At 37.9% G+C, this 54438-nt stretch overlaps 5 protein-coding genes across 6 annotated transcripts; 3 read left to right on the top strand and 2 right to left on the bottom strand.

Moving 5' to 3' along the window:
- Window positions 1-3426: 3426 nt before the first annotated feature.
- LOC139310442 (olfactory receptor 8H1-like) lies at window positions 3427-10464 on the top strand. The gene is made up of 4 exons (XM_070934600.1): window positions 3427-3502; window positions 4094-4124; window positions 7002-7893; window positions 10441-10464. Exons 1-4 carry the CDS (start codon window positions 3427-3429, stop codon window positions 10462-10464), a joined length of 1023 nt encoding a protein of 340 aa, XP_070790701.1.
- Window positions 10465-13011: 2547 nt separating this feature from the next.
- On the bottom strand, window positions 13012-18485 carry LOC139310432 (olfactory receptor 5AR1-like). Its single transcript, XM_070934590.1, has 2 exons — window positions 17579-18485; window positions 13012-13088 (listed from the first exon to the last, which is right to left on the bottom strand). The coding sequence occupies exons 1-2, from the start codon at window positions 18483-18485 to the stop codon at window positions 13012-13014; spliced, it is 984 nt and encodes a 327-aa protein (XP_070790691.1).
- A 6729-nt stretch (window positions 18486-25214) lies between these two features.
- LOC139327483 (olfactory receptor 5AR1-like) lies at window positions 25215-26171 on the top strand. Its single transcript, XM_070957322.1, has one exon. It carries the CDS (start codon window positions 25215-25217, stop codon window positions 26169-26171), a length of 957 nt encoding a protein of 318 aa, XP_070813423.1.
- Window positions 26172-38908: 12737 nt separating this feature from the next.
- Window positions 38909-45522, bottom strand: LOC139327491 (olfactory receptor 8U9-like). 2 transcript variants are annotated; one of them, XM_070957333.1, is made up of 2 exons: window positions 45492-45522; window positions 38909-39819 (listed from the first exon to the last, which is right to left on the bottom strand). In XM_070957333.1, exons 1-2 carry the CDS (start codon window positions 45520-45522, stop codon window positions 38909-38911), a joined length of 942 nt encoding a protein of 313 aa, XP_070813434.1. The 2 variants fall into 2 exon arrangements, with proteins under 2 accessions (XP_070813434.1, XP_070813442.1); XM_070957341.1 differs by lacking the exon at window positions 45492-45522 and having other exon boundaries at window positions 38909-39844.
- A 6699-nt stretch (window positions 45523-52221) lies between these two features.
- LOC139327386 (olfactory receptor 5AR1-like) lies at window positions 52222-53175 on the top strand. Its single transcript, XM_070957204.1, has one exon. It carries the CDS (start codon window positions 52222-52224, stop codon window positions 53173-53175), a length of 954 nt encoding a protein of 317 aa, XP_070813305.1.
- The last annotated feature ends 1263 nt before the right edge of the window (window positions 53176-54438 follow it).

The raw sequence follows: 54438 nt of genomic DNA, 5'->3' as shown, positions 1-54438 counted from the left end.
AAACTGATTTTCAATATGGCTCTCAATATCTCAAGAAAATATGTTCACTGCTTTGAGCTACATATAGAAATAATAAAAAGGGGAAATTAAAAATTTTCATATTGCAGGTTTTGCAACTTTGGAAATCTATCCTTGCAGTTTCTTACCTAAGACAGCAAAGAAAAGTTTAACACAGATTCCCGCTAGTGGTAAACAGTAAACTGAATAGGGATCGGGCAAGTCTTCCATAGATTAATGACTTTCCAGGTGCATGTTTAAATCAATGAACTGTTTTTTTTTAAAGCATTGTGTTATTTCACTAGCAACAATTCAAAATTTTTATAAAGAGTTCTGAGCTGAAATAATTATGAGAATGGGCTATCCTTAAAAAAAAAAACCAACCTGCCCTGGAAAACTTGCAATCTACCTACAGAAATAAGAGCAACAAAAGAGAATAATAATTGAATGGGGGAGAAAGAGTGAAAAGTGATTTGCATGGGGAAATACAATTATGTTATTTAGGCTTAGTTTCTGAGAGGGGTGAAGACTCGGGACTTAAATCAAAGACTTCAAAAGTGAAAGCTTTTTTTTTTTTAAAGAGATTTACTTCTAAGGAATATTACCAGCTCATAAATCCTATCTCAGCTTCTCTTAAATCACCAGAAACATTGCACTACTATAGATGGATCTTGAGTGACATCTAGTGGTTCTTCAAAGACAGTATTTGGTCTTTTTAATCAAAAGAAAATGGTAATCTTTGAACCGTGTTTAGATTTTAAAGCTTGATGTATTAGGGAAGGAAATTGGGTTCATAACACTCCACACTTTCTTAATCAAAGGTTTATACTATCCATACTTTCTCTTACAATTGCCATACTGAGCACTGAAAATATATTGAATTGTTATCTACTTCTACATATTTTCGCAAATCAGCATTAACAAAACTCCTAAAACTTTCAGCTATATTCAGAGGTGAGTCAAGTTTCCATTTTTTTTTTAGATTTTTCATAAAATATTCCAATTACCAAACAGATTAACAGCAACAGAGCCACCTTCAATGTTTATGAATTATTGGCCGTTGCTTTTGTTTGTTGTGTGTTTTTCCACTAATAGCTTGAAGCAAAATACTTTATATAGCACTCCATCCTCCAGTTTATCTCAACAACCATCCTGTAAAGTCAGTCTAAGAAATACTGAATACATTTTCATGATTGTAGATGGACTTGACCTTGTGCCTCCAGTTCTAACCTGAACATTTGCTCACATCGGTGACAAGCTGGAAAGGTTGTCAGTTGGATTGTTCTCTTTTAAAAAAAAGAGAGAGAAGTTTGAGTTTGCACTAGCTGTGTACATTCTGAGAATGAATCTCCATGTGCAAAAGCCTGGAAATTGAAACTAGGTTGGTGGTACACGTTCATATTTTGCAGGGCCATTTCCAAGACATTAGACTACCCAGTATACCGTCTTTGCATACTTTCCTGTCCAACCTATTAAAAAGATTGTGCAACAGACACTTCACCTTTTCTGATATAGTGTTGGAGATTTGAACTCAGCCCCAGCCCTTGTAAAATATACTCCTGAGCATAAGCAGAATGCTGAAAGAATACTGAATAATCATATAGAAGAATGTCCCATTAAAAATGTTTATAATTTGGTAATCTGGGATGCAAATATCAACTTTTCCCAGTCATTAGTGGATTCTGGCAGATGCTCAACCAACATCTTGAGACAAGAGAAGCACAAATATAGGCAGAGAGGGAGTCAGAGGTGGGTTTCAGCAGCAGTTCTGAAGAACCGGTAGCAGACATTTTGAGTAGTTCAGAGAACCAGTAGTAAAAATTCTGACTGGCCCTGCCCCAGTGGTGGGATTCAGCCAGTTCGCACCACTTCGGGAGAACCGGTTGTTAGCTTTCTGAACAGTTTGGTGAACTGGTTGTTGGAAAAAATCATTAGGGCAGAGAACTGGTTGTTAAATTATTTGAATCCCACCACTGCCCTGCCCCCATCTATTCTCTGCCTCCCAAGTCCCAGCTGATGAGGAGGAAATGGGGATTTTGTAGTAACCTTCCCCTGGATTGGGGAGGGAATAGAGATTTTACAATATCCTTTCCCTGGAGTGGGGTGGGAATGGAGATTTTACAGTATCTTTCCCCTGCCACACCCACTAAGCCACGCCCACCAAGCCACACCCACAGATCCGGTAGTAAAAAAATTTGAAACCCACCACTGGAGGGAGTTCTCCGCGAGCTGCACTGGCTCCCTATTGGTCTCCGGTCACAATTCAAGGTGTTGGTTATTACCTTTAAAGCCCTACATGGCTCAGAGCCAGGTTATCTTCGAGACCGCCTTCTACCGCATAACTCCCAGCAACCAGTAAGATCCCACAGAGTTGGTCTCCTCCGGGTCCCATCAGCTAAACAATGTTGGCTGGCAGGCCCGCGGGGGAGGGCCTTCTCTGTGGCTGCCCCAACTCTCTGGAACCAGTTACTTCCTGAGGTCTGGACCATCCCCACCCTATTGGCCTTCCAAAAAGCGGTGAAGACCTGGCTTTTCTGGCAGGCCTGGGGCCATTGATCTCGCTCTTGTGATCTGGCGAGATCCGGCCATGAATGGTGTGAATGAGTTTTTAATGTTTTTAATGTTTTTTCATTTTTCAATGTCTTTTTATAATGATTTTTTAAATGTATTGTGAGCCGCCCTGAGTCTTCGGAGAGGGGCGGCATATAAATTTAATTAATTAAATTAAATTAAATTAAATTAAATTAATGCTGTGGCCTCATCTTGTCCAATTTACCATTGGCTGCATAAATGTTTGCAGGTTTTTGCTTAGTAAAACTTTCTCGGCATTCAAGCATTCATCCCATAATGATCTGGGAATAAAATTATGTTTTGTGCTCCCCATTGTCATACAGGACCAGAGAGGGTATATACTGTATATTTGGCCCTTCAGGGAATGTCCTTGTGTTCAATAGCACATGAGCAGAAAATCCAAGCTCTGGTTAAATATTGTGCCAGCAAATCTTATTTATTCTTGTTTCTAATGTAAAGTTTTGCACAATGAATGTTGTTATTTCTCTCTGGGAAGGAAAGAATGTCTGTGAAATTACTCTAAGTAAAGACTTCTGAAAAGAAAACAAATGACAAAGAGCATTTGTGGTTAGTTTTAATCTTTTCCTCTGTTTTTTCTCTTCTTTTTTCTCAGTGGTAAGCTTGGGGAGGATCTGGCCAGCTGTTTCTTCATTGTACTGTGTAGTTAGTGGAAATTAAGCACTTTTACAAACATAGAAGCTCCTTTATTTTAATCAAAATGTTCTTTCACTCCAATGCCTCACTACTGACTCCTTTTTCAGTCCTGACACTATATAGTGGAATGCATACTATATTGTGATAGGTAATTAAGCTGTTTTAAAAGTGATCAAATAGAAATAGAGGCTGTTTCAAAACTACATGGCTATGCCTAATGTTACTCTTAAGTTCTGTTTTGTTTGGAAGAAAGAGCCAAAAGTGGACACATCACCACCCTGTAAATTTTTTTAACTAGATAAGTAACTTCTGAATTCAAGCAAATATGTGATCTGTGTGTGTGTGTGTGTGTGTGTGTGTGTGTGTGTGTGTTCCTTCAAAGATCTTTTTTTTAAAAAACAAAAAGTCATTTTCCAATAACTACTGTAATGGACAGGTTTGTTGTTATAATAGATACGACGGTTCACAAAGTTAATAACTGATTGTTTCCCCAGAACTGTGGTTTCTGTCCTATAAATTGCAGGTTTTAGCTTTCAGAATGAGCAAGCACGTTTTAGTTGAGTTGTAGAACAACATTGAGAATGAATACCAGAAACAAGACTACATTGTTATATTAGAATCTCCTGACTAACAGTATTGGGGCTGTTGTGTCGTCTGCTAATTCATTGAAAATGCTACAGTCTAACCAACATCTAAAACCAGAATAGGTCTCCAGAGCCTGGTTTTCCACAGGAGAAGCCCCTCATTTTTGAGCAAACACACCTCTTTCTCAAAAAGCAAGGTGAGTCTTATTTTTTCATTGCAAAAGCATATTATGTGAGCTGGTGTAGCATGGTAGCAAAGAGGCTGAGTTAGAAAGAACGAAATTCAGTTCAAATATCACCCGTGCCGGGAACTCATTAAATTGTCTTAAGCAATCTCTCTTTCTCTCTATTTCAACCCTCTCTCCCATATATCACACTAATTTGCCTTTATTTGCCTTTCAGATGGATTATAGCTACTTAGTACTGGGAAAGTGCTCTGAATTTTGGAAAGTGTGAAAGAAATGTTGGCTTATGGAAACTCAACGCTACAAAAAATGTCACATCTATGTACCTAATGTTCATGAGAAATATCTTTCACATTTATTATTATTATTATATTATTATAATTTTATTTCTATACCGCCCTTCTCCCGAAGGACTCAGGGCGGTGTACAGCCTATTTAAAAACACAGAAACAAAACAATAATTAAAATTGTTTTGTCGTCTGCTAATTCATTGAAAATGCTACAGTCTAACCAACATCTGAAACCAGAATAGGTCTCCAGAGCCTGGTTTTCCACAGGAGAAGCCCCTCATTTTTGAGCAAACACACCTCTTTCTCAAAAAGCAAGGTGAGTTTAAATGATCTTAAATTTAAATGATCTAATAGATAGAAGTCATATCTATCTATTTATTACATCACAAACTATCATACTTTTTTGGTTACTATGGTTTATGCATGTTCAGCATTTCTGCTGAAAGGCATGTTCAGTGGTATATTTTCCAATTTTCAGACTGAAAAATTAAGGTACATGGACCTTAACTATCAGTAGATATCATATTACTTTGTATCTGGAGTCAGTTTGACAGAGTAAGGCATACACACACACACTCCTTTTTCAAATAACTTTATTAAGTTTTATGTTTATACAAATAAAAAGTAATGCAAACTGCAGAAAGTAAAGAATATAAAGAAAAATAGTTTAATACAAATAAAAAAGACAACAAAAAAATAATATAAAAGGAAGAATAGAGGAAAGAAGAAAAGAGAAGAATATGACAAAAAAGAAAAAAGAAATATAAAGAAATAGTTTTCTCCTTTGTCTCAACAAAAATAAGTTTACAACCTATCACTTTCTCTTAAAATGCAACAATTTCTCCATCTGGTATCACATCTCTTATCAATAGACAAATCCTTAAGGATTACCAGAAAAACATCATATATTTTAATTTTGATCAAATAAAGCAATTTAATATACCTTCCTTTTATTTTTAATCTTTAATCCCTTCAAATAATATTCTAAAACTTGATTGTTTTTTTTTTTCTTTGTCCCTTCTCACTATCTTAGAAAATTTTAACAGGTCTCTTGTAAATTCAATATAGCAAAAATATCCAAGTTACTCTCCTGCTTGGTTGATTGTATGTCCCTTTAATTATTAAAACATCAGGTAATTTCATTTGTATATCCACTATTTCGTCTTTTTCCAGATCATTCTTGTGGTTTATCATTATTAAATCCATGTTCAAATCTATTTCAGTCTTATCCACTATAACTTGTTCCTCGTCCATACCATCATCCACAGTGATGTTAAGGTATTTTGCTCCATTCTTATTAACAAGTCAAATTTTTCTCCTTTAATTGTAATGTTTATTTCCTTTTAGCTCCCACTGGTGAAAAACTTTCAAAGTCTATCCTATCATGTTGCTGGGGATTGTTGGGAGGTTTTTTGGAATTCAAAATATGTCACTTTCCTGTGGGAAAGATTAATTCTATTAATTTGAAAATCCTGTTTCAAGTCAATCTAGATTCTTAATCCATTTAAAACAACATTAATAATAATCATTTGATGTTTATTCCCCCAAATTCCAAAGTCCTTAAAATTACAGTTTAAATTTCTTTCATGAAGGATTGAAGAACTAATCCAGTGAATGCGATCAAATTTGCTATTCTAAAAATTATTAATATTTAAAAAGCAGTAAAAAGTTAATTCAAAATTGATTATGAGGCTCAGACAAATTTTATGTACATATATAGTAAGATATATTATGGTTGTGGACATAGATGAAATCCCTCGAATCCCAGCCACTCCACTCACCAGCTGACCACAGAAACTTCCGTTTTTACAGTCTACTCACAATGGTCACCTGCCTGGAGTACATGTGGACAATTCCACAGTCTCTCCTTTCTCCAGAGAGATTTTACCAGCCATGATCTATCCTGTAGCCTATGGCTGGCAATCTCAGATGCAATTCTTTCCCCCATTCCTTCAGGGATGTCTACGTCACCATATCCTCACCAGAAATCCACAAGCAGATAGTCCTCATGAGCTGATGATTGTGGGTGTCCTGAAAGAGCAGAAAATGATTTTTGACTTATTTTTATTTTCCTCCAGCACAAGAAAGTATGTTGCACTAAATGACCTCAGGCAGTGGCCAGTCAACTCAATACTGTTCACATTAGAAGTATGGCAACTTGGTGTTCCTATTGTCTGTCCCACATGAGGTCAATGGGAGTTGATTTCAAACTCCTGGAGGCACCACATTACATATTTTTGCTCCATGTTGACAGATGAGACTTCAAATAGAATTTCTTCCTGGACTTGCTTAAACTACCGTGGGTTCATCTAGATGCCTCTTGCATGCAAATTGCTATTGGATAGCAAACTTTTCCCATTATTATTCTGTAATCTTAAACACCACCATATTTATGTAAACTGCAAGTAGTAGTACCTATTTTTTTTGGAAAACATGTGTCTTTTCTTACATCTCAGGGAAATTTGTTTATTACATTTCTAGACCAGCCATCTCACCTAAGTGACACTAGGGAGTTTATAACAGGGAAACTTTGGAATTAGAATACATAAGCAGATTGGACTGAGAGCAGCATCAAGGCAGAGGCAACAGATGTAATCCATATAAAGAGAACTTCATTTTTAAGCATGTCTCACTTGTTATCTAGTGTGAAAACTGAAGGAATTCCATTTTAAATCAATTAACAGATTGCAGACTCTGGAAAGAGATGAAGATGGAAACTGCACTCTGGTGGAAGAATTCATTCTTGTGGGTTTCTCAGAATCTTCAGAGCAAGACCCTCTGTTGTTTGCTATCTTCCTCACAATCTACATCATCACCCTGATAGGGAATCTGGGAATGATTATATTAATCAGGATCAGTGCTCAGCTTCATACCCCCATGTACTTTTTCCTATGCAATTTGTCTGTGGCTGACATCTGTTATTCATCAGTTATCACCCCTCGTATGCTAACGAGTTTCCTAACGGGTTACAAATCAATTTCCTTTGATGCATGCTTTGCTCAGCTCTATTTTTTTGTTGCCTTGGTGTGCACTGAATGTTTCCTGCTGGCCACAATGGCCTATGATCGTTATGTAGCCATCGGTAATCCCTTGCTCTATTCAACAGTTATGTCCCAAAACATCTGTGTCACATTGGTTGCTGGTTCGTGTTTCCTTGGCTTGACAAATGCCATGCTAACAGTATGCTTTTTAAGCAGCTTACATTTCTGTGATTCCAGCATCATCAGGCATTTCTTCTGTGACACTCCTCCCCTAATAGCACTCGCCTCAGATCACTATGTCACTGAAATGATCATATCATTTCTGGCTGGGTATACCACCCTTGCATCCTTGGTCATCATTCTCCTATCTTATGTCTTAATTCTGTCCACCATCCTAAAGATCCGTTCTGCTCAAGGCAGGCGTAAGGCCTTTTCTACTTGCACATCTCACCTGACAGCTGTCTCAGTCTTCTATGGGACTCTGATATTTACCTACCTTCGCCCAAATGCCAGCTACTCATTGGGCCAAGATCAGGTGGCCTCTGTCTTCTACACCGTGGTGGTGCCTATGCTGAACCCTATGATCTACTCTCTCAGGAACAAGGAGGTGAAAGAGGCTTTCAAGAAATCAGTTGGAATGAAATGGGGTTGGGGATGAATGTAGAACTACTTCAATGATAATAGCAAATAACAAAAATTGAAATGAAATGACAAGATAATTTAGAATATTATATTATTTTCCTTATGTTGTTATCTGGTGAGCATTGTCTCCAATTCTCACACAGGTATCTCATTTGTTTAAAAGATAACCATTAACCTGGCATTGCAGAACCATTGAACTATCTTTAATGTTGTAAAACTTTTCCTGTTAACTATAATATGAAGCAGGGGTGAAATGCTCCCGGTTCGGACCAGATCGCCCAATCCAGTAGCGATGGCGACGGGTGGTTCGGAGAACTGGTAGCAAAAATCCCTGCGGCCCCCCCCCCCATGCCTAGCTGAGCCATACGATCATCAGAAGCTGTTTTTTTTACTTCTAAAAGCATTTTTTCTACAACCTCTTCGGCCAAAAAAATACTTTTAAAAGTAAAAAAAAAAAAAGCCTCTGATGATTTTGCAGCTCAGCTGAGATTGTCACAGGCTTTTCAAAGCATTTTTTTTCTGCAACCCTTTCAGCCGAAGAGGTTGCAGGAAAAAAAATGCCTTTAAAAGCCTCTGGCGATCCCAGCTGACTTGCCTGATTGTCAGAAGCTTCTAAAAGCATTTTTTTCTGCAACCTCTTAAGGTTGTAGAGAAAATGCTTTTAAAAGTTAAAAAAAAAAAGTTGGCCACGCTCACCCAGTCACATTACCCCACCCCCACCTCCCCACCAAGCCATGCCCACAGAACCAGTAGTAACAAATTTTAGATTTCACCCCGATATGAAGGGCTGAGTAAGCCATAAACCATGGAAGCACTCAGTTCCCCAAGTACTTTAAAGTTTGGCAGCAGGATTATTTTTCATAGTAGAATTTTCAGGAGGATAGTATTCTCCTGTGTGCGTGTTTTAATTTGAGAGTTATATGAGAGTATACCTATATATGTACACTCATATGTCTTACTTAACTGTCTCCAAATTAAAAATGGACCAGAGGTTCTTACCCTAATCATTGCTGTGATGGCACAATGTTATCAGAGGGCCTTTGTGACCACCAAGTTAAAAATAACACATCCTGCAGTTCCCAATCAAATCAGAATTGTACACCCATGCTTTGTTTCATACATGGTAGATTGTCTCATGAGAGTATGGCCTAGGAATCTCTAAAATAAGGAATCCTACTAAATAATCAAGGGTGTTTTTATTTCTTTAAGTTCTAAATTATCCTACAGCTCTCAAACAGTTTTCTTGCATGTTTTAAAATGGTCCTCTATTCGATTTAACAAAAAAGAAAAAAGAAAAAGATATCTCATGCATATCGATATTGATATTGTGTATATATATTTTTACACAAAGATTAGATTTAAAGAATTAGTGTTCAATCAATCAGAATAGAGCTGGAAGGGACCTTGGAGGTCTTCTAGTCCAGCCCCCTATACCAGAGATGGTGAAGTTTTTCAGCACCAAGTGTCAAAACCGGAACACGCATGCACGCATATATGCACGCACACCAGAGCACTGTAAATCCAAAGACCAGCTGCCCGGTGCGCATGCACGCGCCAGCCACCTAGTTTTCAGCTTTATGGTGTGCGCATGCGCACTGGCCAGCTGGTCTTCGGATTTATGGTGCTCCGGGGCACATGAAGACCAGCTGGCCAGCGCACACGTGCGCGCCAGAAACCAAAAGAGCAGATGGCCATGGCGCACTTGCCCACAGAGAGGGTTCTGCATGCCACCTCTGGTTCACCATTACAGCTCTATACTATTTCAGATAGGTGGATGTCCAATCTTTTATTATTTTTTATTTTTATTATTCACATTTCTATGCCGCCCACTCTCCGAGGACTCTGGGCGGCTTACACCAAAGATAGTATACTAAATAGCATATTGCCCCCAACAATCTGGGTCCTCATTTTACCCACCTCGGAAGGATGGAAGGCCGAGTCAACCTTGAGCCGATGAGATTTGATCCGCTGATCTGCTGAACTAGCAGTCAGCTGAAGTAGCTGCAGTACTGCACTCTAACCACTGCGCCACCTCAGCTCTTAATACCTTAATACCTTCCAGTGATGAAGCACGTATAACTTCTGAAGGCAAGCTGATTAATTGTCCTCACTATTAGGAAGTTTCTCCTTAATTCCAGGTTGCTTGTATTTCGTTATAATGGTTCATATCTAATCTTATTCATAAATTGTAAGTAATATCAAGTGTTAAGTTCACTGAGCAATTGAGACTATAAATTGCTCTTTCCAATGCTGACGAACACGACTCTTGACAATAAAAATAGCATGCAAAATCCATTGTGCAGCTGTCATTTATTATGTATAGATATGCGATTTAGGAGAATATGGGCATAATATTAAAACTTGTTTCAAAGTCGGGATATGAAAGAACATCTTTCCATAATATAAGGACATCACAAAAATATGTGTCTCAATGAAGCATTATTTTTATTTCATTTTCTACAAAACAGTGATTTATTCATCCTTTTTCAAACACAACGTGGTACAGTAAATCAAAAATAATACATTTTGCAATAAGCTGCGATCTAGGGTGGTAGATTGAATGGAGGGATGAGGGAAGATAGTACAGCCTCCCATTGTTTAGACAAAATGGACGCCTCCAATTCCTTTTTCCATTCTGTGTTTTGAATTTTTATATTGAATTAATTTATAAATAGGCAACCTTTAACAAAGGAATTTTGTAAAATTTTTTGGGGGGAGAGAGAGAGATTTCATTACAATCAATTTTCCATATCAAATGACAGTATTTCAACCAGCGGGATTCGCTTTTTGCTTTTGTATTAAATAAATCAATCCCACCACAAGTCAAATATTTTTTTTTATATACACTTTATTGATTTTTTTTTAAGATAGATAAAATATAATAACAATTTTGTTTGACATCGGATTCACAGTGTTTATACATATATACATGAAAAAAATATCTGGTGTCATTTATACTATACATTTCTAATTAATTTCTGCACCTTTAACTCCTTCCTTGATTCTATCATTTATCCATTCGTACCATCTTCCCCACACCATATCATAATCTGAATTTTCATCATCACTTATCTCGTGTGTTAATTTACTTATTTCTGCACACTTTAATATTTTGCTAATTATAAGGTCGTCTGGTGGTAGGTCTTTCTTTTTCCAGTATTGAGCGTACGCCAGTCTGGCAGCTGTAGTTATGTGTATTAGGAGGTGGACCTTTTCCTTTCCATGCCCTTTCTTTACCATTCCCAGGAGAAATATTTCTGGATTCAAATCTATTTCTTCTTTGAGTATGTCTTTCAACCATCTCCGAATTTTGCTCCAGTATCTTTTTGCTTCGGGGCATGTCCACCACATATGAAAGAAGGTGCCCTGACCATGACCGCATTTCCAACAATTTGGGAGTACATTGGGGAACATCTGTGCTAATCTTGCAGGTGCTAAATGCCACCTATGAAGCATTTTATAATGATTTTCCTTGTATGTGGCTGCTCTAGTTAATTTATAATTTTTATTCCACGCCTCTTCCCATTCATTAAAGTCCAAACTATGCCCGATATTTCTCTCCCACGCTCTCAATTGGTTTCTGATTATGTCTTCATCTCTATCCTCATCTAATAAGTAATTGTACAGCTTAGCCAACGCTTTTTTTCCTGGTCCCACCACAAGTCAAATATTATCTGATCCATGTCTAGTTGTAATAAAGTCAATTTCATTATTCTCAACCATGGAAGAAGACACTTTCTAGACCCTATTGGCTAAAACAGCAGATAAGATTTTAATATCTACATTAATCAGTCAGATGGGATCATAAGTTTTGTTATTCAAAAAACACCAAATCAATGGCTGTCTTTGCCTTTTTGGTTTACTTTAGTGTATTTATGCTACATCTTTTGAACAAGATGCTGACACATGTATGAAGAAGCTTACTGGGTTAAGAAGTCAAGAGTACCTAAAGATCAATTTACAAGTCTACCACTCTTAGCATTCATCTCTCACACTGTCTATTAGAGATCTCTAGGGAGTCCACAAGCAGATTATAAATACCTCATTCCTACGCCAATCATCCTTCATGCTCCCCCCCCCCATTTCGTCCTTGCAATAACAACTCTGCAAGGACAGCTATGAGAAGAAATCTGAACCAAAATTTCTGTATGAGCTTCATGAGGGGGCCTAAATTTCCTCAGGAATAAATTGCCTTTCTCTTTACTTTGGGGTACTTCGCTTTGGAGTAACGGTGACTATGAATACCTGGTTTACACTGGTTTCTCTTCAGATCGTATAAATCTTTCGCCTTTTACTGAATATATTTTATTAATTTGTGAATGATTTAATTATTAGTCTATAAGTTTCCACAAGTCTGCTTAGGTATGGCAGTGCGCAAATATAAGGAAGGGAGAGAGGAGGATGCCCCCCCATCTTGAGTTAATAACAATTTTATTTATCTGTTTATTTAAATTTATATGACCACTCACATAATGTGAGTCTGCACAGCATCCAAACACAGCAACAATTAAAACAACATAATTAATCTTAAAACACCAAAATAAAATGATCAAAATAAAAACATTAAAAAAGCCAAGATCACAGGAGAATAACAATCATTTAACTGTGTAAAACCACCTTGCAGGCTCCTTGTGCAAAGACCACGTTTTAAGGGCTTTCTGGAAGGATAACAGGGATGGGGCCAACCTCACCTTAGGGGGAGGAATGATGTTGTAGAGTACGTGAGCCACAGCAGAAAAAGCACAACTTCTGGATCCCACAGGATGACATTCCTTAGCAGAAGGGACCTGCAGCATACCTCTCCTGCTTTTCAAGTATTTTCAAATCTAAATGGATCTAAAGTAATATGGAAATATTTCATCACTTTCCTATTTTCCATAGGAGGTTTAATTTTCTCCTAATAATTACTTGCAAATGGAATCTTCTATTAGCTGATAAGAACACAAGCTGTTGAAAACAAAGGAATTACTTACTATATAGGCAGGAGGGGCAAAGGGCTGGGTGCCTTTGAAAGTCAGTTTGGGAGAGGCTGCTTCACTAAAAATTTATCCTTTATCCCCCTCACCTGAAGCCTTCTCTTTCCAGTGGAGCTACCGTTTAATCCATTTCATCCCGATTTTTTTAAATCTGCTTCTTCTGACATATGGGAAAGGAAGGCAGATGTTCTGATGTGGTTCAGCAAATGGATAGAGAATGGTCAGTACTGTTTATTGGCAGGGTGTACAAGTGTGTCTGTAAGTGTATATGTGTAAGTGACTCGCAGTAGATTTTAGGTAGCTCAAAAATGAAACATTAAAGCATTTTCAACACTCAGTCACCCTAATCAACAAGAAAACATAGCATGTGACTCCAAACTAGAAGTAAATAACTCAAATAGAAGGCAAAAACCATAGAAATGAAGTTTTAGTTATTTTTAGTATCAGATATATATTGATGGTCGTGCTCATTTGCTTCTATGAGGAAGTTATTTGGTCAATACAGCTTCAGGTTCAAAAGGTTGTTTTATTATTTACAAATATATACATGCATACAATAATGAACAGGGTGTCCTGTTGCATTTTTACCCTAACTGTATGACTCAGATGTTGAGAGGAGAGAGAAGTTCACGTGTTGTCTCGCTGAGAGATAGATGAGAGAGAGAGAAAAAAAAAGGGGAGATATCCAAGTGGTTTCTAGGTAAGAGTCCAATAATAGAGTTCATTGGCTATATAGTCACATGTGATGTCTGTAAAGACTTAACCCCTTCTAGTCTCTGGTGCATCATATGCAGGCAATATCTGACATTTAGTGCAATATGGAGAACTGGAAGATACTCTGAATGAAATTTAGGGTATCTCAACAATATTAAATATGCTCTGTCATGTTGGTGCTTGTAAGAGTGTGATGACATCAGTCTAGAATGGGGTCTTAGCCTGTGGGCTGTGCTCCCTCCCAGGAATTCAAAGGGTCTGTGTCTTATCATCCATACTTATATGCACACAAAAGTTTAAGCTCATTATTGAAATTGCTGCAAAGCTTTTTTCTTTCTTTCTTTCTTTCTTTCTTTCTTTCTTTCTTTCTTTCTTTCTTTCTTTCTTTCTTTCTTCTACATTTCCTTATTGTACAGATCTTTTGGCCTTCTGCTTTCTAGTTCTTAAGCTTCCAGGTCTATAAGGGAAATGATAGCTTGATGGCTTGCTGTTCCTTTCCCGTAGCCCAAATGAAATGAGTTGGAAATAAATGTTCTTCCATTCTTTTAAACACAGAATAGAATTGTGGAATTCTTGATATTACATAACTGGGTAATGAAACATCTACAAAAAAACCAACCACCAAGGACTACAATTCAAGCCTGAGCTACAAATATTCTCTTTGATTGGTACAGAATAGGATTTCCTCTCTTCTAATCTCTTTAGGAGATGAGGACATTTTTGCCCCTGTAGTGACCCAATGTTTTGGCTGCAGAATTTTGGGAGCTGAAATCTATGCATCTTAAAATGGACAAGGCTGAAACACCCTCATAATCGAAATCATAACAACACTCCAAGGAAAAATGACAAGCAAGAATTCCACAAAGAAATATAATTTATTTTGGGAAGTAGTAAATAGAATCAATAGTATGGATGAAGTGACATGTTTGTCAAAAGAGTAAGATGCTCTGAAAAATGAGCTGTAAAACTGGGCTTTTGATATTCTGACAATATTATCCGCCCACTATTGAAGAATTGACTTTGAAGATGGCCAGTTTTGCAGAGATGGCGAAGATCTCAGCATATTTAAAAGATCGAACACAAGAGACTTATGAATGGGAATGGAAAAAGTGGATAGATTATGTGCAGAATAAATATCAAACTAGGAAATATCAGATAGCTTTTAACTGAAAGTATTATATAGGGACAGAATAATTGAATTTTATGAAGATGTGAAAAATAAACAGGGGGAGGAGGGGTTCAAGTTTTATAAAATGTGATTTTGATTTGGATTATGTTTTATGGAAGTCCTGGGGGGAGGGGAGGGTTAGGGGGGGCTAGGGAGGGTTAGGGGGGGTTAGGGAGGGTTGGGGGGAAATTGGGGAGAAAATGTATTTGTAAAACTTTTTCAATAAAAAAAAAAGAATTAAAATTGAGAATATTTTAATATTTTGCTATATTGACCGCCCAGCAAGAAATGTAAATTACTGGATGAATATAAACAATCATAACCACCGCCCCCCACCCCCAACTTTTTGAACTCCATTTCAGACTTGGTCCTTAAATCTTTCTCTTGTTTGCTTTGATAGATAGGTAAACAATCATTTTTACCATTATCTTAAGCTTGTGTAATTAATGGTTCATATATATTTTATTATGCCGGTTTCTTTAAATTATAATTTGATAATAAAATTGCTTGCTTTGTTCTGTAGTAGGCTTGGATTTTAGTAAAAGAAGAAGGAAAGGCAATTTTGGCATCATAGAATTATTTATAACATAATTCCTAGCCACTTAAAATTTAATATGTCTTAGAAAGGAAGATTTTTTTAAAAAAAAGAATATATCTTTAACAGCTAATTCTAAAGCAGCTGCATTTTACAATGGTAACTTGTCATTTTTCCTATGAAACATACATCTTTGCATATGTCTTCTGCTGCATTGGATGAACATTACCATAGTGTTCTTTGTAACAAAAGATGTAGGCTTGAATCAAACAGTGCCCTTAATGAATGGAAATAGGTTTATAATTGAGCTTAAAAAGTTGATAATTTCTCTGAAATGCTTACCCACAACACAAATCAAATTCCATCGTACTGACCTCTGAAAAACCAGCTTTTGAGAAACATTCTAGACTAGGGGTCTCCAACCTTGACAACTTTAAGACTTGTGGACTTCAACTCCCAGAGTTCCTCAGCCAGCTTTGCTTCTGGGAGTTGAAGTCCACAAGTCTTAAAGTTGCCAAGGTTGGGACATGTGTTCTAGACTGCACTGAGAACAAGAAAAAGAACATCACTGCTCCTTAAATAGGTTCCTGTTCAGAGTTCATAGAATCCAGAGTAATAGATGATATTCTATCCAATATGTTCTGTTATCCCATTATTAAAACCATGAAGATGAGATATAGTTCTCCATTAGTAAGTGAATATGATTGCTGGCCAATTATTTTTTAATTCTAGCACAAAGATTTGTTTCTTTGTTTATCAAATGTGTACAGCTGCCCATCTCATCAAAAATGAATCTGGGCAATGCATAAGTTAATATGTATTATAATCTTATTTGCCAATGAAATCTCTGTTCAAGAAACTAAATTCAGTCCACTAAACAGAATATGCAAAATAACTACCTTTTTTCTTTCATTCTGCATAAGGACAGGTTTTGGCGAGAGGTACTACAAAACAAAATCATATTTTTTGCCACTCTCTAATATATAATTTTTTAAAAAACAGCCTAGTTTATTCAATCATATGGTTTTGGTGCAATTGCAAATTCAAGCAAATTCATTTAATACCATTTCATTTCAATCTACAATTAATTAAGTCTTGTAAATGTGATTTCAATGGAACTGATTCTTTGGCAGTTGCCTATAGGGAGTAATGGGGCATAGATAGAAAGTTGAGAGTTTCCCCTTTGCTTTTCATTCTGCCTGCTAACTTCAGAGCCACAACATTCTGTTTTTCTTTTCAGAAATTCAAGCATTCATTTCTTGACTACATGGGTGCAGGCCACTGGTGGGTTGCCCCTGGTTCGGACGCAAGAACCATCGGTAGTAAAACTGGTGTGAGGCCCCACCCACCACCCCAGATGTCATCATCGGTGATCTGCGCATGTTCAGAAGCTTCTGGGCATGCGCAGAAGCAAGGCGCGAGCGTGTGCACGCAATCCTGTGGCGAACCGGTAGTAAAGGTAAGTAGAACCCACCCCTGGTGCAGACTGAGCAAAAGATGTCATTCTACTTGTGGACAATGCATCTACCTGGAGATAGAGCAATCAACTGGATGAGCAAAAAGCAAAGTATGCACCTCCATAAGTGTGCCAAGAAACCATATGATATGAACTTTGGGAAAGAGGAGCCAAACCCAACACTCTTGTTTGAGAACTATCAATGAATAATCAAGTGTCCCGAATGAGAATACTAAACCCAAGTGCAGCTACATTAAGTATGACTTTGTGGGAGTTGCTTTAAGAAAAGGGATTTGTTAAACAGGTACTGCCCATAAGAAGAAACATTGGCAGATGGACTCACGAAGTCTTTGCCTACAGATTGACAGAGTGTTCTTCAAGAGATTATGGGAGTTGTGAATCAGCACAGGAGGCCACGAAAAGCAGGAGGTGGAGTGCAGGTAGTTAAGGATTTGTTGTGAACTTGACTTTCATTCCCTCTGCTTTTGTTTATGAGGTTGGTAATCTCAGAGTTTTCTCCTGCTTTTGTCCCTCTGTCTAGATGCATACATTCTTGGCTATACTGATAGGATGTAGAGCTAGAAAAAGTTAGATCTTTTTCCCTTATGCTGTACGTCCTCAAATATTTTTTGTTGTTATTGCTGCTGTTAAAATAAAAAGCCTGCTCAAATTAGTTTCCTGCTTTGAAGAATACCTTCCATATAGACAAATTCACTTTAAACAGAGTGGCACATTAGATCATACGCTTAGATAAAATGCTTCTATTTGTCAGCCTTCATAAACGTCTCATGCCCTTTAAGAAAGCCATCTCCAGTGCCTGCCTCCTTCTCAAGGCATTTTTTACTTCCTTGTTCCTCAGGCTATAGATCAAAGGATTCAGCATTGGAATCACTATGGTATAGAAGACGGAGGCCCATTTATTCTGATCCAGAACATAGCTGGAACTTGGGCGCAGGTACATAAAGACAGTTGTTCCATAGAAGATGGTTACAGCTGTCAGGTGGGAGGCACATGTTGAAAAAGCCTTTTGTTTCCCCTCAGATGAATTAATCCGCAGGATTGCTGTCAAGATGAATGCATATGACACCATAATTTCTGTTGAAGTAAATATACCCAGGATTGTTGCAAAAATGAAGAGCACCATTTCATTGATGCTTGTGTCAGTACAAGAAAGAGATAGCAATGGGGGAACATCACAGAAAAAATGGTTGATGACATTGGAGCCACAAAAAGAGAGCTGAAAGGTAGAAGCTGTTTGTGTCACTGCATTCACCAAGCCAATGAGATAAGATCCAGCCACCAGCACAGTGCACACTTTGGGAGACATGGTAACCACATAGAGGAGAGGATTACAGATAGCCATGTACCGATCATACGCCATCGCTGCCAGGAGGATACACTCAGTACTTGCACAGAAAATGAAAAAATACATCTGTGCAGCACAATTAGCATATGAAATGCTTTTCTTGTCTGCCAGTATGTTAGCTAGCATTTTAGGGGCAATGGCTGAAGAATATCCAAAATCTAAGAAAGACAAATGACTGAGGAAGAAATACATAGGGCTCTGGAGCTGAGAGCTTATCCTGATTAATATGATCATCCCCAGATTGCCAGTCAGTGTAATTAAATAGATAATTAGTATCACAATAAAAGAGAGTAGCTCCATTTTTGGACTATCCACTAAACCTACAAAAACAAATTCAGTCACCTTTGTGTGGTTTTCTTCAATCATTTCTCTTCAGTAATTAAAAACTGTTGAAAGACTAGTATCTGTTTCTTCAGTGGCATCAGATCTGTAATATATAAAAAAGGATATTTTATAAGGATCCGTATCTTGTCCAAGGCTCTGCAGATAAAGCTTCTTAGCTGTCACTGATAACGCAAAACATCAGGATGTATAATGAATCAGAGCAAAGACCTTTAGACTTAATCATGAGGAAAATATTCCTCAACAATCCTTTTTCTGATATATTCCCCATGATACTGTTTTTATCTTATCTCCAACCAATATCACAGGCAGCATTAACCCAGCCTTAGATTTTCTGCTCTTAAAAATAGTATTTTCCTCTGAAGCAGGAAGCATGATAATTTTACTATGGATACAATCTAAGACACTTCATTGATCATTCAACGGGTGGTGAAGCCAAATAACTCTTGGAAAATGGATCCACACTTGGCAGGTGAGATTACTAAACACCTATTGATCATTCTAGGTTGATACACTCATACTATTCTCCTGCCACTCCCTGGATTCTATTCTCCAAGGACTTTTTGATTGGGGAAGAAGGAGTTTGTGGTTCTTTCAAACTGCACTCTCCCCAAACTGAACCAGAAGTCTTGGCTTTGAAAGAGGGTCCATCACTGGGGGAAGCCTGAGAAGTGAAACCAGCTTTGTTTCTGCTGTGTCATCCACAGCGATGATCTGCTGTGAGGTTTATTTTGAGCACACTTTTAATGCTCTGTGGCACATACCCTAACTTAGCTTCAAAATAAACCTGATAATAGCTAACTGGCAATGGCAATGGAAGACAACTGCTCATCTGTTAGCCAAACTCATTTCCAATGTACCGACCCAAAACACTTGCAAGCCAAAGTGAATTTTGACAGATGGTTCAACCTGCCATTCAAGTTATCTGTCAAACCTCAATTCCTCCCCAGTACAGCCTCAATCCTTGTAAAGATTATGATTCATGGTGCTTGGCAGGAAGGATGGGAAACAAAGCCAGGGGAATCTACCAGTTAATTTCCTGAACAATTGTTGCATAAAATGAAGACACCGTTATTTAGTGGCAACCCAGAACAGTGTTTACAGAGGCAGGATTGGGAGCAGTACTGAGGGTTCAAGGTCTAGCAGACAGCATTTTAACCAGGCAGCATGGAAAGGCCCTAAGTAATATTTAAGGACAGAAGAAACTTGACATGAGAAGTCATTTAGCAGTATCTCAGTCTTAAATCATTTATAGTGGTACATATCTATACAATTTTTCTACATTTCCATTTCTGCATTAATGTAGCAATGAAGGTCAAAAAGCTCTTGCTGAATGAGTGTTAAAAACTTATTTAGCATATCATTCTGTTTTTACAGTAGTCAAACAGATACTAGTGTGATACTCAGATTATGAGGACTGTAGCAACTGATAATCAGAAGCATATTATTGGTACTGAATTTTATAACAACTGATGATCAGCTCTTCTCTAGCAGTCCTGTGCATGCATTCTTTTCTATAGAATTTTGGGCAAGTTCTTTCAGATAGGGAATTCTTACACTTCATCAATATACAATCCATTTTGCTTCTGCTTGTAGTGTGGCTTCCTAGGCACACAATGATGAAACAGACCTATGTATAGCAAACCTTTCAAAGTGTTGTAGTTATCTTCTTTTATCGTAGTGTATTTTGCCATTAACCATATTCCCAAATATCTAACAAGTCTATTCTAACGTATCAATTTTGAACCAGTACTTTCCTTGGCAAATTGTGTAGTAGATATATCATAATTTCAACAACAAAAATGGCAAAACATTCCATGACATTCTGATTTACAAGCTAGGAATTGAAAAGATTGAAAGTATTTTCAGATACCTGAACATATGATTACACTATTTGCTGACATTATCTGGAGACAGCTCTTCTTGTCCAAACGAAATAATGGTAGAAATATTCTGAAATGTAGCAAACATCTTGGATAGTTAGATTAGATTAGTGGGTCATTGTGATAGTCTTTTTTATAGAAGATCCTTATGATCCAAACAACTGATTCCCTGGTGGTAAACCTCAACTATTTTTTTAAGTTTATTATCAAGGGTAATATGCTACTTCTACTGTTGCTAAATGAATTTTCAAAGGAACAGGAAAATTATTTTCCTAATTGCTTGTGTTCCTCTGTGTGTGGGGGAGTCTATTAAGTTTACAGGACAGAGATAACATCCACAACTGCTTTAAAGACTTCATTGACTCTTCATTGATTGATTGTTTGATTACGTGTCATAAGTCAGTGACAACTCTTAGCAAGCACATAGATGAACCTTCTCCAGGATGATCTGTCCTGACTTAGTTTTTAGGTTTAGGTTTTCCAGTAGTACATCTATCACTAGTGTAATCAAATCGATCCACTTGGCTCATTTCCTTCTTTCCTTTCCTTCCATGTTTTCCAAACCTCTGGATTGATTTGTTGCATTATCCATTTGTTTGTTTTCTTATCTATCCATGGTATTCTCAGGAATCTTCTCCAAAACCAAAATTCAAAAGTAGAAACATTCCTTGTATGCTATGTCTTCAAAGTTCAACCTTCACCTCCATAAAGTGTCACAAAAAAATATTAAATGCATGATTCTTATCTTTGTAGGTATAAACATACTGAAGAATGTTTCCAAGGCCTTCCTTGCTACCCTACATAGTGCTAGTTTGTGACATATTTCTCTTTTATTATTGATGGTTCTTTTATTATTGATGGTAAATCCTAAAAGACAGAAGCTATCAATTAATTCAATATCTTTATTGTCAAGCCTAAGTTTTACTGTACCCAATGTCATTAGTTTGTTCTTCTTTATCTTTAATCTTAGTCCCATTTTTTTTCACGGTGCTTCTTAACTTTTATTTTAGCTTGCAGATTAACCATTTGCAGCTTCAGCTATCAGAGCAATCTCATCAACTTAATACAAGTTGTCTTTCAACATTGTCTTTCAACATTGATGTTGGAAAAATAAGTCTATCTTCTTCTGGTCAACTGGAAACCTGCTGTTGCATTATAACTAAATTACAAATAACACTTCCAAAAAAAAAGAAAACATGGCAGTGAAGTGAAATTACACAGGATGATCTCACCTGTAGCCTCCATGTATTTAATACAGATTGGCCATGAGCTCTACCTGTCAGGGATCCTACCTGTATTTGATAGCATCTGGTATTTGAAGAACTTCCCAGGCCAGGTTTGAGGCTGAAAAAACATATAAAGTAGCTGGTTTCCATGAAGTTCCCTATCAATAGTTTGTGCCTGGATAGTACACTGAGTAGATATACAACTTCCCTGAGAACAGAATTCTCATTATCATGAGATTATTATATTTCAATTTAAATTAGAAGAATTGTTTCCAAATTAAATTTTATCTTGCTCTCTCCCAAATTAAATGAACATAACCATATTTTATGCAAATTTCCATTCTCTCTGATGATGTATAAATATGTACTTGTTCATTATAAACAATATATAATAATAATAATAATAATAATAATAATAATAATAATAATAATAATTATTATTATTATTATTTTATTTCTATACCGCCCTTCTCCCAAAGGACTCAGGGCGGTGTACAGCCTATATATGCAGTTAAACCCTGTAATTGAGGACCTAAAACCGTAGCTATTTCTCTAAGAAGTAGCTGAATAAGATCCAGCATGCGATTAAGGTTTTAGACTATAATTGAATAAATATATTCACCGGGTGATACTGAGTCAGTCTTTACTCTTAGCCTGATCACAGGACTGGTGTTCGGTGAGGCAGATGAAATGGAGAGAAGAATGAGGGCAATGCAAAGCTTTGAAGGAGTGCTTTGTACACAAGCTTTATGCAAAGCATTCTTCTGCAACTGGTTTATAAGACATTCCTTTGTAGATGGTTTATATTTTTAAAAATTGCCCTTCCTGTCTTAACAGCAAAACAGACATAATGCTGTATTGGCCAGCCACACCTGTGAAAGTATTGACCACTATCAATAATAAATATAGTGAGACAGTCTGTACTTGTACTTTTCACCCTGGGAAGGAGCACACATCCCTGATATTTTCAGAGGTATGCATCAGGCAGGCTCGTCACAGAAGATATTTCTGCTGTAGGGTGTACCTTTACCCAGGTGAAACTGTAACTGTTTGTCAGGATTTTGACTGAAAGGATAATCAAGGTGACAATGAGCAACATTTGAGAAGTAGAATATTTCATACCAGGCAGGGGATGTGCAAATCAGATTTTTGCTCTTCAGCAGGCCATTGAGAAATATTATCAATTTAGAGAAAGTTTTTTTTATTCATATTTTATTAATTTTTAAACAAACAAAAAACAAAAACATAAATACAAAAATACAAAACAGAATTTTTTTTGTGCAGAAAACTTTAGAGAAAGTTTATGATGAAGTGGTTAAGCTTGATTTATGGGAAAGTTTTCCTGAATATGAGAATAGGAGGTCAGAAATTGTTAGAATAAGTTAGAAAAAAAGATAAATAAGTTAGAATAAGATAAATAAATATCTTAATAGGTGATTCAACAGCCCTAGGCATGAAAACTGGGTGGGTGACCTTGGGCCGATCACCTTTTCTCATAGCCCACAAAGTCAGCCTTGGGTAACAAGCTGGTCAGTCAATTCCTGTCACAATCAATGAATCAACACTTGGTTGATCCAAATAATAATCATAATAAAGGACCATGCACTAGCAAGAAAATACTAGGAAGAAGAAAATAGAAACTAGGACAAAAACGTGTGATGTTCTCTTACTTGTTCAATGTATTTATACATAAATGTATAAGCATCACTGCTATGATATATTTGAGATGGGCCCATAAATGTATGTGAATGCAGATGATGCCATATTGCTGACTGAGAGATTGAATTATTGCAGCAAACTGCACGATGCAATGAGCAGTATGAAAAAATGTTTGTGCACATTTGGGTAAAAGGAGTGATTGATGGCACATTATACATGCACGGTGAAAACCGCAAGGAAGCAGATGAATTTATGGGAAAGAAATTGGGAGCCTCTTTACAAAGCAAGAGAAAGTGGATGGCTATGAAAATGATAGCAGAAAGATAGTAGGTGGCATATGGTCCTTTACAAGGAATGAATATTTATTGAAAGATATGGATGAGTGCATGATGTGCTTTTGCCCACTTTTTTTTTAATTTGGAAGTGAGAGTTGGGTATCTCAGGAGAGACATAGCAGGAAGTTGAATGCAATGAGAATGGGATACTTAACGGGTGATAAAACAAGAAGCAACTGTCAGAAATAAATGAGTGCTAAATAATATGAGCGAGTGACCAGTATAAAAGACGTAAATGAAGTGGTCTGGTCCTCTTGAAAAAATGAATAAAGGTCAGATTGCAAAACATATATATAAGAAAGGGTAAAATGGTTGGGAATGAGAGGAAGACATTACCTTTACTACCAGTTTGAAGCGGGGCTGCGTGCAAGCGCAGAAGCCTCTGTGCATGCGCAGAAGCGTTTTGATGATGTCAGGGTTAGTAGGTGGAGCCTCCCGCCAGTTTTACTACCAGTTCAAACCGGTAGCAAACCGGGGGCAACCCACCACTGGAGGAAGACCAAGATAATCATCATTAGAGTCGATACAATCCTCAAAACAGGGAGAAGATAAATGTAAAAAACAAAATATAATATGTGAAATGGAAGAATCATATGACGGAAATAAGAATGATTTTCAGGGAAAGAAAGGTGTGCAGAGGTGCAATGAATGATATTGGTGTAAACTAGATTTTCTTTTCTACTTCTTATTTCATCTCTTCAAATCATTTAGCGTACCATTTCTTATTCCTTTTGTATAGCACTACTGACTCCAAAAGGGAATAGAATGATGGGTGCATACATACAAACAAATAAACACACACACACACACTCACATTTATTAGCAGATACAACAATTCCCAAGAACTTGGCAGCTGAGAATATCAGGGGACAATATCCCAGATGGCATTAAATAGCATTTAAGCTTTCTCCTTCTACTTGTAGAATCTGAAAGTAAGGAAAGAAACATTTGAAATATTCCTGGTAAGTTATTTATTAATAACAATACAAACTAAAGTTAAAAATAAAAAAATAAGTGGATTTCACATGTTTTACCATCATATAGGACTTTTTGTATTGAATTTGTATAAGAATTTGACACTAAAAAATAACTTAGAATGCTTTGACTATGCGCCAATTGGCAACTGAGGCTTGCCAAAGTCAAATTCATTCATAATACTGAAATATTGAAATATTTATTGGGACTTAATTCCACACTTACATATTTTTGTGTGATACAACTTTCACAACAAATGTGATTGACTTAACAACATTCATAACTTTAATATCCAGAACTCTTGTTTTCCATCTCAGCTAAAGGAAAACTTATCTTCAGTTTGATATTTAGAAGTTCAAACTTAAAGAACGTTGTTATGAGAATAAAATTTCCTGCAAATAGTAATCATTTTAAAGATCTAATTTTGTGTTTGAATATTGTAAACTGTATAGGCAGAATTTTCTAAATGATTTGTATTGATGAAATCTTATTGATTGGCATTATAATAGCTAGTACAGAGTTTATAGTAACAATATTTCAGTTTCAGAATTGTTTTCAAATAAAAGCTATACTGATGAAATACTTTCAACGTGCTGCTTTCTTTCCCAGGATATAAACAGAAGGGAATTCTGGATTTATCTCTCATCCTGGATCCAGCCTCCATTGTGAAAGATCATGGATAAAGGAAATCAGACCGTCATAACGGAATTCATTCTTATGGGATTCACAGATAATCCTAAAATGCAGTTCACTCTTTTTATCATCTTCTTCTTAGTTTATCTTGTTACAGTAATTGGGAATCTTGGGATGATTTTGTTGATCTGTGCTGAGCCCCATCTTCACAACCCCATGTATTTTTTCCTGGGTAACCTCTCCTTTGCTGACCTCTGTAACTCCTCAGCCATTGCTCCTAAAATGCTGCTTGATTTCTATGCTGAAACTAAAAAGATTTCATACAATGGTTGCATTATGCAACTGCTTGTATTTGCCTTGTTTGCAAATGTCGAGTGTCTTTTGTTGGCTTTAATGGCCTATGATAGGTATGTGGCCATTTGCAATCCACTTCTCTATTCAATCATTATGTCCAAAAGGACCTGTCAAGAACTGATGACCGTTGCATATTTTATAGGGGTAGTAAATGCAACGATAAATACTTCTTGTACATTTCGACTGTCATTCTGCAGATCTAACATTATCAATCATTTCTTCTGTGATGAACCTCCACTGCTCATTCTCTCCTGCTCTGATACCTACATCAGTGAGATAGTGATATTTGCCTTCGTTGGCTGCATTGAAGGAATCAGCATTGGAATGATTCTTGTATCCTATGCTTATATTTTGGGTACAGTCCTGAGAATGCACTCTGCTGAGGGTAGGTATAAAGCATTTTCCACCTGCGCCTCTCACCTGACAGCTGTTGGGATATACCACGGGACAATACTCTTCATGTACTTTCGGCCCAGCTCCAGCTATTCCATGGACCAAGACAAATGGGCCTCATTGTTCTACACGATTGTAATCCCCATGTTCAACCCTCTGATCTACAGCCTGAGGAACAAGGAGGTGAAAGATGCTGTGTCAAAATCACTTGGCCGTATACAGATTTGGAAAGGAAGAAATATTGTTTTATAATAATTGGAAAGTGTGTCCATTTAGGAAAATGATATACAAAAGGTTTAGCTAGATATCCCACTGTATGTTACAGATGATACACCACTAGTGGCAGGTGACTAAAGAGACCAAGAAATGGGAGTCCATCTCAAAATGTGTACATCATTTGTTTTTAATATATATATTATTATTTTTTAAATCTAGCTAAAGACATATCAAATATTTTAATTAAATTCTCAAAGAATTAAACAAGCAATTAAACGAACAATATTTAATTTACCTTTATATTATCTGGTAATCTATTTTGAAGAGCGTCCTTTAGTTTGCCAAAATTAATAGAACTCTGTATACATGGATCTTGTTTTTGTGTACTTCTTTAATTCTTTTCTAATTGGCAAGCTTCGATGTCTATGCATTTATTATTGGGATTTTATAATCTCTCCAAAATTTTATACATATATCTTATGTGATTCCAAAAACACCTTATTTATCTGTGAAATCAGAAAATATAGCCAAACTGATCCATAAAAAGTAATATGAACAACTAAGTGGTCATAATTAATGGTCCATCTGAAGGTCCTTAAGTAATCATATATTCATTGCATGAAATATCCCTATCAAAATATTATCCAAATAAGAATTTAATTCTCAATTTGTCTAGATTCACACAACACAGGGACACAGGCTTTCCTTAATTATGATTTAATTAATGAGAATGACTTTACACAATCCTCTAAGATATAAATCATAATTTATAAATGCAGAGGCAAGGTTCATAGTTCCTGCAATCTATAATTTGATTTGATTAAATTTTAGCTAGGAAACACAGGTACTGTGGGAGAAAGAGAGAAGGAAGAATGAAGTGTACTGATCAAAGAGATTTTATATCAGGGGTGTCAAACTCAATTTCATTGAGAGCTACATCAGGGTTGTGTTTGACCTCGGAGGGCTGGGGTGGGTGTGGCCATGGTGGGCATGGACAGCTCAAAGTCACTCATGTCAGGGACCCGAGCACTCTGCCAGCAAAAACAGGCTCCCAAGCTCTGTTTTCAGCTGTGACAGCTTCCTGCAACCGTCCGCCAGCAAAAACAGAGTTCGGGAGCTGTTCTATATAGTTCATAGATTGCCTATCACTGAGTTAGATTCTGCCCACTCTTCCCCAGCTAAGATCCTTTTCATTACATGTAATACAATGAAGCATTCCAAAAACATGTGACATTCAGAACTCTGCCAGATTACCGGTCTTTTTATTTGCTAATACTTCCTAATGCAAATCAACACAAAACTGCATTTCTCTACATTTCACACCCCAATGTATTACTTCCTGAGCCACCTGTGTTTCCTGGACATGTGTTATATCCCATAATCATCTCTCAAATGCTGTACTGACAAATGACAAAACCATCTCCTTGCAGTTGTGTTGTGTAGATGTTCATTTCTCTTGTAGGTACCAAATTCATCCTGTTGGCTTTCATAGCATACGACCAGCACATGACCATTTGCTATCTCTTGTGATTAAATGTTGTTATGAGACAATAGTTCTGTGTATAGATGGCACTTGGATGTTGGCTCTGTGGCCTGGTGCAGTCAGTGTTCACTCTGCAATTGCCATTTTGTGGAAGGGGGGGCGGAGATAATGAACCATTTTTGGTTGTGAATTGTTAGTTGTTCAGCAGTTGACTTGTTCAAACACCTTCAGTAGGGATGCTTTGATGCTAGGAGCAGGTATCCTCATTCTGCTCACCCCTTTTTCCTGGTGCTGGTGTCTTTCATGTCCATTTTTTTCAACCATTCTTCATATTCATTTGGCAGATGGAAGGCACAAAGCTTTCTCCACCTACTTAGCCCACATTATTTATTTATTTAGCATATGGCACATATCTTACTACCACAAGAACTGGTAGTAAAACCAGAGGGAGCCCCACCCACCGCCCCGGATGTCGTCATCAGCGATCTGCGCATGCACAGAAGCAAGGCCCACATGCGAGCGAAGCGATCCTGTTGTGAAAAGGTAGTAAAGGCAAGTAGAACCCACCCCTGATATGGCATCTACAGAGGTCAAAATCATCATTATATGGAACCATATGATTTCAATGGGAGAGATGTATGGAAACATAGAATTACAATGGGATAGGTATTGTAATTCAATATCTCTCAGGCCCACTTAGCTGTGGTGATCCTGTGCTATGGGACAACCATCTTTGCCTACTTGCATCCCAGCTCCCACTGTTACTCATGCGCTGGTCACCTCTTGTCTTGACTACTGCAACGGTCTCTACCTAGGGCTGCCCTTGAAAACCACTCGAAGGCTTCAGCTGGTGCAGAATGTGGCCGCGCAGGTTGTGATGGGAGTGTTCCGACACTCCCATTTTACACCTCTCCTGTGCGACTTGCATTGGTTACCGGTTGCCCTTCGGGTGAGGTTCAAGGTGCTGGTTATTACCTACAAAGTCCTTCATGGCCTAGGCCCGGGATATTTGTCGGACCCCCTGCAGCCAGCAACAATCCCCAATCGCCCGGTGCGTTCCCACAGACAGGGCCTCCTCAGGGTGCAGTCAGCCAGGCAGTGTCGGCTGACGACCCCCAGGGGGAGAGCTTTCTCTGTGGGTGCACCCACACTCTAGAACCAGCTTCCTTTGGAGCTCTGGATGGCCCCTGACCTTCACTCGTTCTGCCACGATTTGAAGATCTGGTTGTTCCACAGCCTGAACTGATGGGGGGGGGGGGCGGTTTAATGAATTTTTAAATTGTTTTAAATTGGGATTTTAATTTTATATTGGCAGGAATTATGCATTTTACCGTTGTGAGCCGCCCTGAGTCCTCAGAGATAGGGCGGCATATAAATTGCATAAAATAAATAAATAAATAAAATAAATTCATCCAAGCAAAGGGGAAAAGCCATCTCATTGTTCTACTGTGTTTTCACACTAATGCTGAATCCCATGATCTACAGCCTGAGGAACAAAGTGGTAATAGGAGCCCTGGAGAAGGTCCCTGGAAGAAAAAGGAAAAGCAGAAGAATTATATGGGTCTAATTTCTCTACTTTATCAATCCAATAAAGCCTTATGTGAATATCACCAGAGGAAGTCCCTGTCTATCCTCAGTAAGAGAAATGCTAAAGAGCATTTTTGTGCTGATTTCCTTGGAATACCTTCTCACAGGAGATACCTATGTTTCCAGTGAGCCCAGGTCAAAACACAGAACTTTAAGCTGGTTAACAAACTATTAAGCAACTAATGTTATTGCTTCATCTTTAGATTGTAGCTACATTTCTTGTATTCAGTTTTTAAATGCTGCATAAATATTCCTGTTGCAATATTTTTCAGGATCAGACTCAATAAATTTAGTAAGAGTTAAAGGTTTAAATATATCTCCTTTTATTTACAATAGGCATTCTATATTCACTGAATATTCATAGGTAGAAGCAAGTAAATGGGGGCAAACAGCTCCTTATATATACAATGGGTGGAGCTAGATGTGGGAGTGGTGAATCATGAATACATTAAGAAGTGAAGAATAAGTTAACCCCTGATACCCCGTTCATATATTATTTACACATTATAGAATAAGGCATTTACATCTGACAAATCCCCCTCTAAATGCCGATTCGTTACACAACACCATTTACATTCAGATTCAGGGCAGTACAAAACATACAATTTAGAAGTTAAGTATTTATGCTGCTTGGCAGGTAAAGGCTTTGTCAATATGTCAGCTAATTGTTCTGAAGTTTCACAATGCACAGCTTTAATAAATCCATCCTGAGATAATTGTCTCACATGTTTAAATTTTATATCTATGTGTCTGGACCTTTGTCCAATGGCGTCAGATCTGGATATTTAAATAGCTGCTTTATTATCTTCATGCATAATAAAAGGTAAAGCAGGTTTTTTCCAAACATCTGAAATCAAATCATTAAACCATACAAGGTTATTTGCAGCTTTAGATAAACAAACATATTCTGCTTCTGTCGTTGAAGTGGCCACTAATTCTTGTTTACCAGTGTACCAGTAAACTGGACAGTCATTTAAGAGGAATATATAACCAGATGTACTTTTTCTACATGATGTGTCTCCAGCCCAGTCTGCATCTGCATAACATGTAAGCTTTGGTTCTTTATTATCGTTAGGTTCCGACATTAAACAAAAGTCTAGTGTACTTTTCAGATATCTTAATATTCTTTTAACAGCTTCCCAGTGGTACATTGTTGGCTTGCTGACATGTCTGGATAATAAATTGAGGGGTAAAGCGATATCTGGTCTTGTCCAATTAGATATATAAAGAAGTGAACCTATGACTGATCTATAAAATGTGTTATCTTTGAATTCAGGGGATGATTCATCAGTATTTCTTAGAAAGTCAGTTTGCATAGGAGTATCACAAGGTTTGGCATTACTTAGATTGCATTTATTTAAAAGCTCTATGATCTTATCTCTCTGAGTAAGTTTGAATCCTCTTTTTGTTTTATTAATTTGAACACCAAGATATTTGTTTACTTTGCCTAAAGATTTCAATGAGAAATGTTCATTTAGCTTAGTTACAAAGGTTTCTCTTCTCTCTTTATGTTTTCCTATGTATAAAATGTCATCCACATAGATCAATACAAATTCCATGTAATCATCACCCTTTTTAACGAAAAAACAGTTATCAGCAGTGGTGGCATTGAAGTCCATGGTTTTAAGTACTTTTACTAAGCAATCATACCATCGTTTACCAGATTGTTTTAACCCGTATAAACTCTTGTTTAACAACCAAGTCTCATTTCTGTTTGTGTATTGACTGTGGGGTGCTCTTACATATATTTCCTTATCTAGTTTTGCGTGTAGGTACGCTGTCTGTATGTCATATTGGAATACATCGAGATTAAGTGCTGATGCTACCACTAGAGCTGTTTTTACACTCTCGGTTCTTACTGTGGGGGAATACGTGTCAGTGTAATCCTCCGGATATTTCTGTGCATAACCTTGTGCAACTAGTCTAGCTTTGTATAGGGTATTGCCTCCCTCTAAGTTCTTAATTTTATATATCCACCTGGTACCAATAATTGTTTTATCTTTTGGTGCGATTGCAGGTGTAAATACATTTAGTCCTTGTAAGCTTTCCATTTCTTTTTTCATTGCTAATTCCCATTTTTCTTTTTCTTCACGAGGGAGTTTTAACACTTCCTCATATGTGTTAGGTGTCTTTGACTCATCATTCATATGCATTATATAGTCTTTATATTTATTTGGCATCTGATTTCTGGTGTTTCTAATTGTTTTTTCAGGTTTACTATTGTTATCATGCAAATATCTTGCTTCCTTTTTAGTTAGTGTGTCTGTCTTTATTTTGTGTTGGCTATTTGTCCATGTTTTGGTTTTGTTTTTATATTTGTTGATGTTTTGCTTTTCTATGGTCCCTTTCTCTTGAGATTTTGTATCTTTGTTGTCACTTGGAAATATTTCATTAAGATGTATTTTAGACCAGTTGGCCTGTTCATGGAATACAGCTGTTCTGGAGACTATAAATTTGTTATTACTATCAATGAATCTGTACCCTTTAGTACCTGTCTCATATCCCATAAATCTGAGTCTTCTGGACACGTTTTCTCCCTTTCTTCTCAGTTGCTTAGGTATGTGTACGTCTGCAGTGACCCCAAATATGTGCATGTGTGCCAATTTTGGTTTTCTATTATACATTATTTCATATGGTGTCTTATTTACAATGCTGGACCAGGTTCTATTCTGTGTGTAATTGGAATAATGTAAGGCTTCTGACCAGAATTGTTTGCTTAAGCCAGCATCTTCCAATGTGCATCTAATCATGGTTTGTAATGTTGAGTTCTTCCTCTCTACAATCCCGTTCTGGAACGCAGAAAATGGACTAGACGTGTAATGTAGCATTCCTCTGTCCTTTAACCATTGGGAGAATTCTTTAGACATGAATTCACATCCCCTATCTGTCATAATTTGTTTTATTCTGATATTGTGTTGTGTTTCTATGCGTTTATAAAATTCTTTAAATTTTTGGAAGGTTTCGTCTTTGTGTTTTAATGTATAGACAAATCCATAACGGCTATAATCGTCTACTATGGTTAAGAAGTAACGTTTTCTATAAGTGATTGATGGAGTTAGTGGACCAACTAAGTCCATGTGTACTAAATCAAAAATTTGGTTGGTTGATCTGGTGGATTTTCTTGGTCTGGGGCTAGTCTTTAGTTTTGTAGATTTACCTACTGAGCATTCCAAATAGTTTTCACAATTTTTTATTTTGACACCTTCTGCGTGTTCAGTCATTTTTTGTACTACAGGAAAACTGGCATGTCCTAACTTCCTATGTAAGATGTGAGCACACTCATCATGAATTGGCTTACCTATTTTTGGTTTTTTTTTATTGTGTATATCTTTGTGATCATGAGATATTTTACATTCATCATTGTCACTGTTGCTAATGTTTTCATCATCTACTTCAATACAATCTTCCATATTTGAATCAATGTTGTGTAACCATTTTTCCTTTGTTATCAGATAAGGTAGGCCTCCTTTAATTATTACAGTGCCTATATCTATTTTATTTTTCTCTAAAGTCGCCTTTCCTTTAGAAAAAACTATGTTAATATCAGAATCTCTACTTAGTTTTATGGCACTTAGTATGTTATGAGGTATTTCAGGTATTAGCAATACCCCCTCTATTTTTCCTAGACCTGGCAGTATTACATTCCCTCTGCCTAATACTTGAACCTTTTCTTGGTTAGCTACCTTTATTACAAATTTATCTTCTACAAATGAAGACAATATATCTTTGTTATTAGTGGTGTGATTAGTTGCTCCAGAATCAATAAGCCAATTACTATTTTCATTCTGCTGTGTGTTAGTGTTGTCTTGTTTATTTAATCCATTCAATGAACCAGATTTTCTATCCTTTGAATTATCTCTGCCCCCTCTATTGTCCTTGTAATTTGGTGGGCTTCTGTATCTATGTCTATCCATGGAAGACTGTCTATAATTGTATTTGTTTCTATATTCTGACCTATGTCTTTCTTTTGAAATTTTGGGGCAATCCCTTCTATTGTGTTCCCTGGATCCACAGTTATGACATTTAAATGTTTCATTATATTTTTCTTGGGAAGCTACTTTCCTATATGTTTTGTGTTCTATGTGATTGTTAGAACGATTCCTTCTTGAATTGTCTTCTGCTATTAATTTATTGGATAGACTTTCTATGGATAAGTATCCTAGATTGATTGTGTCTAAATGTGACATATAATTGTCCCATGATGGATCAAGTGAGTTGATAATAACACTTTTCATTGTTTGATCTGAAATCACCTCCCCCCTTAAATGCAGCTCAGCTCTTATTTTGTTTAAAGATATTAAATGCTCACTTATGGAAACCCCTGGTTTTATCCTAGATGAAAAGAAATCTTTAGACATCCTTGTGGTGGTAGCTACACTGTCACTGTAAAACAAATTGAACATGCATTGAATAATTTCTGACACAGTCATATTTTGCTTAATGCTATGATACATTGCAGGAGACACGCTAGATATTAATAAGAAAAATGCTCTATGGTGTAAGCAGTCTATTTTTAGAGTCCAAGGTCTTTTTGGGGGACTAGTGATAAAAAACAGTAAGTTTTCCTTCATAAAGACAACCTGGAGCTGCTGATACCATTCTTGCAAATTAATGCCATCTACCCTTAGCTTTGGGAAGTCACTGGGTAAATTTCCGACATTATTAGATCCATTACTTACAACCTGAGGTAGTCCGTGGTCTCGCAAATGCAGAAAGTTACAAAACGGCGTGGGGATGCTCGCAACGAGCCTGCACGGTCTCCTCGCCAGTTCATGTCTTCCCGGACCGTCTGCGTAGTCTTGCGCATGCGCGTTGTTCATTTCTTCCACGGAGTCGTTGTGAGAGGTTCTCCTCGTTGCGGCTCGCTCGTTCTGCTCCTCCTCAGACGAATTGGTCTCTGGCTCAATTTTGGGAGTCTTGATGATGGCGGCTGCTCTTCTTCTTCCTTTGATGGCGTTGGTGCTTGCTTCGGTCTGTGGCGTGGGGCGGTATCGGCAGGGCTCTCTGGGTTCGGGCGTCGTCGCTCTCGTAGTCAGAATGGGAGCGGGCAGGTCTTGAGGCATTGGCTTGCCCGCTCGCTTCTTCGTTAGTTTTTTTGTTATTTTTAGTTTTGGTCCAAAGGCAGCAAAAAGCGTTTTCATTGCTGATTTTATTTGATTGTTTGTTGAATCCTCTTCACTTTCCGATTCTGATTCTTCAGAGGTGTTAGAGTCTTCTTTTTCATTTTCGTTGTCTGATGTTTTTCGCGCCAGAAATTTTGAATTGAGCTTTCTGATTGGCTCTGCTTCGCTCACCCTGGAGGTCTGTTGAAACCAAGATGGCTGCCATTCAAAATTTCGCGCGGGATCACCGGTTTTCTTCTTCACAACAATATTTTCTGTAGTCATATCACTCACTATTTTGGTGTCTTTTGATTTTTCATTAGTGATGTGCTTCTCTCTCGCTGCTCCGCTGTTCTTCAGCATATCTTGGAGGTTCGCGATGAGGCTTTCATCATTCTTCTAGCTTTTCAATAGTTTTAATATTTCTGACCTGAGTTCGTTATTCTCTATTTCGATTTCCTCCTCATCATCATTTTCATCTATTATTTCTTCGTCTTCAGTGGTGTATTCTTCAGATTCTCTCGAAATCGCATTTGTGGATTCGTTGATTATTTCTTGTTCTGTTTCTATTTCTTTGCTGTATGCCCTGGTGTTGGGCCTATCTTTCTTAGACATTTTTAATTTTTATTGAGTCAATTAACCATCCTCTGCTACCAGCTTGTTGCAATATTTTTCAGGATCAGACTCAATAAATTTAGTAAGAGTTAAAGGTTTAAATATATCTCCTTTTATTTACAATAGGCATTCTATATTCACTGAATATTCATAGGTAGAAGCAAGTAAATGGGGGCAAACAGCTCCTTATATATACAATGGGTGGAGCTAGATGTGGGAGTGGTGAATCATGAATACATTAAGAAGTGAAGAATAAGTTAACCCCTGATACCCCGTTCATATATTATTTACACATTATAGAATAAGGCATTTACATCTGACAATTCCTTTGGGAGATTCCTTTTGGCTGCAGCTCAGCTATTGCAATAAATATAAAATACATTCATAAGATAAGTTCCATTTATAATTTCAGAGAGAGAAATTTGGCAACATTGGGAGAAGTTAATTGGAGAAGATCATCTACTAACAAAAACTGTTCCAAAACTAGTAAGCTAGATACCCAACCCCAGCCAATCCTTATCATCCTTCTATTGACTCTGTTCTAACTCCACTGTTGGATGGTAAATTCTTTATTATGCATGTGTAATGTATGAGAAGCAAAGTGTTTGGCTGAGCTTTCCAGCTTCACTATACTCCCTTTCCAACACATCACCATCAATGACAATCCCAACGCAGAAATAGGGCAAGTATGACTATAGAACTCTGGACCTGTCCACATAGTCTTGTTGATGTATGTCAAACTATCATCTAAACCAGGGGTCCCCAACATTTTAGACCTCAGGGACCACCAAGTTCATAATTTTAAATCCCACGGACCACTAATATGAATTCAACACGCCACTTGCTGAAGCACCTGAACTCTCAGTGACGGGATGGGGTCCTTCAGGCACTCACCCGCCTCTCTTTTTCTCTCTCTCTCTCTCTCTCCCCTCTCTCTTTCCTTCTCTCTCCCACTCTCTCTCTCTCCCACTCATTCTCTATCATTCTCTCTCATATCTCTTTCTCTCTCCCCCCCACTCTCTCTCTCACACATTCTGATTCTCTCTCTCTGATTCTCTCTTTCATTCTCTGTCTCTTTCTCTCTCATTCTGATTCTCTCTCATTCTGTTTCTTTCTTCCTCTCTCTCTCTCATTCTCTCTCTCTTTCATTGTCTCTTTCTTTCTCTCTTTCATTCTCTGTCTCTGTCTCTGTCTCTCTCTCTTTCTCATTCTCTCTGATTCTCTCTGATGTTCTCTTTCATTCACTCTCTCTTTCTCTCTTATCTCTCTCCCCGTTTCTCTCCTATCTCTTTCTCTCTCTCTTTCTCACTCATTCTCTCTCTGATTCTCTTTCTTTCATTCTGTCTCTTTCTCTCTCTCATTCTCTCTCATTCTGATTCTCTCTGATTCTCTTTCACTTTCTCTCATTCTCTCTGATTCTCTCTGTGTCTTTTTTTCTCTCTCTTTCTCTCATTCTCTCTCGCATTCTGTCTCTTTCTCGGTCTCTTTCTCTCTCTTTCATTCTCTGTCTCTTTCTCTCTCTGTGTCTCATTCTGATTCTCCCTCATTCATTCTCTCTCTCTCTCATTCTCTCTCTCTTTCTCTCTCTCCCACTTTCTCTCATTCTCTCTCTCTCTCACTCTCTTTCATTCTCTGTCTCATTCTCTTTCTCTCCCCCTCTCTTTCTCTCTCTCATCTCTCTCCCCCTCTTTTTTTTCTCTCTCTCTCCCACTCTCATTCTCTCTCTCTCTTTCATTCTCTCTCTCATTCTCTCTCTGTCTCTTTCTTTCTTTCTGTCTCTCTCTCTCTCTCTCTCATTCTCTCTCTTTCATTCTCTCTCTCATTCTCTTTCTCTCTCTCATATCATGGGCCAGCCAGTGTCTTGGGGCTGAGAAGAAATCAAGCATCTCCCCGAGAGACCGAGGTGCACGGAGCACCAACAAGGGCCGGAAGAAACTCCCAGGAGATCCAGCAAGAGATGAAGATTCGCTCCTGCTCTGGAATATGGAGTGAATCTCTATCCCCCACTCTTCCCTTCACAGGCCAGGTGAGGAGTCATTGGGAAGGGAGGCCGAGGGGTGGGGACAGCCACTGGTGGGTTCAGTTGACAGGAAGCTACAGCAGGGGGAAGAAACAGCCCGGAGTTTCCACCACCCATTGCTTCGGCCCGCCTGCACCGCCGCCACCCCCCCCCCCTTGCACTATTACCTCATTTTGGCCAGCAAGGGCTGCACTGCAAAGTTGCAAGTTCCACAAACCTCCCTCTACAGTGGAGATTTACAGTCCCACCATGAGCTGCCTGGCCAGTCCCATATTTCACAGGACTGGTCATTGCTCATCCTGGAGTAGGTCCTCCACCCGGGTGCGCTGCGGATCACCAAAATTTTCTTGCAGACCACCAGTGGTCTGCGGACCACCAGTTGGTGACCACTGATCTAAACAAATTACCATAGTATAATATACATATATCATTAATGACATGATAAACCAAGATTGGAAGCACACAGTACTAATACAAAGGTTATCTTACCCTTCTAAGAAAGAAAATAAGGAACAGAATGGATTCTCTAGGGATTAGATTTCAAACACCAAAATAGACTTAATACTTTTTTAAAAAAAAAATCACCACTACTTACATGCTGCCATAAATCATATTTCTTACTTGGCTAGCAAGTATACTGAAAGAATAAATTATTGTCCAATTCTTAAAAATGTTCCCAGAATAAAGAATATCCTGTTTTACAACTCATTTTAGAGGCTTTTTTCCCCTCTAGGTAAATAAATGAGCTTCATCCCAGTGATCACTTCTGTTTAAAATTTTCCAAAATAAATTAGGTCCTTTTGATGGAATGCTGCTTGCTATTCCTTCCTGAAGTGGAGTTCTGATGCCTATAATTTCTGCTTTCATGATACTTTGATTTTATCTTTCTGTTAACATAATAATTATGAAGAGATTGTAAAACTCTTTATTCTGAGATATACTGGTGTTGCATTAATAATTATTACTATAATTGTTGTTATGATCTTTATTGTCATCCTCATCTATTCTAAAAGGTAAAGGTTCCCCTTGCACATATGTGCTGGTTGTTCCCAACTCTAGGGGGCGGTGCTCATCTCTGTTTCAAAGCCGAAGAGCCAGCGCTGTCCAAAGACATCTCCGTGGTCAGGTGACTGGCATGATTCAACGGCAAAGGCCCACAGAACACTGTTACCTTCCCACCAAAGATGGTCCCTATTTTTCTACTTGCATTTTTTACATGCTTTCGAACTGCTAGGTTGGCAGAAGCTGGGACAAGTAGTTCACCCCATTACACGTCACTAGGGATTTGAACTGCCGACCTTTTGATCGACAAGCTCAGCATCTTAGCCACTGAGCCACTGCGTCCCTTTTTCATTTTTCATCTATTCTAGTTTAGAGTTAATCAATAATAGTGTCTCTGACGTGCCCAGCTCAATCACATTGTGTTTCATCTGTGAATACCAGTACCTCTTTAAAATTCAGGTATAGCAACTTATTTTTTTTCACATTTAATATAATTTGAAGAATGATATCTTTGAATTGAGAGGATTCCTTTGTATTAGGACAATCTAGGAGAGATTAATTAAAACTGTTTATGTGGATAAATATATTATCTGTCTTCTGATTTTCATAGCAGTCTTTTTTTTTTTTACCAAGGAACTCAAGGAACGAAGGAAGGGAAGAGATCCTCCCTTCCTCTTTTTTTTTTTAGCATATGGATATCTTAAGGAAAATTTCTCTGGGTACAAGGAATGACAGTAATCTTCCTCAGGCTAGGCTATGGGTAATCACTTCACTCATAGGAGAAGCAAGAATAAGTGGATAGTTTTTAGCTCACTGAAGCCTGTAAACCTCTACATAACAAAAATGACAAATATTTTGAAAGTTTTAATTAGTATTTCTTTTTAATTAGAATTCCTGAACAATTGGGAATATCATGCACAAAATTACAATTCCAATTTGCACAAACATGGATTACAGGTGTTTCTCAAGGTAACCTTATTCGGTTTAATACTCGCTTCAATGCGTCCTTCACCTCCCGATTCCTCAGACTATAGATCAGAGGATTCAGCATGGGAATCACCATAGTGTAGAAGACAGAAATAACTTTATCTCGACCAAGTGAGTAGCTGGAAATGGGTCGGACATAGATGAAAACAGTGGTGCCATAGAAGAGCAAGACAGCAGTCAAATGAGAGGCACATGTGGAGAAGGCCTTATGCCTGCCTTCAGAAGAGCGGATCCTCAGAATGGAGGCTACGATGTATATATATGAGATGAAGATCTGCACTGTGGTGAAAATACCCTGAAATGTACCAAACGTATAAAGCACTATCTCATTGCTGAATGTTCTACTGCAAGAGAGTTTTAACAGTGGAGGAATATCACAGAAATAATGATTTATAACATTGGAGTGACAGAAAGAGAGTCTAAAAGTTGAGATCGTTTGTGCAAAAGCATGAATGAAGGCCATTATGTAAGTCACTCCTACTAGTTGGATGCAAACGTTCTCAGTCATAATGATTGTATAGAGCAGTGGGTTACAAATTGCCACATAACGGTCATAGGCCATAACAGCTAGCAGAAGGCATTCAACACTGGCTGTAAGGACAAAGCTGAACAATTGTGCTATGCAACCAACAAAAGAAATTGATTTATCGTAACTTAAGAAGTTTGATAGTGTTTTAGGAGTTATTGTGGAGGAATAGCAGAAATCTATAAAAGCCAAATTTTTGAGGAAATAATACATGGGAGTATGGAGTCGAGAATCAATCTGGATCAAGGTAATCATCCCAAGATTTCCCACACAGGTGATAAAATACATCAGAAGAAAAATGACAAAACAAATGGGGGCCAAGTTAGGATTGTCTGTGAGTCCTACCAGAATGAATTCTGTTACTATACTATTATTTTCTCCTACCATTGTGTTGCTTGATAGTGTGTGGTCTACCCTCTTTAGCAAATCTGAAAAGAAATGATATATATTATAAAATTGATATAGTAATCCCCACTGTGTCCTTTGCTGCTCCTGACCAACATACCTAGGGATTTGTGTGTCTTTGTATATCTGTGGATATGGACAGACAGACAGACATCTAAGTTCATAAACTATAAAATGTTAATTTATTTCTGAAATGAAATATAAAAGCATCACAATATTAAACAAAAGACAACATAACAAACAGAATGTATACTGTGACAAAACATAATATTGATTTAGTGAGTGGGAAGGGTGGGAGGGTGGGAGGGAGGGAGCAAATTTCATATAATATAGTAGATCAATATTCTGAATTAAAATTGGGAAGATATTGGATCAAATCCTCAGAAGTGAATGGCAATATTTATTTCTCATTCTGCTTAACACTCAAGATTGTTATAGTGTATTATGCTACTATGTAAAGGAACCATGTGATTCATCTGGAATCAGCTGAATCAGCAGAACAGTGAATGAAAACATTCCAAGGGAATTTGTATTGAAAATACTAAGCAAAAATGAATTTCCATTTGAGTGACACACCACTGTAGTACCTATTCAAAAAAATCCTCATTATACATAGTTACATATGAATATTTAAATACAACCACAAGAAAATTGGAGCATGCACTAATTAACTGCACTGAAATCCATTTTTTAGTGAGGCCAAGCTTATCATTACAAGGTAGTGACACCAAAAACCAACAAAATAGCTTCCTCAGGGTTGTGGGAATCCCAATCTTTAAAAATTATTGCTTGAATCTGCTTCCTATTTAAACTTAATTGAATCTCCAAGCATTATTAAGTTTCAGTGATTTTCTAAATATATATACATATTTGTATGTAATTTAACCTAACTATATCTTGAATGTATCAAGTCTTGAATGTATTTTCTTCTGCTAGATCTTTGAACTAGTAGAAGTATACTAAGAGTTTTAAAGTTGTAAAAAGTAAATCTCTCTCTTTCACACACACACACACACACACACACACACACACACACACACACACACGCTTCATTGAACATTAGGAATGCTAACTCTTTTTTAATCCTGTATTCAAATCCTTTCAACTTCCCTGACCAAACTCTTAAACAGTTCTTTTTTTAAAACTTACCAGAAGGTAGGAAATATTCATTGTGGTGTTTCAGTAATTCAAAAAGGCATAAATAATGAACTGAGGACCAGAGACTGGATGTACATTTTCTACTCAGTTTCTGCATACATTCTAAATAAAGTTTCAATAACTGAAATATCATCCATTTTCCTTGAAAAGAAGCAGGACTTATTAGAATCTCGAAAACCCAATTATGTCTGAGGGAGAGAAACAGCTTCGTGCAAATGTGTAATTTTTCTGCTTTTCATATATTCATATATTTCATAAATTCATATATTTTTCTGCAGAAAAATAAAAGGTTTTGATATATGTTACCAAATACATTACCATATGTGACCAAATATGTTACCATTCAAAGATCGATTGGGATCTAAAAATGGGATTTTTCAAGAAGTATGGAAGCTCAGTTTTTCAGTTTTGTTGCTAAAAGTACACAGTACAAGCATAAACTCATTAGAGAGGAAAAACATCTTAAAACTACCTGACAGTAAGGAGCTAATATAAGATACCTATATCAGTATAAGTATCTGCCATTGATTTCCATGAAGAAAGCAATAGAACATACCAAAAGAATCTGATTTGAGGATGATCGGGATGCTGAATTGCAATTCAGTTTTCCACGAATTGAAAAATCACATCAATAAAGCATATCATTACACAATACTAGGAGTCATTTCTGGTAAAGGAAAATGATTTGCTCCTTCCCAAATCCTCCAAAAGAGCAAGTATTCTTCATTATTAAATGATAATAATAATAGCAAAACTTATACATTGCCATCAAACTATAATAAAAGAAGTTGATTTTGTTTTCTTTATAGCTAAAAACATAAGATGCCACATTGTCGATCTGCTTCTCTGCCCAATTCTAACTTACAGCCATTTTCGAGGTTTATATGTTCTTTTTAAAAACCTGCAGCTCACTGAAACCCTAGAAGGGGTTTCATTTTAATTCAGAGATGCTATAACATTATAACAAGCGGTAGCTGCAGATTCATCATTTTCCCTAAATACCAATAAAGAATTAACCTGGGTCATCAATTGTACTAATTTATTTTTTAAATGTTATGTTGCTCTTCAAAAATTGGCTTTCCCAAGGCACTGGAAAAATTTCTACCTTCATTAAGCATTGAAGCATTGAACATTGCTGTGTCTGTTGTCTTTTTCTGAGATGGGATGAACTATACGGGCATACTCTCAGTCACTCATGTCCTGCTCACTGCCCCAATGGATTCTGTAATGTGCTCTATATGTGGCTGCTCTTGGAGCATATCCAGAAGCTTCAACTGATGCAAAATGCATTGGTGAGGGTAGTTAGATTTGTTTCTAGAATTGCACGTGTTATATCATGGCTTCACAATATGAACTGATTGCCAGTTTGCTTCTGAATCCAGTTCCAGCTGATCATGACCTTTAAAGTCCTGCATAGCATGGGGACAAGTGATTTGAGGGATTGCCTCTTCCCATTTACATTTACCCATCAGGCCCGGCAGGAGAGGGTCCCATCAGCCAGGGAGCTTCACTGGCATGACAAGCCTTTTAGAACAGGGGTGTCAAACTCACGTCATCACGGCAGCGTCATGTTATGTATCGGAACTTTCCCCTTCACTAAATTGGGCATGGGCATGGCCAGCATGTGATGCTTTAGAATGTCCTCCCCCCCCCAACCCAAAGTGAGACTGAACCCAACCATATTGGCCCTCCAGAAGGCCCTGTGAACTTGTCTTGTCATTGGGCCCAGGAACCCCATGTGAGTGTGGCACCCGTGAAATGGTTATACTATGTAAAAACTGGAATGCATTCTCCTCTGGTTTGTTATTATAGTTTTTAATATTTGTAAGTGCATTTTAAGCAGTGGTGGGATTCAGCCAGTTCACACCACTTCGGGAGAACCAGATGTTAACTTTCTGAGCAGTTTGGTGAACTGGTTGTTGGAAGAAATCATTAGGGCAGAGAACCGGTTGTTAAATTATTTGAATCCCACCACTGATTTTAAGGGTTTTGTGTTTAATTGTTTTGATCGTTTGAGGGGTGTGCGCAGGGGTGAAATGCTCCTGGTTCAGACCCTATCGGCTGATCCATTAGCGATGGAGGCAGGTAGTTCGGAGAACCAGTAGCAAAAATCCCTGCCCCCCCCCCATGCCCACCCAATCACCCGGTCGCCCACTTGCCTGCTTGTCTTCATTTTCATCAACTTATCTTATCTTATCTTATCTTATCTTATCTTATCTTATCTTATCTTATCTTATCTTATCTTATAGCATTTTGTGGTTGCATAACAAGTAGTGCTATATCCTCAGCATAGCATTTCAACTTGTATTTCTTTCTCTGAATTTTAATCACAGATATTGTTGTGACCTAGGCCCAAGTAGTTATTACCAGACACAATCAGTCTTAAACAAACATATTTTATTAGAACAGCTGAGAATTACTTCATTCTCAGCTTAGTCCAAATTAATTCCAAAACAAATTCTTCATAAACAGTCCTTCGGCCTTATCACCAACCTTTGTCTTCTTTGGCATCCTGCAAAAGGCTTTTCTTGGCAAAACCCCATGAAGTTCAGAAGCAAAAGACGCTGACAAGAAACAAAATGTAGCAATGTTGTTTTCCTACAAAGATCCCAAGAGCCGTTGCTGCTCTTTTAAGCCTTCTGGGAGGGGCCAATCATCTCCTAGCTTTACTCCTGAGTCGTCCTTTTTGCTTTAGCTGCTCTTGCCTTCTTGCAGCTCTTCGCATGTGTGCACTAGGAACAGGCTCCTCCTGTTCCTTTGCCTCTCTGCTATCTGCCTCTGGAGGCTTCGGAGTCCACGCATCACTCCAGATGGCCCTGGCCCCAAATCTGTCTCCGACGCAGAGCCCTTGTCCGGGCCTTCCCCTGACTCCAGGACTGGCCCATTGTCCTCCCCAGCCTCCTCACTGTCCGACTCTGTTGCCAGGTCTGCAGGCTGCTGGTGGACCACAACAGATACCAATTTGCAGTGGTGGAAGTCAAATTTTTTTACTACCAGTTCTGTGGGTGGGCGTGGCTTGGTGGGCATGGCAGGGGAAGGATATTGCAAAATCTCCATTCCCACACCACTCCAGGGGAAGGATGCTGCAAAATCCCCATTCCCTCCCCACTCCTGGTGGAAGGACATTGCAAAATTTCCATTCCCACCCCATTCTGGGGCCAGCCAGAGGTGGTATTTGCTGGTTCTCTGAACTACTCAAAATTTCCACTACCGGTTCTCCAGAACCTGTCAGAACCTGCTGAGTAGCACTCCTGCCAGTTTGTCTATCTGCACCTTGTCTACCAAAACTTCTAAAGCTATTGCAAATAATAAGGAAGAAAGTGGGCAGCACCTCCTTAGCACCTTTGTGTCAGTCCTTTCAGGTACTCCAGGCAAGAAGCACCAACCATGCCTACTAACACTAACTTTATTCTAAAGTTGAAGTACAGGTAGTCCTCAACTTACAACTATAGTGGAGCTTGCCCTTCACAGTCGTAAGTCATGACAGTTATAAAACATATCAGTCAGGTGAGCCAACCCAACCTTTTTGTGGCAAAGGTTCAATATGGGCACAGTTTTACTGGAAACCAGAAGTAAATGTTGGTTTTTGCCAAAGCAATCATGAACATGATCACATGACAACAGGATGCTGCAAACGAATGTAAATGTGGCCTGGTTGCTGACCGCCTGAAGTTCAGTCACATGACCTGACCGTTGGAACTTTGTATCTGGGTCATAACAGGGTGGGTTCTAAAATTTTTTACTACCGGTTCTGTGGGCATGGCTTATTTTGTGGGCGTGGCTTGATGGTCATGTGACAATTCTTTAGGATTTAGCAGAGGTACTGGTCTACCAGGCTTTTAACTGCTTGCAGAGCTGTACTGATCTACCCATTTGTTTTTGCAGGCACTGGTCTACCCATTTATTTTTGCAGGCACCGGTCTACTCATTTGTTTTTGGAGGCACCGGTCTACCAGCACACTGCCTTTTAACACTGATCAGCTGTAGGGCGACCCTTTGAAGCCCCGCGGCAAGAGTTTAAACAGTTTTTTCCTTCTAGCCGATCACCTTGGACTCAGGAGGCAGCAATAGATTGGGGGTGGGGCCAAATAAAAGGTAAGAATAACACCGGGGGGCGGGGGGGGCAGAACCGGTTCGGTGACATCATATTGTCATTGCTACCATCTTGGCGGAACCAGGAGGAACCTACCACTGGGTCATATGTATTCCCTAGGTTGGTCCATCGTAATGAAGGTCTGTTACTATGCAACTGGTCGTAAATTGAGAGCTACATGTAACAAAATTTTACATATCTGAAAATACATTTCTTCCCCTTTGCCTTTACAGTCCAAGAAACATGTTTGCCCTGCTCCCAATTGCTCCTCTGGGTTAAGCTGCCTCTTATCTGGCTGTTGCCTAGTCTGCAGTTCCTTTTCCTCCTGTCTCTCAACAGCATTCCTCACAGACCATTATACTTTGCTTATTGAAAAACCTGTGGAGAGTGTCCACTTGTTGTTTGCCATTGATATGTGCTCCCTACTCAACTTCTAAATTCTAGATTGATGTTGCTTAAAACTGCTGATAAGATAGGTCATTCCAAATCATCAAGAATCTTTTCTATATCTATAAATATTACAGCTGCCTTTTTTATTGTAGATCTATTCAAATGCATTTATTATCAACTGCTATTGTCCTTTATTTTTCTCTTGGGGATATGTCATTGCATGGCTGGCAGTTATTTCAGATTTCTGTGTGTGTGTGTGTGTGTGTGTGTGTGTGTGTGTGTGTGTGTGTGTGTCTTTAAAGCAAACAATTGCTTCATAGAGACAGAGACAGTGGAGATATTTATAATAGATACTGTGTACAGGTATATTTACATAAACTAAGGAATAACAGAACTATTTACATCATGGGGCCAAACTTTCCGGTTCCTCATTTTCTCTGCCTCTCTCCCAGAGCTATGTACAGTATTAGCAAACACCCACTTAGTTGCTTAACTACCAACTTCCCTCTTTCTTCTCCGCCCTTCCACGTAGCATTTTCCAGAGACCCAGACAGACAGATAGACAGGTGGGAAATGGTTGGTTTACTGTTGTTAGGTTATTTCAGATCTCAACAGCCTTTCCTCTATGTATAAATTATATGTGGTGATGCATCTCCCTCTGTCCCTGGCTGCCTTCACTTTTAGTAGGATTATCAGACATCTAGTCCTCTTTATTCCTCTATCTGGCAGGCATAGCCAGGCATTAAAATCAAATATTGCCAAGCTTTTAGAGTGTATTTTTTTTTAGTGGGCTGCTTTCACAAGAGTAGTCATTGCAACTTTCATGTATTTTGATCTTGTGGATTGTTTGCTTTTTTTTTTACTTCGTCCATTGACAAAACTCAAAAGCCTAGATTTATGTTATGTTTCCTTATACCAGCAGTCGCCTTGAATCCAGATCCTTCAAATCTATAATTGCTGTAGTCTGTAGATCACATGACTTGTCATATGTTTCCATGGTGAAATTTGAAAAGCACATTGTCATTGATTCTACAGTATATTATTGCCACTCAATAATATTATGTGGCATGATAGAGCCATGATGGCGAACCTATGGCACGTGTGCCACAGGTGGCACACGGAGCCATATCAATGGGCATGTGAGCTCAGCTCCAGCGTGCATGCTCGTGCCGACCAGCTGATTTTCAGGCCTTCTGGGCCCACCGGAAGTTGGCAAACGGGCCATTTCCAGCCTCCGGGGGGCCTCCGGGGGGTGGGGAAGGCCATTTATGCCCTCCCCAGGCTCCTAGAAAGGTTCTGGAGCCTGGGGAGAGTGAAAAACAGGCCTTCTGGTCCCACTGGAAGACGGCAAATGGGCTGTTTTCAGCCTCCAGAAGGCCTCCATATCTTCTGTACAAGATGGATAGAGCACATATGAAGGGAATCAATCAGCTGAGTCTTATAGAAGCCATAGTCCAGACTGAATGCCTGACTGGCACCACTGCCAAAAAATTGGAATTAATACAGCAATTTCTCAAGCCAGCTTCAGGTTCAGTACAGGAGACATGGAGATTTGTACTACTATGTAGAAATGTTTTTAGGTTTATTTATTGATACATCATAGGCCCTTTGGAACATCTTACCCCAGAGGTGAGGTTGGCTCCCACCCTTCTGTCCTTCCACAGGAGGCTGAAGAGATGGCTTGGGGTACGGGTGAAATGCAGCCAGTTGACAATGGTTCTGGTGTCTGGGTAGGGAAAATTTTGATTGGTTCAGAGAACCGGTAGGGAAAATTTTGATTGGCCCTTCCCACTTGCCCTCCCCTTCCTCTCACCTCTCCTATATTCTGTTGTTTATTAGGTCAGCTGACTCGTGCGGTAGAACGGATTGCCGCCTCAGTTGAGCTAAGAAACAGCAAATGAGTCTTAATTTCATTTGCCCTCAGATTGAATAATAAACTGACAATTTTTGCCGCTTTTTTCCTTTCCCCCCCTTCTCCCCCCCTTCCCCCCCCCCCCAAGCAGGGAAAGGAATACTAGCTTTAAGTAGCTTAAATGAGATATCTGGGCGTTCCGCCCAGAGCAATTATCACCTTGTTAAAATGTTGCAGAAAGTCACAGGGCTAATCTGGAAGGGAATCACTATGCTGAACCATTGAAAAGTGCAGGTGGTGGTCATTCAACCTCTTTCTGTTTCTCCGGGTCTTTGATTGGGGGTTTCCTCTGGAGCAAAAGCAGAAATTCCAGTGAAGATTTCTCTGTTTTTTCTAATTTTCTTCCAGAGCAGAACAAAAAAGCATCTTTCTGTGAAGACTTTTCCAGTTCTTTATTTTGATTTTTTTCCTAGAGCAAAAGAAAGCCCTTTCTAGTGAAGTCTTCCCTGTGTGTTTATTCTGATTTTCATCTGGACTGGAGCAAAATCATCTGGTGGCAGGCCTTAAGTAACAATCCCACACTTATTTTACTCCATGCGTAGCCCACCCATTATTTAATTTACCACTTCTGTCTGTGCCTCTTTCCCAAACTGTATACTTGTCTCCCACCCTCTCTCTCTCTCTCTCTCTCTCTCTCTCTCTCTCTCTCTCTCTCTCTCTCTCTCACACACACACACACACACACACACACACACACACACACACACACACATACAAAGGTCCATGGTAAAATTGTCTTCCATGAAACCAGACCCTGGTGCCAGAAAGGTTGGGGACCTCTGAATTAGACCATCAGGGTCCCTACAGGAGAGCCCTTTTAAGTATGTATTAATAGAAAAGCAACTAACTTAGCTCTGATCCTAAATGCTAAAGTTGTTGCACACAAAAAACAGAGGAGCTCTAATCAACTATCACAGCCACATTTTGGATCTGAGTGGAGGGCCTGGGAAAGGTGTCAGAATAACACTTAGAAGGGACTTTGAAGGGGACTCTATACCATTTCAGAGAAATTGCTGTCGAGTCTTTTCTTAAAAACCTCCAGTGATCAAGCACCTAGAACTTCTGGAGATAAGCAGTTCCACTGGTTAATTGTTCTCACTGTCAGGAAGTTTCTCCTTAGTTTTAGGTTGCTTCTCTGTTTCTTCAGTTTGCATCCATTGCTTCTTGTTTTGCCTTCTGCTTCTTTGGAAAATACATTGCCCTCCCCCCCTTCTTTGTGGCAGCCCCTTAAAAGCCTGTTGCCTATCACACTCTTGGGCAAAGGATGTGAGCCATTTCCTCCTTTCAGTGGTCCATGAAACTACATCTATAGTATGTACAAATAAAATCAAAAAAAGGTGAACAACATTTTTGCAGAACTATAGATATATTGAGGCTGGGTGTGACAAGGAATGGCTGGGAGGGGAAGGGCCAGGCGAGGCACCCCTTGATGTGAGTGACATTGAGTTGGCTATGACCACCCAGTCACATGACCAACCAGCACGCCCACCCAGTCACATGACCACCAAGCCATGCCCATAGAACCGGTAGGGAAAAAAATTGAATTTCACCACAGGCTTGGGGCCTAACAGAAGAGCATCATATTGGAGGTGGTTGTTGAATTAAGAGGCAATCCCACCTCCCCCCCCACACACACACACATCCTGTTCCCTCCTTCCCCATCTTTTAACTATATTTTATTTTGATTGGTGTTTCTATTTTTTATTCTTTTAAAGATAAGGTATATGTTTTAATGCTGAAAGTTGTCCAGAGTTGTTTGTTATGAGATGGCAGCAAATAAATTCAATCAATCAATAGTCATTGGCTATTTCTTTTTTGCTTTCTTGCTTTTAACATTTGTTCTTACGTAGTCTGTATTAAAGCCTACTGTCTTAACTTAATACCAGCATCTTGTATGTTAGGATGTACGTGAATGCAGATGACCTTCTTCATCTGTTACCTGAAATGCCCACTGTTTTCTTGAGAAAGGAAAAAAGAGGACAATGTGTATGGTAATCTTCTATCAGGGGATAAGATTGCAGACTGTGCCATTTTGATAGGAATCCTGACATTCATTGATAGAATGGCCATTATTACTGAAAAAAAAAGGGAGACAAACATTTAGAACTAGTTATTTCAATTTGACAATACAACTTTCAGAAAAAAAACCAATTTCCTAAATGTTATTCACTTGCAACTAAACTGCAATTAAAAAATTAAATCACAACAAAGCAAGAAAGTTAATTATTGGTACTTAAACTGTTTGTATCCAAAAGGTATCTTGAAGTCCATCAGGGAACATGTCCCAGATGGTCTCAAAAGACATAAGATCTTTTTGCCTACTTACAGAGTCTGTAAGAAAGAAAACTCCATCAACTTCAGGTATGTTTGTTATCTCAGGGAAGGATTTTTTAATACATGTACTGGTGCTAAAGGCAGACTTTCATGTCTTGCATTTATAGTTTTCATATGTATAAGCCATACCAATGCATGTGGATTTCATATATTGACAAGGTTCTAATTCACATTGTTCTCAGAATAACTTGATTACTGAAGATATAAATATATGTGTCTATAATATAAACTATAGTATAGCCCAGTTCAGTATAATGTAGATATTGTATATATGTATGCTTTTGTGTATTTTTCTCCTGCCTTTATTATTTTATAGTTAAGATAAGATAAGATGATAAGATAAGATAAGATAAGATAAGATAAGATAAGATAAGATAAGATAAGATAAGATGATAAGATAAGATAGTGAACATACTTAATGCTCCTTCTTTCTATTTTTCCCCACAATAACAATCCTTCCAATTTCTTTCTAAGAAGATGCAATAGCTATAAATAGCAATTGTTTATAATTATTTAATTATAATATAGATTTGTAAAAATACAAGAGATACCAAACTTATCTTCCATTGATCTTAGCACAGTATACCAATGTTCCGCTTTTTTAACCCATGCCTTAGATACCAGAGCAAAATATACATTTTTAAGATATTAATTAATGATTAAATCAGTAGTTCTTAAGTTTGTTTGTCACCACACCGTGAATAAAACTAATGATTTCATTAATGTCAAGGTTGGAAAAACTAAATACAGCAACTACTTTTAATAACTGAATTTTAATCTGTACATCACAGATACTGTCCACAATGTGCATTTGCGATTCTGCAAATTTGAGAATCCTGGATTGAACCATTAAGATCAAGATTTCTTCTGAACTCATGTTAAGATATTAAAACAACAAATTATTGAACATTAACAGATGTATTCTGTTGTATTATGCTAAAAAGGATGGTTTTCTAGTAATATATGAGAGAGAGAGAGAGAGAGAGAGAGAGAGAGAGATGAATCAATTGTAAAGACCCCTTCAACAAAGAATGTTAGAGAGATAAAGTGAGGTGTGTGCTGTGTTGAAAAATTGTGTATGGTTCTCTTCTATGCTATGGTGTGTCCAGTCATTGGAAAGCAAGGAACTCTCACAGTTGCAGTGGTCTTGTGCTTTTCATTTTATCTTTCACAAGTTGGGGGAAAGAAAAAAATGGTGACAAGTTATTCCCACTTTCTAACTGGAGATTTTTCTATGGCATCTGTTTAGAATTGCTAAACTACCATGAGATAGTTTAACATCTCAACCAGTTACTGCATTGTTCTTATCTTTTAAGCAGGGGGTGTAGGCAACTCCCCCTTTCTGCTCTTAATCATTTACAATTATCTAAGCAGTTCTGTTACTTTTGGATGCTGTATTACCGGTCTCATGAATGAAAACTGACCTACCAATATTTTAATACATGGGTTACTAAAACCTCTTATTTGACTCTGGATTTGAGCCAGAATGAAGAACTTCAAATAAGAGGTTTTAGTAATCTGTATATTAAAGTATTTGTGGGCTACTTTTATAGGAAAGAATTAATATACAGTACTGTATAGACAACTATATCAGATCAGAAGTTATTGCACTCAACTTAGATGTTTTCAGATGAAATTATTTCAATCCATACTTGGGACCATATAAAAATCAGTATTGCTTTCAACATATGCAGAAGATACTCCGGAATCAGAAGCAATGATAGTCAATGAAAATAGCTTTTAAAACACATAATCTATAAAATATGACAGTCAAATGCATTAAGTGAAACAAGAAATATGACTTGGAATGTCTTGGAATCTACCAGTACCCTGAAAGCAGGTGACTTTATTTTATTTTTTTAATTCAGAGGCTTCTCAAGAAAGAAGGGGAAAGAAGGTTTATCAGCAATTCAAAATTTATACAATATTTTTAACATTCATTCCATCATAGATTTTTATAAAAATAGTCACACAACTAGCACAGAGCATTAATATGAATTCTCACGTACAATGCACCAGCAAATGAAATAAATATTAGAATAGCTGTACACACTGCCCTGATTTGTATTTTTGTTTAACGCAAATTTAACAAACATTTAGATGTGTCCAATATTTTAGCTTGTCTGGGCCACACTGAATGAAGAGGAATTGTCTTGAGCTGCATATAAGATGTATAATGTAGTAGTTAATGTATATAAATAACAAACCTCCTTTATTTGGGGGGTTTTGTAGGGCTGCATTACTAGCTGTCCAGGGCCGCATGCGGTCCCTGGGCCCCGGGTTGGACAAGCCTGATTTAGATGAATACAGTGGAAATGTGATCCTGGTCCTCGTGGTTATTTTTTATAGAGAAACCAAGATAGATGGAACTCTAAAGAAAGCAAATCTTCTTTCCTTCCTTTGATAGATTTTTTAAAAAAGACATTTCACATTCAGCTAATATTCTGAACCCAGCACCCATTGTGAAAGATCATGGATAAAGGAAATGATTCTGTTATTACCGAATTCATTCTTCAGGGATTCACAGACAATCCCAAAATGCAACTTGTTCTTTTTTTTATCTTCCTCTCAATTTATCTCATTGCGCTGTTAGGGAATCTTGGAATGATTCTACTGATATGCACTAACACCCAACTTCATAAACCCATGTATTACTTTCTGGGTAACCTCTCCTTTGTTGATCTCTGCTGTTCCTCAACCGTTGCTCCTAGAATGCTGATTGATTTATTAAGTGAAAGTAAAAGGATTTCCTACAATGCCTGTGCTACACAGCTCTTTTTCTATGTGTTTTTTGTAGACATAGAATGTGTTTTGTTGGCTGTGATGGCCTATGACAGGTATGTGGCCATCTGTAATCCACTTCTCTATTCAGCGGCAATGTCCAAAACGCTCTGCCAACAATTGATTGCTTTTGCATATTGCATAGGCTTAATGGATACAATAGTATACACTACCTCTACATTCCTACTCACATTCTGCAGGTCAAATGTTATTAATCATTTCTTTTGTGATATGCCTCCACTATTTGTACTCTCCTGTTCTGACACCTATGTTAATGAGCTTGTGCTGCTTATCATTGATGGCTTCATTGAAGCATGCAGCATTTGTATGAGTCTTATATCCTATGTTTATATTGTGGTTACAATCCTAAGAATGCACTCCGCTGAGGGCAGGCGCAAGGCATTTTCCACCTGTGCTTCTCACCTGACAGCTGTTGGGATATTCCACGGGACCATAGTCTTCATGTACATCCGGCCCACCTCCAGCTACTCCATGGACCAAGACAAATGGGCCTCTATGTTCTACACGGTCGTGATCCCCATGCTCAACCCTTTGATCTACAGCCTGAGGAACAAGGAGGTGAAAGATGCTGTGATAAAATCAGTCGGCAATGTATGGACTTTTAAAGGCAGGAAACCCAAATAAATGTAGGGAACAATTTCATTCAGTAATAACCTCTGACCCTTCTAAAGAGGAATAATGTCACTGGGTAAAAGAAATACATTGTATTGTAATGTTCTGTGACCTTTTATACTTCTGAATATTATCTCAATAACAATCATAACTTACTTAACATAGTAGACTTAACTAACAATAGTCTCAATCCTGCTGAACCACTTTTTCAGTTTAATCAGATAAACTTTGCACTTCTGGCTCTTAGCCGCTTCCCAGGCTCTTCAGCCACCAACAATGGTAGCATAACAAAAGACCACAAAATGAGGGTTTCTAGTTTCATAAAGCAAGATGGCTAACTGTATGAATCACAGGATTAAAACCTTGCATAATTTTTGATTGTAGAAAGCCCAAGGCTGAAAGCCTATATAAGTATTCAGAGTTCTACGCAAGTAAATTAAAAGTTATTAGTTCTGAATTTGTCGTGTTGCAAGTAGTTTAACATGTAATAAACCAAATATTTCAGTCTGATTTTACATTTAATCATACTTTTCATCTTTATGTTTAAAATACTCATATTCTTTCTGTGGAAAAAAAAGACTATCTGTTCAGTTAGCCTTGTCCAGTCTACGGCAATATTGATAACAAGGCATGGGATTTGGAGTCTAACATATAGGAAAGGATACCGATCTGAAGAGTTGTATTAAGGCATATCCAATCAAAATAAATAAAAGCAAATATTTTTTTTAAAATCTGAGTTTCTCCCCCTTAATGTAGGATAATTTTGATAATTTACAAAGTATAAGAAATCCTGAGCTGGAATAATGAATTGATTTCTATAAAATTGCTATACAACCCTACAAGTTGCAGCAGTTGATAGGGCTGTATTAAAAACTGAGACACAAATAGGAAAAACATATTAAATATTCAAGGCAACAAAAAGATTGGAGTATTTTACATTGGAAAAAGAAACCAAGGAGACAGGGTCACAAAAGGGTTTTGGGAACTTTGGCAGAGAAACAATTTTCACTCTTTTTCGTAACACCAGAACCGATGATCCTTCAGTAGTAAGAGCTTTTAGACAGATCAGTGAAACTACTCCTATAAATTATGTAATTAATTTCCATCAAAAGTACTGAAGATTATATAAATTAATAGAGGATAGGGCTGAGAACAGTTATTTGAGAATTTTAGCCCTGCCCACCATCCACCCACCCAAACCGAATAAGCCTCAACATCTTCTGATGAAGACCATAATACAATTTTTTTCTTATGCTGCATATAATCTCCTTACAG

This window comes from Pituophis catenifer, unplaced genomic scaffold (genome assembly GCF_029215685.1).
Source record: "Pituophis catenifer annectens isolate HBS135680 unplaced genomic scaffold, rPitCat1.0.hap2 SCAF_1, whole genome shotgun sequence".
Lineage (NCBI taxonomy): Eukaryota > Metazoa > Chordata > Lepidosauria > Squamata > Colubridae > Pituophis > Pituophis catenifer.
The sequence above is the reverse complement of the archived record's forward strand: the minus strand, read 5'-3'. Positions and strand labels throughout refer to the sequence as shown.

What these genes read in the sequence shown, in the direction of transcription:
- LOC139327386 (XM_070957204.1), top strand. Translation starts at nt 52,222, where the DNA reads ATGGATAAAGGAAATGATTCTGTTATTACCGAATTCATTCTTCAGGGA.
- LOC139327491 (XM_070957333.1), bottom strand. Translation starts at nt 45,522, where the DNA reads ATGGCAAACAACAAGTGGACACTCTCCACAG. An exon ending in CAAGTGGACACTCTCCACAG is followed by an intron (nt 39,820 to 45,491) that starts GTTTTTCAATAA and finishes ATAATAGTATAG; the next exon opens with TAACAGAATTCATTCTGGTA.
- LOC139327483 (XM_070957322.1), top strand. Translation starts at nt 25,215, where the DNA reads ATGGATAAAGGAAATCAGACCGTCATAACGGAATTCATTCTTATGGGA.
- LOC139310442 (XM_070934600.1), top strand. Translation starts at nt 3,427, where the DNA reads ATGGCTATGCCTAATGTTACTCTTAAGTTCTGTTTTGTTTGGAAGAAA. An exon ending in AGTGGACACATCACCACCCT is followed by an intron (nt 3,503 to 4,093) that starts GTAAATTTTTTT and finishes AACGAAATTCAG; the next exon opens with TTCAAATATCACCCGTGCCG. An exon ending in AAGAGGCTTTCAAGAAATCA is followed by an intron (nt 7,894 to 10,440) that starts GTTGGAATGAAA and finishes TTTTGCAATAAG; the next exon opens with CTGCGATCTAGGGTGGTAGA.
- LOC139310432 (XM_070934590.1), bottom strand. Translation starts at nt 18,485, where the DNA reads ATGATTGAAGAAAACCACACAAAGGTGACTGAATTTGTTTTTGTAGGT. An exon ending in AGTAAAAAATGCCTTGAGAA is followed by an intron (nt 13,089 to 17,578) that starts GGAGGCAGGCAC and finishes CATTCTCTATCC; the next exon opens with ATTTGCTGAACCACATCAGA.